Genomic DNA, 72,089 nt, shown 5'->3' with positions numbered 1-72,089 from the left:
GTGATGAGAGGCCACCTGGAGAGAGACTCTGAAGAATGAGAGACCATGAGGGATGTCCTAGCCCATCTAAACCTCCCGATGAATACAGCCATATGCTACATGGAATAGAGATGACAAGCTGTCTCTGCAGAGTCCTATCCCAACTGCACCATTGTGAGCAAATAAATGGTTGTGTGTTAAGCTACTCAGTTTGGGGGTAGTTTGTTAGGTCATGATAGATAAAGGAAACACCATTTTTTGTCATTTATTAATTATTTAATATTCTGGAAGCCTAAAAAAAGAATGGAAGTGGCCCTAGGCCTTCCTTACATTGTGTAGGCCTGACTCCCAGAGGTTTCTTGGTTTTCTTACGGTTATTCGAAGGCAATCTATACTCTAGTGATTTGATATTTGTTTTTTCTAAATGTCTGTGGAGTATCCTTAACCCTGAGCAATGAATGATTCATAAGAAAAAAGTTCTGCCTCCATTCTTCTGATCTTACCTGTCCCTCACCTCTTACTAGTGCCACATTCCTGAACCTCTTTGAAATTATTACCCGGAAGCCTCCTGTGTGAATACAATGCCAAAAAAGATTATTTGGTTAACTTTACAACTATTGGTTTAGAAACATTTCCATTCCTTGATCAATAACGAACTCTCTCTTTTTAGCCTCAGTGAAAAATATTTTAGAATATTCATGACCAGGGATTGCTTCGACTGCATTGCAATCTATCTTGAGCAGCACTGTTTTCCTGCATTTTTTTTTTAAATCTATTTATTTATGATAGTCACAGAGAGAGGGGCAGAGGCATAGGCAGAGGGAGAAGCAGGCTCCATGCACCTGCTTCCATTCGGGAGCCCATTCGGGAGCCCGACGTGGGATTCGATTCCGGGTCTCCAGGATCGCGCCCTAGGCCAAAGGCAGGCCCTAAACCGCTGCGCCACCCAGGGATCCCTGTTTTCCTACATTTCTAATCAAGCCAGAGGAGACATTGGTATCCACCAATAATGCTTTTTGCAAAAGTTAAACATAGCCTTACCATATGTTCTAGAAATTCCACTCCTAATTTATACTGAAAAGGATTGAAACACGTACTCAAATAAATATTTGTGCATAAATATTCATAGCAATACTATTCACAATAGCCAAAGGGCAAAGCAACCTAAATGTCTTAGTTGATGAACGGATAAATAAAATGTGTTATATAAATACAGTGGAATATTATTCAGCCACGGAAAGGAATGAGGTACTGATGCATGCTACAACATGGATGAATCTTGAAAATGGTATGCTAAGTAAAAGAAGAGAAATACAAAGGTCATATATTGTACAATTCCTTAATGTGAAATATCCAGAATAAGTCAATCCATAGAGATAGAAAAGAGATTGGTAACTGTCAGGGACAGGGGCAGGAAACAGTAAGGAGTGACCACTTGAGGGGCACAGGATATTCTGGGGGAGGATGATGAAGTTTTGGAACAAGAGACAGATGGTTATCGAACAACAATGTGATTATACTGAGGTCATTGAATTGTGCCCTTTAAAATGGTTACTTTTATGTCCTGTGAATTGCACTTCAGTAAAAAAATACAAATCATATTGGAATTTTATAAGAAGATGGGAGAATATATGATGGAGAAAGAGATGTATAGATATCAAATACTCCCAAGGGTTTTTTTCTTTTTCCTTCTCATGTACCATTTGATTTGAGCAATAATCTCTCCTGAAATAAGATCTTTTGAAAATTCAGTGATGGTAAAACAATTCTAGAAAGTTCTAGCACTTTTTTTCCCCAGGGAGAAGATAAAAGGGATAACAAGTCATATAAGTACATTCTTTTTTTTTTTTTTTTCCCTAAAGTACAGGCAGTGCTGCAGCAGACAAAGCTGTACATGCCTCCTTAAGCACATATGTGTGTGCAAGGTTCGCAGGTGTCAAGTTTATTTATTTTTTTTAAAGATTTGATTTATTCATGAGAGACACATAGAGAGAGAAAGGCAGAGACACAGGCAGAGGGAGAAGCAGGCTCCACGCAGAGAGCCCGACCCAGGACTCAATCCCTGGGCTGAAGGCAGCGCTAAACCACTGAGCCACCCGGGCTGCCCCTCCTCTCAACTTTCCTTATCTCCTCATAGGAGACTGCGTTTCCCACAGGCCCCAAGGTCCCCAGGTTCAGGGCAGCTGGCACTTCTAATCAGCAACTATAAAAAGCCAAAACCCTAGGGTGCCTGGCTGGCTCAGTCAGTAAAGCATGCTACTCTTGATCTTGGGGTTGTGAGTTTGAGCCCCACATTGAGTGTAGAGATTAATTAATAATAAAACTTTAAAAAGAGGGAGACACACACACACACAAACACACATACACAGAACCCTAAACCTAAAATGCCTGGCATCATGCAATGTGTTTATTCCCTTACAAACAAGGCCTCTTCCTCACACCTGTTCTGCAGAAAGGGAAATTTATTCTGGTGGTGAGGGGACTGGGTGGGGGTAGAGAAAGAAGGAGTAGTGGTGAAAAGCTTTCTTCTCCAAAACAGAACCTGCACACTGTCTACCTGCCTTGACCCTGGTGTTGTGAGTTCTTTTATTCACCACTAAAACTTATTCTTTTTTTTTTTTTTTTTTTTTAGATTTTATTTATTTATTCATGAGACACACTTGGGAGAGAGAGAAGCAGGCTCCCCATAGGGAGCCCAATCCCAGGATCCTGGGATCACAACTTGAGCCAAAGTCAGACATTCAACCACTGAGCCACCCAGGCACAGTGGCCCCAAAATTTATTCTTAAACTTATGCCAGGTGATATTATGGAATTAGTTCCAAACTCTTTAACAATAGATGACAACCCTGATGGAACTATTTGGCACAGTAATATCTATTTGTGAAACCAAAAAAAGAAACTGCACATTTAAGAATGAGGGCCTGGGGCGCCTGGGTGGCTCAGCAGTTAAGCGTCTGACTCTTGATTTCGGCTCAGGTTGTAATCTCAGGGTTGTGGGATCAAGCCCAGTATCAAGCTGTGTGTCCAGTGGAGTGGATGTGGAGTGGACATGGAGTCTGCTCAAAATTCTCTCTCTCCCTCCCCTCTCTCTTTTTCTAATAACTAACTAACTAACTTAATTAATTAATTACAAAATAAGAATGAGGGTCCTTGGCTAGTATAAAAAAAAAAACAGAAAAACAAGTGTTGGTGAGGATGTGAAGAAAAGGGAACCCTTGTGCACTGTTAGTGGGGATGTAAATTGGTACAGTCACTGTGGAAAACAGTATGGAGGCTCCTCAAAAAATAAAATAGAACTATTGTATGGTCCAGGATTCCCATCTCTAGGTATATATTCAAAAGAATTGGAATTAGGATTTCGAAGAGGTCCGTGCACTCCCACATGCATTGCAGCATCATTCACAATAGCCAAGACATAAAAAACAATCTAAATATCCACCAATGCCTGAATGGATAGAGAAATGTGTTATATTCACACAATGAATATTATATTGTTCAGCCTTAAAAAAAGAAAAAAATCTTAACATTTGAGACAACATGGATGGACCTAGTAGGTATTATGCTAAGTGAAATACACTAGTCACAGAAGGACAAATACTAACTAATACCATTTATATGAGGAATCTAAAATTGTCAAACACTCAGAAGCAAAGAGTAGAATAGTGGCTGCTGGGAGCTGTGGAGAGGGGGCAACAGGGAGATGTTAGTCAAAGGCTACAAAGTTTTACTTAGGCAAGATGAATAAGTGCTAGAGATCTGTGTAGCAGTAGTGCCTATAGGTAACAATACTATATTGCACACTTAAAATTTTACTACAATGGTAGATCTTATGAAGTATTCTTATCACACACACAGATAATAATAATAAAGAGGAAGTGTGGAAACTTGGAGAATATGGATATGTTTATGGCACGTGGTGCCATAACATAGGTCATGGGGATTGTGGGGATATACTTATCTCCAAACTCATCAAGTTGTATGTATTATATATGTACAGCTTTTTATCTTTTTTTTTTTTTTTTTTTTTTTTTTGGCCTTACAGGCTCCTGGAGGATATGTACAGCTTTTTAATGTCACACTTCAAAAAAGTGGTTGTATTTTTTTTATTTATTTATTTATTTATTTATTTATTTATTTATTTATTTATATTTCTTTTAAAGATTTTATTTATTTAATTGAGAAAGAGAGACAGAGGGAGAAAACAAGCCAGGAGAGAGGCAGAGGGAGAGGGAGAAATAGACTCCCCACTGAGCCGGGGGCCCAATACAGGGTTCAATTCCACATCCCAGAATGCTGAAATCATGACCTGAGCTGAAGTCAGATGCTTAACCAACTGAGCCACCAGGCACCCCTAAAGTAGTTTGTAAAAAAGTGAGAGTTCCAGCCAAATACAATGCAGAGTTCTACATAAAACTTCCAGAGACTGATCGGGCCCAATATTTTGCCTGAAATAAAATCTTAATATTTGATGGTGCAAATTTTCACTTTTTAAATTGAGTCTCCTGTTTTTCCAGACAGCATTCACATCACAAAACTCCAGGGATCATCTCTCTTATCACAGTTTTTTTCCCTTCTCACCTGCCCCCAACTCCAGTTCTGTCTTGTTGGGGCCTCTTAGGTCCTGTGTGATCATCAGATTCTCTAGGAGGTCTACAGGTCCTTTTCTTGCTAACGTTGGAAGCTTCTCAAAGTCTCCATTTACTCCTGGTGACTGGCTGGCTCACTTGGAAGAACATGTGACTCTTTATCTCAGACATGTGAGTTTGAGCCCCATGTAGGGTGTAGAGTTTACTTAAATATAAAATCTTTTAAAAAAATTCTCTATTTATTCTATCTTATCAAAAGTTAAATATTACCTGCTATATAGCAGGCTCTGTTTCAAGGGCGTTACAGATATTAATAATTTTTTGAAGGGCTGGACAGGGGAAGCAACCCCATTTGTTCATGGATATTTCCATCACAGAAGACAAAAGCCTTAGCTGAGAAGTTGGTTTGGGTTTCAGTCAGGAAGAATTCTAAACTGAAGCTCAGGAGAAAGGCAAGTAGGAGGTTCCAGGTGAAGGCTGATGCAGGGAAGTGGACCCTCTAAGTGTGAGAGCTGTCCGGTAGGATCAGACTTGGACATGTAGATGCCTCAGACTCACAATAATTTTGCACCCCTTCAAAACCACAATTTTACAGATTTGTTCAAAATCGAATATAAGGCTTTGTGGGGACTGGTGGCAGAGGTCAGCCTCTTTCTATATCCAGCTCTAGGACCATATTTGCATATGCATTCAATATTAAGAAAAAAATCCCATAGTTGTTAATGAAACCAACCTCCTTGGAAGCAAATTTTTTTAACTCCAACCTGGTCTTTGGGGGTCTCATCTCCAACCTAAAGTGGCTTGTCCAAGTGTTCCCATAACACATATAGTGCTTTGCCTGAAAAGGGGTTTCAGTAAACAAAATTCTTTCCATCTTGGTACATTTCCAGTTTTAGGTAATTTGCATTCTGGGAATGGCTCGGTAACCTGCCCCTTATCTGGTTCTACTGTGCCAGAAGTCAAATTTTGGGGAGAATTCATCAGAAATGGGCTGGGTCCTGTTAGAAGACAGCAGAATCCTATATGAACCAGAATTAGAATTATCAGTCCAGACTCAGAGCAGAGAGTGTTCCAGCCCTGGGGCCCTCTGGGAAAGACTAGGCATTGGTTTCTAATTGCCCCAAGGCCCTGTGGTTTCCTCCTGTGGCCTTTCAGCTGGCTTCCCCAGTTCCCAGTTCCGATCTCTTTCTTGTCTCATCTTCCTCCTTGCCATACCCTTCACTCTTTTTCTCTGATTTCTTGTTACTCAAAGTGAGATCCCAGAACAGGCAGCATCAGAACCATCTGGAAGAGCTTGTTAGATATAGAGAAGCTCAGGCCCCAGTCTGTACCAACTGAACCAGAATTTGCATTTGAACCAGAACTATCATCTATGGGCATATTAAAGGTTAAGAGGCACAACAAGGCTAGACCATAGTCCTTCAAGGCTGGGTCATGACCTTGCTTTTGATAGTCTTCCTTTGATGAACCTTAGAATTGGTATTCACACTTGCCACCACCCTGGCATGTTCCCCCTCGCCCCCACCCCCATCCTGTCATGTGCATTTAAAGACAGTATTCCTGGCCTACTCTGCATGCCCAGGGTCTTTCCGGACCACTGAAGATCAGCACTTCCTGAAGCATTCAGGCTTGATCTTGGGATGACGATTGGCCCTGACTCCAGGGATATATAACTCGGCCATGCCTTGTCTTCTCAGGTTCTGCTGATGTTGGGGGAATGTCATTAACAATGAAATCTACCAACCAAGGAAACTTCCCCACAAAGGAGCAGAGAAAGAAAATAGTTTAATTAATTGAATAATCATTAAGTCAGAATACGACATGCATCACAGGCCATCAGCTAAAGAGATGGCAAAGACAGAAAAAAATCCATCCTTTTATATACCCAGGTGGATATAACCTAGTCTGGACAGGTCCTCAAGATGAACAATGACTAGTTCTCACATGAGAGGACTTGACAGCATCACTGGTCACACATAGTACATCCTAAATTCATTTGGCAATGGAGTGGTTATCTGTTAACAGTTGCCTTCACCTAAAGGAAAAATAAGACCACTACCTGTCCCGTATCTTTAGGACAGGTAGTGGTTTTATAGCTTAGAGCCAGGCACCTGCTCCTACCATCCCACCTGAAACTGGGAGAGAGGAATGCTATCTTTCTTGATTACATATCAAAGAGATGGTGCCCAGGGCCTTAAGAAAAACATTCCTGGATTGTAAAGATGGCAAAACACTTATTTTGCTTTGAAGAAGATGTCCATCCATCTCAAAGATACAGAGAAGAATTTGCTATTACAAGTTGTCTACAGTAAGCCCTTTGCAGGGAAGAGTCCCCTTCCATTGCTATGCTGGGGAACATTCATTTTTTTCTCCATTTGTATTTACTCTTACCAGGGTCGCTCTTCCCCCAGTACCTTAAAGCTGCACCTACCCTTCCCAGAGGTTAATTTGACTAAACAGCCTTAGAGGCAGGATTGGAATCCAAGGGAAGGAACAGCAGGTGAGCTGGGGAGGAAGATGGCTGCAGACAGGGGCGAGGCAGCCCAGGGAGGGAGCCAACTTGTAGGATCCCAGTGCCTGAGGCATGCTTGCCCCAGGTGTGGGCACTAGCCGTCCATCCCAGCTGTCTTCTCTCAATAATTGCCTTGTAAGAAGCAGACACAGCTTCTGACAACAACAACTCATTGCTAATTTAAGTAAGATTCTAAAGCAATATGGCAACAATCATGATCATAAAAATGCTGGATGAAGGTAAAACCCTTGCTGAGAAATGACAGATGTCCTGTAAGTGGACCATGACTTCTGTAATAAAGGAGAGACAACAACAGAAACCTAGATAATTATTGTTGATGACATAACTACTCCCATTAATGACCTTACCAATATATGCTCCCTTCTTCCAGATATTTCTCAAATTTATTTTAACTAAGGTTTATTAAAATTGCCCCAAAGAACACTGCAAAATTATTATGTCTTGTTTGCCACCTATGGTAATATTACAAGCAAAAAGAAAGTTTTTCTCTGGATCTTGAGAAAAGGAAGTCAAGTCTTGGACACCAATCATATCAGACACGGTGAACCTATGAGAATGAGACGGAACTTTTTACTCTATGTCCTCTAAGTTTTCCCTCCTGGAAATTGAAAGCAAGTATCATGCAAAAGAAGATCGAACTTTTTATTGTGACATTGTATACAAATGGAGAAACCAAGGCACAGAGAGATTCAACCATGAGATTATTTCTGCAGTACTTGGAAGAGTTCCTGGAACACAGCAGGTTCTTAGTATTTGTTGAAAACTAAATGTCAAACCTTTGACTAAGGTGGGAGCAGGAAGCTTTTTTGTCATAACCATTTCTGTACTTGATATCATTGTTCTAGGGCACTTTCTCCACAGCTGTCTTCATCCAATGTGCTTTAAGTAAGCAATCACGGGCAGCCCCGGTGGCGCAGCGGTTTAGCGCCGCCTGCAGCTCAGGGCGTGATCCTAGAGACCCTGGATCGAGTCCTGCGTCGGGCTCCCTGCGTGGAGCCTGCTTCTCCCTCTGCCTGTCTCTGTCTCTCTCTCTCCCTCTGTGTCTCTATGAATAAATAAACAAAATCTTTAAAAAATGTTTAAAAAAATAAATAAGCAATCAGGTATAGAGAGCTTTCAGGTAGACTACAACTAGATTTGAACTTTAATTCTATGTGACCTCTGTGAGAGCAAACCATGAGTTTTACTTGTTTCTTTACCCTAGAAAGTAGTACAGTGGTATATAGCTGATGCTCATAAATGCCAGTGGGGGATTTTGCTAAAGCCTTCTATTGAGGACATTCACATTTCATGACATTTTGAGAGATGAAGGAAGGGAGGCAGGGAGTGGCAAAGGGAAGGATTAATTGATTGAGAGAAAGAAGTTCTATTTTAAAAACCTCAAATCTGGGATCCCTGGGTGGCGTAGTGGTTTGGCGCCTGCCTTTGGCCCAGGGCGCGATCCTGGAGACCCGGGATCAAATCCCACATCAGGCTGCTGGTGCATGGAGCCTCCTTCTCCCTCCGCCTGTGTCTCTGCCCCTCTCTCTCTCTCTGTGTGACTATCATAAATAAATAAGAAATTTTAAAAAAATTTAAAAACCTCAAATCTGTCAAATCAGCTTTAAGAGTCTTTTTTTTTCTATGCACTGAATTTACTTCAGATACTCTTAGGAATCTACCTTCTCTCCCTGTGGTAAAAATTTCGGAAATGCTTATGAGAGGATGGGTAAAATGTATGTGGGCTACTCCACCGAAAGAGACATTAGCTGAAAACAGTTTAGGAACTTCCAAGTTGGATTTTTTTTTCTCAAGTATTGGTAACCTTGACTGTAGGTGGCTAAGTTTCTGATGTGAAAATGCTCTGGGCAATTAAAGATGTATTTTATTCCAACTATTGCAATGGGAAAAATGCTCACTCATGAAGGAGGAATGAATGTCTCAAAGGAAAAAAAAAGAGGGTACCTGTTGAGAGGTAAACAAGAGTCCTGAGGGAAGGTGAAGACAGATCTCATCTCTGCTGGGCAGTGAGCCCTTTGTGGTTAGCTGGGACACAGGATGGCCAGGAGGTATCTCAGCTGCTTTCGGGGAGCAGAGGGCTGTGAAAAAATTTTCCATTGTCAGTGGGTTCTGGAGCCCATTTCTTTTTAAATCCTGCTTCACTTACTTAGTAGGTGTGTGACCTTAAGGAAATTATTTCACCTCTGTGTGTCTGTTTCTTCATCTATAAAATGGAAATAATAAGTAGTGCTTTACTTCATGGAAATGTTTTAAGGATTAAATGAGATAAAAATATATAAAGTGCCTGCCACTGTATGTGCTCCATAAATGTTATTATCATTCTGAAGTACTCTGAATAGAACAGAAAGTAGGTTAGGGTGCCTGGGTGGCTCAGTGGTTGAGCATCTGCCTTTGGCTCAGGTTGTGATCCTGGGGTCCTGGGATCGAGTCCCTCATCGGGCTTCCTGCATGGAGCCTGCTTCTCTTCTCCCTCTGCCTGTGTCTCTGTCTCTCTCTCTGTGTTTCTCATGAATAAATAAATAAAATCTTAAAAAAAAAAAAAAGAACAGAGTGTAGGTTTACAAGGAGAGACAAAACTTGCTAGTGCTCTCAGACTTTACAAAAGTCAAGAAACCTCACTCAGATAAGACAAGTTGTTTCTACGCCTCCCTTAAAAGCTGACACACCGAAAAAAAAAAAAAAAGCTGTCACACCGAAATGCTTAATATGTACACAGTGAAACAACTTTAAAATCTTTCTTTAAAAATTCTAAATTATAAAAATAAATAAATAAATATGCTAAATTATAAATTCAATTAAACATTGGTTAAAATCTTTATGTGTGTATTGTGTGTAAGCAGTTTTCATTTATATACAATAGACCACTGGAATTTGTTTAAATGAATAATTTCAAAGGATGGCCCATCATTATTTCATTCTGGGGAATGTTAGTCTCTTTAAAATTGTCTTGTGGTTGATTTAAATAGTAAAAATTAAGATAAAATTCGCTTTAGGGAAATAGTTGTTCCTATTTATTTTTTATTTGTTTATAGCAATTTATTTAATAAACAGTTCACCTTTCAATATTAGCTCCTAACAAACTCTTCCATGGGTTTGATAGAAAGCAATTGCATAACCTCAAAGTAGTAGTAGGCCTCAAAGTGATAAGCTGAGACTTGTCAGAAGATTCTATCTTCACTGTCATTGGGAATGGTACAATATGAACATATTTGATTCCTAAGATTCCTGAAGCAACCTGCATATGTCTTACTATTCAGCTATACTAAACAGGTATTTTTGAAAAAGTGTGGGAGGAAGTTATCACTGCCTCATTGTGAATGGTATTTTATTTTCATTTTCAATCCTGATAGAATAGGTGCTCTTCCTAAATGACATTGTTCTCATTTGTGAGTGTATTCTTCTACTGATGTCCAGTAAGGAGTCTCAAGAGAAACCACCTCTGGTGGAATCTGGGTCTTTTGAGACTTTTCTGCTGTTTCTATATCCTTTAAGAGACTAACGTTCCTCATAAGAGCAGTGTCAGCTTGCATCTGAGATGACTTTTCCTTGTTTTCATCTACAGGTTTCCTCTCTGTTTGTTAAAGTAATATTAATCTTTGTGAGGCTCTTCATGTCTTTTAGAAAAGCGAATTTCTTGAGCAAACAAGAAAGTCATTTTGATTCAAAGCTCTTTTAAAATTTTTGTGATAACTATAAAGTGACTTAAACCTGAATAGCCAGCCTGACAGGTTTCTGCTGGTTTGGGACAGTTAATTAAAAATGTTCTTTAATCTCTCCAAAATTCAAGTCCCTTTTGTTTTGGTGTCTAAACTTAAAGAGTGTTGAGAGCATGAATGTTGGTGTCAGGCTGCCTGGATTTGGAATCCTGGCTCTACTATAAGCTTTCCTGATTGAAGAGCCTGTATCAGTACAGATGAAGATCAAGTGAAATAAGTGCTTTGAAGGCTCAGAGACTGAAGGCAAATCTGGTTGGGTGCAAAAGCCCAAGGTGACTGTCCCAGACTTTCCCAGCTGTACTTAGACCTTTTCTGTAAAGGCACCACTTCTGTCAGGGAAATAGTTTTAAAAATATAGTTTTAAGCTATTTATTCTTTTAAAAATATTTTATTTATTTTTTCATGAGAGACACACAGAGAGAGACAGAGACACAGGCAGAGGGAGAAGCAGGCTCCCTATGGGGAGCCCAGTGCAGGACTCGATCCCAGGACCCCAGGGTCACAACCTGAGTTGAAGGCAGACGCTCAACCACTGAGCCACCCAGGTGCCCCTCAAGCTATTTATTCCTGGTGAACTTCTGGTGGGCATGAGGAGGAAGGAAGCCTCCATCATATGGGGCTTCTCCATACCGCCAGGGATGGTGGTAGGCACTCTCATAGCTTCCTTTCTTTACACTAATCCTGTGAGGTAGGGATTATATCCCCACTTTACATTTGAAGAAAACTGGGGGGATCTGTGACAGATTGAATAACTTGCCCAAGATCATAAAGCTAGTAACTAGGCACAACAGATACGGATTCCCAGTTAAGGTCTCAAGAGAGATTGTCAACCAATTGAGAGAAAAGAAAATGGTTCTCGTTTTCATATTACCACCTCATCACCATGTCTTGCTGTTTATAACAGTGGCCAGGGAATCCTCAGAAGCACAGATCACTAAAATTCACCAAGTAGTTCTCTTTAGATTCTCCATTTGAGAACTCTTCTGAATTATAGCCATGCTATTTAAGGTGAGCTTAACTACATGCTATGCACTGTTCTAAGCATTTTAATGTGATAACTCACTTCACGAAACCCAATGAGGTGCATGCCATTACTATTCTCATTCTCATTAACTGTCCCAAATCAGCAGAAACCTGTCAGGCTGGCTATTCAGGTTTAAGTCACTTTATAGTTATCACAAGAATTTTAAAAGAAACATAATGAAGACAAACAGACATTAAAGGATTTATGCCAGTGTAAGCACAGTTATCAAGGTTCCTTTGTTTCTGTACTAATTAAGATGTCTTTTTTTAAATTTTTATTTATTTATGATAGTCACACACACAGAGAGAGAGAGGCATAGACATAGGCAGAGGGAGAAGCAGGCTCCATGCACCGGGAGCCCGCCGCGGGATTCGATCCCTGGGCTCCAGGATCACACCCTGGGCCAAAGGCAGGCGCCAAACTGCTGAGCCACCCAGGGATCCCTAATTAAGATGTCTTAAGGCCTTGACCAGATCTGGAACTTTTTGATATATTTATTTCATTTAATTAGATGAATAAAGGTGATATGAATAATACAGGTTAGAAACTGCCACAGCCCAGTAGGGTCCACGTTCAAGTAAAAGTTGGTTTGACTTGATATGAATAATAGCAAAGGTATGTGTGACTCAGTTAATTTTAGTCTTTTAGATGTCTACCTGTCCCAGTTCAGTTCCATATATTGTCAGTATCACAGAAAGTAAAGTCCAGCCATTCTAAGGACATACCCAGGAGTTTGAGCCCATGGAAGAGTTGGGTTTGTGTCCTCCAAGTCCAGAGTCTGAACAAAAATTCAACCAAAATTTGGAGAGCTCCTTGTAAGGTACCGTTCTAGGAGCTAGGTAGGATGGTAAATGATTTTTTTCTCCCTCCAATGGTTCAAATTCAATGGTAAAGTCAACCACCTCAAATATTTTTGGTGAATAAAAAATTAATTGTAAATTGTAATAATGAATACCATTAAGAGCACGAGAAAAGTCTTCTTTTCCCGCCAGCCATTGAACTTGTATTGAATTCTGGGCCAATCAGAGCCAGATCCCCAAGGAATGCCATGCATTGATTCACTGTGGCCATGTTACTGTCCAGACCTGAAGCAATCACACGTAGAATGAGACTACAGTGGTCTATACTAGTCAGAGTCCATTATTAGAGTTGAGTGCAATCATTCTCTCTCTCTCTCTTTTTTTTTAAGATTTTATTTATTTATTCATAAGAGACACAGAGAGAGAGAGACAGACAGACAGGTAGAAGGAGAAGCAAGCTCCATGCAGGGAGCCCGATGTGGGCCTCAATCCCGGGTCTCCAGGATCACACCCTGGGCTGAAGGCAGCGCTAAACTGCTGATCCACCTGGGCTGCCTAAGTGCAGTCATTCTCCCCAAATGAGTGGCTGCTGCATAATGGGGAAGGGGTAGGATAATCACTGAAGAAGCATCTGTAATGTCCACTAAAAATGCTACATGCTTGGTACTTATCAGAAGGAAGACTGAAGAGAGCTCTCTTGGAGGTGAAGGGTTAGCTAAGATTCCACGCCTGGAAGATGTGGGATTGGAGTTGGGACTTTAGAGACAGTGGTGAAGACCCACTACTAAGGAATTTTTAGGCAAAGTGTACACCATGAACAACATTAAGAACGAAAGAGGGGATCCCTGGGTGGCACAGCGGTTTGGCACCTGCCTTTGGCCCAGGGCGCGATCCTGGAGACCCGGGATCGAATCCCACGTCGGGCTCCCGGTGCATGGAGCCTGCTTCTCCCTCTGCCTGTGTCTCTGCCTCTCTCTCAAACTCTCTCTGTGACTATCATAAATAAATAAAAATTTAAAAAAAAAATTAAAAAAAAAAAAAGAACGAAAGAGTATGGGAGGGAAGAACAGAAGGTAGAATAATATAATTGGAGAGGAAAAAGAGTGACAAAGAAGGGAAATATGTGAGCAGGCCAGATTTGGGGGGTTAGAATGCTGACCTGGGGAGTCTGAATGTATTGTGTCTAGTGGGGAGCTGTGGAAGGCTGTAAGGAAGGTAATGGCATTATTAGGTCTGTGCTTGCCAAAGCCCTAAAGATTCTGCATCAGGGTTGAGCCTGAATGCCTCCAAGTCACCCTGAGTTAGGCTAGTTCCCAGCCTGGCTCAGCCTTCAGGGACTAGGGACAGTCTCTAACTTTACCTGTACTGTTTTGTCAGATTTTGATCTAGCTCAGGGAACCTGTTTCTACCATTCACATATATGAGTGTGGTCTTTCCAAGAGAGTTGGGTACTGCTCGGTGGACTGGCTAATGGATCTGCCAGGGCCCTGAGGAACTTGGCTCCTCATCCCACACTTCTCTTTAGGACAGCCACACACAGAAGGAATGGTCCCTAGCTCAGCTCTGATCACCAGGAATTCAGCAGGTAAGGGCAACTATGAGGCCAGCATGGAGCAGATTCCAAAGAGGCAATTCAAATGAACTTATTGTACCTGTTTAGTTCCAGGTTCCCAAGAAGTCAAAGAGGGATGGGATGGGAAGGAGAAAAGGAGGTTCAAAGAAATCACATTGTAATATAAAATATGATAAAATTATAAAATAAAATTATGATTTTGTCTCCCGGTATACTCCTGTGGTAATAAGAGCACATTAAATATTTACCCAGCCAAATGCAATGCGTTCACCAGGACAGAAATTCTGCGGAATTTTTTATGGAGGCTACACTCTTCATCTTGGTTCTCAGGGAAAATCCCTCATGTGAACAGCTCCAGGACTAACAGCCCTCTGCTCATGTCAGAAGGGGAAAAGGGCAACATCTCATTCCATGGAGTAAACAGAACAAGAATAACTGAAATGGAGGCACAACTTATAAAAGTATGAAATTTCAAATTTGTGTTAATAGCATGTATTTTCTATCCTTATAACTGAGCAACAAATGCAATTGACCTACAGATAAACCCAGGGAATGTTTTGAGCCAATATTTTTTTAGTGCTTCCTTTGTACTAGGCACTTGGCTAAATAATTTTTGTCTTCTCTTGTCCAATACGGTAGCCACCAGCCCCATGTGGCTAATGAGCATTTGAAATGTGGCTAGTCCAAACTGATTTGTGCTTAAATTTCAAAGGCTTAGTATGAAAAAAATGATGTGCTATATCTCACTAATATTTTTATGCTGATTACATGTTATGATAATAATATTTTTTAGTCATTAGGTTCAATAAGATATGTTATTAAAATTAATTTTTTCTGTTTCTGTTTACTTTTTAAAATTTGACTACTGGGGGATGCCTGGGTGGCTTAGTTAGTTAAATGGCTGCCTTCAGCTCAGGTCATGATCTAGGGGTCCTGGAATCAAGCCTTGCCTGCTCCACAGAGAGCCTGCTTCTCCTTCTCCCACTCTCCTACTCATGCTCTCTCATGCACACTCTCTCTCAAATAAACAAATTTAAAAAACATATGATTACTAGAAAATTTTAGATTACATCTATGTCTCACATTGGTGGCTTGCATTATATTTCTACTGGAAAGCATAGTTTTAGATTATTTCTGTATTGCACCCCTATGATGACTGTATGATGTAGACTGCTGTTAGCTCTGCTTTCCTGAAGAAGAAACTGAGATATAGAGGCCGCAAGGGATTAGCCCAGCATTATTAAGTGATAGGGCTGTGGTTCAAACCCAGGTTGGTCACCCAGATTAGCCACTATATTATACTGACTCTAGTTTGGTTTATGAGTCACCTCTTTTCTGGGTGACTCATTGTAGAGCTCTGGGTTATGATGGGATCCCCCCACTAATTGGTTGCATGAATTTGAGTAATTGTCTTAATCTCCCCATGTCATTAGACATGAACTTAATAAGTCTGGTGAGTCCATAATGCATTATTGTTTTATTTGAGTTGCTTCTTTGGCTTCACAAACTGTGAAAACAAAAATTCAGTTTGACCTAACAAATATTTCTTTCTTTAGCATCATTATGTACAAATGTGGAAAAGCCCAAATAAACACCAACAAATATGTTAATTGCCGAGGGGGAGTTAATTATGTTTGGAGCAGCACCAGAATTAATGAACAAAACACACTCTAAAGTGTCCATTTGTAAAGAGAAGAGTGATGCTCATTTAAAGCTTAATGAACCATACAATATGTTTTTTTTTTTAAAGAGAGACCCCCTTTTTTTTAAGATTTTATTTATTTATTCAAGAGAGACACAGAGAGAGGCAGAGACACAGGCGAGGGAGAAGCAGGCTCCATGCCGGGAGCCCAACGTGGGACTCGATCCCGGGTCTCCAGGATCACACCCTGGGCTGAAGGCGGCGCTAAACTGCTGAGCCTCCCCACCCCACCTCCCCCCCCCCCCCCGGGCTGTCCAATCTTCCAGAATTTGAATGCTTTTTGAACCAAGAAAGTCATACCAACTGTAAAAATACAAGCAAGGGAAAGTAAAACCTAATGTCCTGGTTAAACATTTCTTTTCTATTATTGTCATATTTTAATTTACACTGAACGAGAATTCAAGTCCCCCTTAACACACTCCCAAAATTCCTTGTTTCCACTTCTTTAGTGCATTTGTTGATCATAACCTGAGCCCCACTTGAGGCAGCCCAGGCTTTAAGGCTGTAGTCGACCCTTAAAAGCCATGAAAGCAGGATTTTGGGGTACCTTTCTATTCAGTTGTAAGACTTCAAATCATAATCTCTACTCAGATCTGAGTGCAACTGACAAGAAAATCAGGAGACCTAGAATCCTCTTCAAGCTGGGCTCACATAATATTGCCAGGGAATTTCAGCAACACCCCTGATTTATCCAGGATGTGTCACTAGCTCTGGCTCCTTGCTTCATCTGTCCCATGTGTTTGCTCTTATTACTACCAACTAACTTGGCTTTGGAGCAGGCATGGTTTCAACCTTTCACAATCCACAATGTGCTCTTTGAAATTATGTCTCACTGCCACCTAGTAACTATTACTCTGGCAACCTTTTTTTTTTTTTTTTCAACTTCAGGTATAGTACACCAGTTAATCTTACTCTTTAATTCAAGACACTCTATTCTCAATTGGGTGTGCTTAGTCATTCATTCACACATTCCTTTTCTTTTCCATATTCTCCGTTTCTATTCCTCTGCCTTCTCCATAAACAACCATTCCTGTGTTTGAAGTATATCCATCTCTCTGTAGGAGTTCTTGTAAAACATATGTTTTCATTTTGTGTGTATGCATTTTTAATTTATATAAATCATTTCGTAGTGAAAAATCTCACTCTGTTTCTTTCTTCTCCCAGCACTATATTTTATTATAGTATATGTGCTGCCAAAGCAAGCACGGAGCCCTACATCTTAAAAAGTTTAACCATGGGGGCACCTGGGTGTCTCAGCGGTTGAGCGTCTGCCTTTGGCTCAGGTCATGATCCTGGGGCCCTGGGATTGAGTCCCACATCAGGCTCTCCACAGGGAGCCTGCTTCTCCCTCTGCCTGTGTCTCTGCCTCTCTCTGTGTGTCTCTCATGAATAAAGAAATACAATCTTAAAAAATAAAATAAAAAGTCTAACTATGCTGCTGAGTATATGTCTAGACTGTTGTTTCTAACTGATGCTTTGTTATCCATCCATTTTATCCATCTGCATCACAGAAACGGACACATGCATCACCCTCAACTCACCAATACTACTAATAATTCTGCGACAAATATTCTCATACATATCTTTCTTTATGGGTGAGAATTCCTCTGGATCCCTATACAGCAGGGGAAATGCTGGGTCATAGGTAACATATGTATCAGGGTCCAACCAGGAAAGGAACAGCCACTTTTAACACGAGGGATTTTAATGCAAGAACAGGTTGCAGAGATTATGAAAGAGCTGAGAGCCAAACAGAGGATATGAGGTAACCAAGGGATTAGTAGCAGGAAAGTTCTACCACAACCAAGCTGCAGGAATCACTTTTTAAAAAAATATTTTATTTATTTATTTGAAAGAGAGAGAGAGAGAGCAAAGGGGAGTCGCAGAAAGAGAAGGAGAAGCAGGCTCCCCACCAAGCAGGGAGCCCAATGTGGGGCTTGAGTACCCTGAGATCCTGACCTGAGCTGAAGGCAGGCACTTAACCGACTAAGTCACTCAGGCGCTCCCCACAGCAATTACTTATAATAGGAGCCTGAGTCTGATGGGAATTGAAATCATATCAGGACTTCAGGTGGAAGCTGAAAGTGAAGGAAGAAATATATATACCCACTAGGAGACAGAGGGAGAGAGAAAATATCCTGACTTTTCCTTCCATCCCCCACCCCCGCCCCCACCACGATCTCCTCTTAGTGCCTTCTGTTAGTTGAACCCACCCCCAATGCAACCTGTAGGTGCCAGGGCAGAGCAGGGACAGGTGGGGACAAATCAGAGGGCAGACAAATGGTTTAATTGATTTGACTAAGTCCTTCAGATTGATCTCCATAATAACTGCACTGGCTCCACTCCTACCAGCAGGAGATCTCCACTTCTCATCTACTCTTCATGGCCCATCAAAAAGTAGCAGCTGAGATTTCTTCCATCTTCTTTTGAATGTGTCTAGCCTACTACAGATGCTCAGGCATCTCCTCAAATCTACCAGCTTGCTGGATCACAAGGACCCACCCATCCAAATCTACCAGCTTGCTGGATCACAAGGACCCACCCATCCATTGGACCATTAAACTCTTGAGGTCAGCAACCTCATCTGTTTTATTTGTAAGCCTTTACCTGGCATTATACTCAATCTCCAAGTGATGCTCTTGTTGATTATTGGTCTCAGTCTTCTGACTGCCCTAACCAATTCCTTGAAACCATCCCTCCCACCGAGATCAGCAACTAAAGAGGTATGCCTGGCATGGCCAGGGAGCTCCAGAACCTGCTGCTGCATTCTGGCTGGCTATTTTCCTGATTGGTTCTTGCATATGCCTTACTAGTAGTTAAATATTTTAAATATCCTTCCCCTGGAGGAGTATCACAGAAGAAGCACAGGGGAAAGTCTGCAGACTTTTGGGCATCCTATGACTTCTAGGACCCTCATTTCTATGTATGATGATGAGGGGAAAGAATTCTCCAGGATTGTTTTCCTGATGGAAAAGGCTTTCTCCTTTTTCTATTAGTGGATAGCAGTTACCCCCTTATCTTTGGAGACACATTCCAAGATCTTTAGTGGTTGCCTGAAACCATGAATAGTACCAAACCCTATATATACTATGTTTTTTTCCCTATACATACATACCTGTGATAAAGTTTGATTAGTAATTAGGCACAATAAGAGATTAACAACGTGATTTAAAAAATAGGACTATTACAATAATATCCTATAATAAGAGTTTTGTGAATGTGGTCCCTCTCTCTCATAATATCTTATTGTACTGTACTCACCCTTGTGAACATGTGAGATGATAAAGTGCCTACATGATAAGATGAAGTGAGGGGAATGACATAGGCATTGTGACGTAGCCTAATAACGTTAGGCTATTACTGACCTTCTGCATTTGACTGAAGGAGGATCCTCTGTCCACACTGTGGTGGCCCACGGGTACCTGAACTGCAGAAAGTGAAACTGGCCAAGGGAGGACTAACTGCATAATGCACATGGCAAAGTGCACAGTCTGAAGTGTAGAGTTCTTCGAATTTTTCCTTATATGCACCCATGTATCCACCCCCAGATCAAGGTCTAGAACATTTCCAGCCTCCTAGCTGGCCTCTTGTGCCTCCTTTCCATCAGTTATCCCCCAGTAACTACATTCTGGCATCTATAACTATGAATTAGTGTTGCCTGCGTCAAAACTTTGTGTAAATGAAAGCGCAGAGTATATACTCTGGCTTCTTTTGCACAACATGAAGAATATCCTTCTCTTGGGGGTTTATTTGGCCATTTTTTCTCATTGGTTAAGTTGCATCCTTCCCTCATTATTTTTATTTTTTAAAAGTTTTTATTTAAATTAACATGCAGTCTAATATTCACTTCAAAAGTACAATATAGTGACTAAACCCTTCCGCACAACAGCCAGTGCTCATCACAAGTTTCAACCTTTCTTCTTCTTTTTATTGATGTTGCTTTTTTCTTTTCTTTTTTTTTCTTTTTTTCTTTTCTTTTCTTTTCTTTTCTTTTCTTTTCTTCTCTTTCTTTTCTTTTCTTTTCTTTTTAAGAGAGGGTGGTGACTGAGCCACCCGGGTGCCCCACTTTGTCTGTTTTTTAATTGGGTTGTCTTTTTGTTGTTGAATGGTAGGAGCTCTTTTTAAAAAAACACATTCTGGATATATCATACTCTTATCAGATATATGATTTGCAAATATTTTTCCCATTCTGTGGGTTGTCTGTTCCTTCTTTTGATAGTGTCCTTTGGGGCACATTGGTTTGTAATTTTTACAAAGTCTGATTTATCCATTTTTTCTTTGTTACCTCCGCTTTCAGTGCCATGTTTAAGAAACCATTGCTATATCCAAGGTTACACAGATTTGCCCCTATGTTTTCTTCTGAGAATTTTATAGTTTCAGCTCTTAAATTCAAGACTTTAGTCCATTTTGGGTTGATTTTTTGTACTGTATAAGGTAAGGGTCCAACTTTATTCTTTTGAATGTTTCTATCTAGTTTTCCCAGCACCATTTATGGAAGAGACTCTTCCATTGGTCTATACAGACTGTTTTGAGTATTCTAGTTTTGTAGTAAATTTTGAAGAAAGGAAATGTGAGTTCTCCAACTTTGTTCTTTTTCAAAATTGCTTTGTCTATTTTGGGCCTCTAAACCCTAAATTCCATATGTATTTTAGGATGAGTTTTCCTATTACTGCAAAAAACACCACTGGGATTTTGATAGGTATTGCATTGAATCGGTATATTGCTTTGGATAGTATTATCATCTTAATATGAAGTCTTCCAATCCAAGAACATGAGATACATTTCCATTTATTTAGGTCTTAATCTTTCTTTTTTAGCTTAATAATTTAAAGTGGTTTCATCCTAAGTGTCATTTTGGTGGCATCCTACAATTTTTGATGTTTTAACATTTATTTTTAAATTTACATATTCTTTCTTAACCCATGAATATGTGTTTTATTTCCAAATAAATTCTTTTAAATATGATTTTATTTTTGATATTTAACTTAATTTCGTTATGATCAGGGATGTGGGTTAAATTACATCAACTTAGATATGTTAAAACTTGCTTTATGAACCTGTAAATATAATGTTCCAGAATGTGTTTTCTGTGCTTGTTAGATGTAAAGTTCTATATATATATATCCATTAGATCAGGCTTCAAATCCTTCGTCTTTACTGATTTTTTGGCCTGTTTGATTGATTGATTGATTGATTTTTAAAGATTTGCTTATTTATTTATTTATTTATGATAGACATAGAAAGAGAGAGAGAGGCAGAGACACAGGAGGAGGGAGAAGCAGGCTCCATGCTGGGAGCCCGATTCGGAACTTGATTCCAGGACTCCAGGATCGCGCCCTGGGCCAAAGGCAGGCGCCAAACCGCTGAGCCACCCAGGGATCCCCACCTGTTTGATTTATTAATGAGAGTTGTATTGAAATCTTCTGATTAGGGTATCATATTAACCAATTTCTTTTTATAGGTCTATCAATTTTCCCTTTTATATATTAACCTATCAGTGCATAGAAGCTTAGAATTATATATCTCTATATAGTGTGCATGCATGTGTGTGAATGGAACATTTTATCATTTTGCATAAAGGTATCTTTTAAAATGTTCATGTTCTCTAATCTTTTTTATTTTTTATTTTATTTTTTTAAGACTTTATTCATAGACACACACACAGAGAGAGAGAGGGAGAGAGGGAGAGAGAGAGAGTCAGAGACACAGGCAGAGGGAGAAGCAGGCTCCATGCAGAGAGCCTGACGTGGGACTCGATCCAGGGTCTCCAGGATCACGCCCTGGGCTGCAGGTGGCGCTAAACCGCTGCGCCACCGGGGCTGCCCTTCTCTAATCTTTTTTAAAAATATATTTTATTTATTTGTTTATGAGAGACACAGAGAGAAGGCAGACACAGAGGCAGAGGGAGAAGCAGGCTCCTGCTGGGAGCCCGAAGTGGGACTCCAGGATCACACTCTAAGCTGAAGGCAGATGCTCAACCACTAAGTGACCCATCTTATCTAATCTATGTTGTCTTGAAGTCTATTCTGTCTGATATTAATATAGTTAAATTAGGTTTCTTTTGGTTAATACCTGACTAGTACATCTTTATATTTCTCACTCTTTTTTAAAGATATATTTATTTATTTATTTGAGAGAGAGAGAGTATGTGATATTGGGGGGAGGGAGAGGGAGAGAGAGAATCCCAAGCATACTCCACACTGAGTAGGAGCCAATCATGGAGCTTGATCTCATGGCCCTGAGATCATAATTTGAGTTGAAATCAAGAGCCAGAGATTGACTGAGCCAGCCAGGCACCCCTTTCTTCATATTTCTTTAATCAATATATTTGCACTCTTCTCTATTAAATAAAATAATTTAGTGTTTCAGATAAATCCTTTTTATTAATCTCTGCCAATTATCTTTATTACTTTTGTATACAACCCTCCTTTTAAAAGAGTAACTACAAAATAAAATAAAATAAAATAAATAAAAGAGTAACTACATATTTATAATTTCCTCTGCTCAACATTCCATCTCACTCCTTAATCTTCATTTTGGGATTAATTTTATCTTAAGTGCAACCTTTAGAATTTTCTTTAGTTATGCTCTGTTGATGATAATAAATTCTGCCAGTTTTTGTTTGTCTGAAAATGTGGTTTTTTTTTAAGATTTTATTTTTAGGTAATCTCTATACCCAACATAGGGCTTGAACTCATGACCCTGACATCAAGAGTCACATGCTCTTCCAACTAAGCCAGCCAGGTACCCTTGAAAGTATTTTTTGAGCCATATTATTGAAAGGGAGTTTTGCTAGGTATACAGTTCTTAACTGACAGTTGTTTTCACTCAAACCTTGGTTATTTTACTTTTATCATTGCTTCAGAAGAAGTTAGCTTTTGATCTATTTTTTGTTCCTTTGTAAGTAGTCTATCTTTTCTATCTAGCTACTTTTAATATCAGTTATTTGTCCTTTGTATTCATGGTGAAGTGCTAAATAAGATTTTATTCTTCTTTTCTTTTTTTAAATATTTTTATTTTTAAGTAATATCTACACCCAATGTGGGGCTTGACCTCAGAACCCCAGGATCAAAAGTTACCTGCTCCACTGACTGAGCCAGCCAACCACCCTTCTTTTTTTTTTTTTTTTTAATATTTTATTTATTTATTCATGAGGGACAGAGAGAGAGAAAGACAGAGAGAGAGCCAGAGACACAGGCAGAGGGAGAAGCAGGCTCCATGCAGGGAGCCTGATGTGGGACTGGATCCAGGGACTCCAGGACCATGCCCTGGGCTGAAGGCAGGCGCTAAACCGCTGAGCCACCCAGGGATTCCCCCCCAACCACCCTTCTTATTTATCTTATTTGGGGTCTATTGTTCATCCTAAAATTGAGGATTTGTATATCTTAAAAAGTCTGGAAAATTCTCAGCCATTATCTGTTAAAATATTGCCTCTTTACTATCTTCTTTTGGAAATCTGATTAGAAGTATGGGAGACCTCCTCACACAAATTTCTTCTCTTCCATATTTTCTGTTTCTTTACCTTTTTGTGCTATACTCTCAGCATTTATTCAGAGCTATCTCTACTAATTATCTTGTGCACTGGCCTAATCAGTTTAGCCAGTCCAGAGTTTTTAATTGAGATAATTATATTTTTCATTTCTAGAAGTTCTATTTGGTTCTTTTTCAAATTTATATTTTAAAAAATGGTGTCTTGTGCTTTGCTCATATTTCTGATTCCCTCTATTATTATTTCCAAAACACATGAAACATGCTTATTTTGTGTACATAAACATATGTATTTATACAAAATTAATCTTGTTTACATATATTCTGTATCGAACATCTCAATACATAAAGTTTCTGTAGATCTGATTCTCTTCTTTGTTGTTTCTGCTGTCTCTTAGTCACTGTGCCTTGTTTCCTTGTGGGTTTTATTTTTGTTGGTGAGCTTATGTCCACTGTAAATGCTGTAGAAATGCTGTAAGAACTGGCTGAGGGTACAGTCATTTAGACTCCTTGCAGCCCTGCAGGGATGACTGGTAATATTTTGTACAGATGCCAAAGGTTTCTACTAATCCAGCACCACTTTATAATTTCCCAGCTTAAAGTTCTGTTATTCTAGTTGTTCAAATGCTTTTTTTTTTTTTTCTGGAAAGTACCATGAACTAAGTAAGTATTGCTGCGTATGTAGTAGACTGCTTACAGAGACAGTAATCAGTCCTTGAGTGGGAAGGATGCAGTAATAGTGTTTGGCAACCCTGTAATGGGTATTTGAGTAATCCTATTTGGAAATAAAATGGTTATGCCATCTGGCAGAAAAGCTAGAAGAGATACCCAGGACCTCATTATCCTCACTCTTCAGTAACATCTACTCATTAGATTACTATATATAACACATTTTACCTTTGTGTTGCAAAAGAGACAGAGTCAGAATAAATGAGAGATTCCCTGAGTTATGACTATAATTTAGGCATAGAATGTGATGAAATAAAAAGGTTATTTGTCTACTACTAGATATGGAGTCAAAGTTACCACATGGAGCAAAGATCAACTTGTAAGGATGTGAAAGTCATGAAATAGGTATTCAGCCAGTATCCCAAGTGTGTTTTATTCCCCCACTGCATCCCCAGTGCCTCAGATGGCCATAACAGCCAGTATCTGTTGAACGAGTACCTACCGAATGCCAGGTCCAGCACTAGGAGCACAGAAGACAAAACTCCTACCCTTGGTTTTATGAAAAAGCCTACTTCCTCAAAGTCCTAGAAGCTTGAATCTGCAACCATGAAAGATATTACCAAAGATAATGAAAACAATGAATCAGACTCCTTATAATGATTACATCTGTTGTTTTCTCCATTTCTTAATATAACTCTATGAAGTAGGCAGGGCAAATATTACTACCCCCAATTCTTTTTTTTCTTTTTTTTTATTAAATTTATTTTTTATTGGTGTTCAATTTGCCAGCATATAGAATAACACCCAGTGCTCATCCCGTCAAGTGCCCACCTCAGTGCCTGTCACCCAGTCACCACCACCCCCCGCCCACCTCCCCTTCCACCACCCCTAGTTCGTTTCCCAGAGTTAGGAGTCATTCATGTTCTGTCTCCCTTTCTGATATTTCCCACTCATTTTTTCTCCTTTCCCCCTTATTCCCTTTCACTATTTTTTATATTCCCCAAATGAATGAGACCATATAATGTTTGTCCTTCTCTGATTGACTTACTTCACTCAGCATAATACCCTCCAGTTCCATCCACGTTGAAGCAAATGGTGGGTATTTGTTGTTTCTAGTGGCTGAGGAATATTCCATTGTATACATAGACATCTACTTTATCCATTCATCTTTCGATGGACCCCGAGGCTCCTTCCACAGTTTGGCTGTTGTGGATATTGCTGCTATAAACATCGGGGCTCAGGTATTCCAGCGTTTCACTGCATCTGAATCTTTGGGGTAAATCCCCAGCAGTGCAATTGCTGGGTTGTCTGGTGGATCTATTTTTAACTCTTTGAGGAGCCTCCACACAGTTTTCCAGAGTGGCTGCACCAGTTCACATTCCCACAAACAGTGCAGGAGGGTTCCCCTTTCTCCACATCCTCTCCAACATTTGTGGTTTCCTGCTTTGCTAATTTTCCCCATTCTCACTGGTGTGAGGTACCCTATATTACTACTGCTCAGCAGTTCTGGAGGGCTTCTTAATTGCCAGCACTGTTAAGTGCTTTACATTCATTATCTCATTGATCTGCCAGTAACCCTTATAAGGAGATACTATTATTTCCTCCACTTCAGACTAGAAAATCAATGGAACTAAAAAAAATTTTGAGTAATTGTGCCCCGGGGGTACTAACTATTAAGTAGCTGAGTCAGGATTCATCTCAGGTGGTGGGACTCCAGGGCTTTATAGCTGAACACATAAAGCAAGTGAAGATGCTGGAGGCAGTGTAACAGCAATTCAGCCAGCTTTAAGGATTAACTTGCTTCGAGTTTATGCATTCCTTGCTTGCTGACCCAAATCCTTAATCTGTAGCAGAACTAGGTTGCTTTCCTTGAGATATCCAGACCACTGGCCTTGAGGAGTTAAAGACCATACTTCCCCAGAAGATAAGGCATTAGAAAACAGCTGCCAGAGATGGCAGCAAGTCTGTTCAGGGTCATGCCCTCATGGACTTACTGCCTGGAACCTGCTTCTCCTGCCCACAGCCTCTCTCCCTTTTCCCACACCCTCCGCATTAAAAATCCTTCCGCTTCTCCTGGATGTGGAAGATGGTCTCAGAGACGTTGGTCCACCGTCCTCCCAGGTCGCTGGCTTCATGAATAAAGCAACCCTTCTTTGCCTATCATCGTTTGTCTCTCCATTGTTGACTTTTCAGCTGCGGGCACCAAACCTGAGTTAAGAACTGGTTCTGCCTCCTTAACTAGTACCAGTTAGAGCAGCTTTACTAGTATCCAGATATTTAACAGATTTTTTGAAGGTGAAGCTAGTTTATTCTCAGAGAGTTTGAAGATGAGAAGACTCATCTTTAAACGATTAGGAAAATTATCCCACTGTAACAGAAACAATTTAAAGAAATTTAACATTTGAGGACAGGAGAATGCTTTGCTGCTATTTGCCTCTGGAGCAATGCTTCATCTTTAAGTCAGGAACATTCAGAAGTAGTAAGAGAACTTAGCAAAACCCTCATGCAGTCGGTACTTCCGTGGGTGTCTGCCCACCGGGACCACAGGGCGGGGGGTGCTTCACAGCGGGGAGCAGGTCTCGGCAAAAGAATCCCAGGACACGGGGGCGGGGCGGGAAGGGGCCCTGGAGATCAGCTGGGACTAGATGGTGGCGCTCAGGCCCCAGTTTGCAGGGCGGTGAGGGCCAGGGATTCCCGAGACCTCCAGAAAACATTCCATGCTAAGATGCCTCCCCGCCATCCCCAATCAGTCTATCCCTTTCCTTCCGTTTTCACTCGTTTGCTGTTGCTCTCTCCAGCCGCCTTCTTCCTACGGCGAGCAAACCCCTTCTGGGGGGCGGTGAGCGAAGCAGGCGCGGCGGGAAAGGACGGGCCCGCGGGGGGACAGCGAGGGGCCGAGGGGACAGCGAGAGGCGGGGGGACAGCGAGGGGCCGAGGGGACAGCGAGAGGCGGGGGGACAGCGAGGGGCCGGGGGGCAGCGAGGGGCCGGGGGACAGCGAGGGGCCGGGGGGCAGCGAGGGGCCGGGGGACAGCGAGGGGCCGGGGGACAGCGAGAGGCCGAGGGGACAGCGAGGGGCCGGGGGACAGCGAGGGGCCGAGGGGTCAGAGAGAGGCGGGGGGACAGCGAGAGGCGGGGGGACAGCGAGGGGCCGGGGGGACAGCGAGGGGCCGGGGGGCAGCGAGGGGCCGGGGGGCAGCGAGGGGCCGGGGGACAGCGAGAGGCCGAGGGGACAGCGAGGGGCCGGGGGACAGCGAGGGGCCGAGGGGACAGCGAGGGGCCGGGGGACAGCGAGGGGCCGGGGGGACAGCGAGGGGCCGGGGGACAGCGAGAGGCGGGGGGACAGCGAGGGGCCGGGGGGACAGCGAGGGGCCGGGGGGCAGCGAGGGGCCGGGGGACAGCGAGAGGCCGAGGGGACAGCGAGAGGCGGGGGGACAGCGAGGGGCCGGGGGGCAGCGAGGGGCCGGGGGACAGCGAGAGGCCGAGGGGACAGCGAGGGGCCGGGGGACAGCGAGGGGCCGGGGGGACAGCAAGGGGCCAGGGGACAGCGAGAGGCCGGGGGACAGCGAGAGGCGGGGGGACAGCGAGGGGCCGGGGGACAGCGAGGGGCCAAGGGGACAGCGAGGGGCCGGGGGGACAGCGAGAGGCGGGGGGACAGCGAGAGGCCGAGGGGACAGCGAGGGGCCGGGGGGACAGCGAGAGGCGGGGGGACAGCGAGGGGCCGGGGGACAGCGAGGGGCCGGGGGGACAGCGAGGGGCCGGGGGGCAGCGAGGGGCCGGGGGGACAACGAGGGGGGGGGACAGCGAGGGGCCGGGGGGCAGCGAGGGGCCGGGGGACAGCGAGGGGCCGGGGGACAGCGAGAGGCCGAGGGGACAGCGAGAGGCGGGGGGACAGCGAGGGGCCGGGGGGCAGCGAGGGGCCGGGGGGCAGCGAGGGGCCGGGGGACAGCGAGGGGCCGAGGGGACAGCGAGGGGCCGGGGGACAGCGAGGGGCCGGGGGGACAGCAAGGGGCCGGGGGACAGCGAGAGGCGGGGGGACAGCGAGGGGCCGAGGGGACAGCGAGAGGCGGGGGGACAGCGAGGGGCCAAGGGGACAGCGAGGGGCCGGGGGGACAACGAGAGGCGGGGGGACAGCGAGGGGCTGGGGGGACAGTGAGGGGCCGAGGGGACAGCGAGAGGCCGAGGGGACAGCGAGAGGCGGGGGGACAGCGAAGGGCCGGGGGGACAGCGAGGGGCCGGGGGACAGCGAGGCGCCGGGGGGACAGCGAGAGGCCGAGGGGACAGCGAGCGGCCAAGGGGACAGCGAGAGGCGGGGGGACAGCGAGGGGCCGGGGGGACAGCGAGGGGCCGGGGGACAGCGAGAGGCCGAGGGGACAGCGAGAGGCGGGGGGACAGCGAGGGGCTGGGGGGACAGCGAGGGGCCGAGGGGACAGCGAGAGGCGGGGGGACAGCGAGGGGCTGGGGGGACAGCGAGGGGCCGAGGGGACAGCGAGAGGCGGGGGGACAGCGAGGGGCCGGGGGGACAACGAGAGGCCGGGGGACAGCGAGAGGCGGGGGGACAGCGAGGGGCCGGGGGGACAGCGAGTGGCGGGGGGACAGCGAGGGGCCGGGGGGACAGCGAGGGGCCGGGGGACAGCGAGGGGCCAAGGGGACAGCGAGGGGCCGGGGGGACAGCGAGAGGCGGGGGGACAGCGAGAGGCCGAGGGGACAGCGAGGGGCCGGGGGGACAGCGAGAGGCGGGGGGACAGCGAGGGGCCGGGGGACAGCGAGGGGCCGGGGGGACAGCGAGGGGCCGGGGGACAGCGAGGGGCCAAGGGGACAGCGAGGGGCCGGGGGGACAACGAGAGGGGGAGGACAGCGAGGGGCCGGGGGGCAGCGAGGGGCCGGGGGGACAGCGAGGGGCGGGGGGACAGCGAGGGGCCGGGGGGCAGCGAGGGGCCGGGGGGCAGCGAGGGGCCGGGGGACAGCGAGGGGCCGGGGGACAGCGAGAGGCCGAGGGGACAGCGAGGGGCCGGGGGACAGCGAGGGGCCGGGGGACAGCGAGGGGCCGGGGGACAGCGAGGGGCCAAGGGGACAGCGAGGGGCCGGGGGGACAGCGAGAGGCGGGGGGACAGCGAGGGGCCGGGGGACAGCGAGGGGCCGGGGGGACAGCGAGGGGCCGGGGGGCAGCGAGGGGCCGGGGGGACAACGAGGGGGGGGGACAGCGAGGGGCCGGGGGGCAGCGAGGGGCCGGGGGACAGCGAGGGGCCGGGGGACAGCGAGAGGCCGAGGGGACAGCGAGAGGCGGGGGGACAGCGAGGGGCCGGGGGGCAGCGAGGGGCCGGGGGGCAGCGAGGGGCCGGGGGACAGCGAGGGGCCGAGGGGACAGCGAGGGGCCGGGGGACAGCGAGGGGCCGGGGGGACAGCAAGGGGCCGGGGGACAGCGAGAGGCGGGGGGACAGCGAGGGGCCGAGGGGACAGCGAGAGGCGGGGGGACAGCGAGGGGCCAAGGGGACAGCGAGGGGCCGGGGGGACAACGAGAGGCGGGGGGACAGCGAGGGGCTGGGGGGACAGTGAGGGGCCGAGGGGACAGCGAGAGGCCGAGGGGACAGCGAGAGGCGGGGGGACAGCGAAGGGCCGGGGGGACAGCGAGGGGCCGGGGGACAGCGAGGCGCCGGGGGGACAGCGAGAGGCCGAGGGGACAGCGAGCGGCCAAGGGGACAGCGAGAGGCGGGGGGACAGCGAGGGGCCGGGGGGACAGCGAGGGGCCGGGGGACAGCGAGAGGCCGAGGGGACAGCGAGAGGCGGGGGGACAGCGAGGGGCTGGGGGGACAGCGAGGGGCCGAGGGGACAGCGAGAGGCGGGGGGACAGCGAGGGGCTGGGGGGACAGCGAGGGGCCGAGGGGACAGCGAGAGGCGGGGGGACAGCGAGGGGCCGGGGGGACAACGAGAGGCCGGGGGACAGCGAGAGGCGGGGGGACAGCGAGGGGCCGGGGGGACAGCGAGTGGCGGGGGGACAGCGAGGGGCCGGGGGGACAGCGAGGGGCCGGGGGACAGCGAGGGGCCAAGGGGACAGCGAGGGGCCGGGGGGACAGCGAGAGGCGGGGGGACAGCGAGAGGCCGAGGGGACAGCGAGGGGCCGGGGGGACAGCGAGAGGCGGGGGGACAGCGAGGGGCCGGGGGACAGCGAGGGGCCGGGGGGACAGCGAGGGGCCGGGGGACAGCGAGGGGCCAAGGGGACAGCGAGGGGCCGGGGGGACAACGAGAGGGGGAGGACAGCGAGGGGCCGGGGGGCAGCGAGGGGCCGGGGGGACAGCGAGGGGCGGGGGGACAGCGAGGGGCCGGGGGGCAGCGAGGGGCCGGGGGGCAGCGAGGGGCCGGGGGACAGCGAGGGGCCGGGGGACAGCGAGAGGCCGAGGGGACAGCGAGGGGCCGGGGGACAGCGAGGGGCCGGGGGACAGCGAGGGGCTGGGGGACAGCGAGGGGCCAAGGGGACAGCGAGGGGCCGGGGGGACAGCGAGAGGCGGGGGGACAGCGAGAGGCCGAGGGGACAGCGAGGGGCCGGGGGGACAGCGAGAGGCGGGGGGACAGCGAGGGGCCGGGGGACAGCGAGGGGCCGGGGGGACAGCGAGGGGCCGGGGGGCAGCGAGGGGCCGGGGGGACAACGGGGGGGGGGGACAGCGAGGGGCCGGGGGGCAGCGAGGGGCCGGGGGGCAGCGAGGGGCCGGGGGGCAGCGAGGGGCCGAGGGGACAGCGAGAGGCGGGGGGACAGCGAGGGGCCGGGGGGCAGCGAGGGGCCGGGGGGCAGCGAGGGGCCGGGGGACAGCGAGGGGCCGAGGGGACAGCGAGAGGCGGGGGGACAGCGAGGGGCGCGGGGGGGGGGGGGGCGGGCCGAGGTGTCCTGGAGACCCGGCGGCCGGGAGGGGCCGTGGCGATCCGGGCTCTCGAGCGGGCCGGCGGCGCCCAGCCGGGCCAGCGGGCGGGAAGTGCGGGCGGGTCAGCGCGCCGGCGGGAGGTCCCGCTGCCCTTTCTCCCCAAGGTCCCTGGCACCCAAGTGATCATGGTCCAGGCGACGCTGCCGTCGCAGACTTCCCGGGGGTGCAGAGCAACGCTCCCCCCGCGCGGACCGGTCCTCCGCAGGGCCCGGCCCCGCCGACCGCCGGCTCTCGGGGTTGCCCGCTGGGCCCGCAGCCGTGGGCCACCAGGCTGGTGACGGAGACCACCCGGGGCCTGTGTCTGCGGGGAGGGCCCCAGACCCGGGGGGCTGCCGCCCAGTTGAACGGTTGCCTCCCGGCCCCAGGGCAGGGACCCAAGGCTTTTTGTTTTCGCAGCCTCCTGGCACTACTTAGGAGAGTGGAATTGGGCTGTCTTGGAGGCGGCCCCACACGGTGGCAGATCCAAAAGTCCACCAAAGTCAAGGGCTAGTGCTCTTCCGGGTTGCCTAGCGACTTTACACAAGGCAGTTGCTCCTTCTGGGCTCGGTTTGCTCAACTGTAAAATGGGAACAACAAAATGAATCAGCTCTGTAGGATTGTCTGAGGATTAACCGACATAGCATGTAAAGGCAGTTACTGGCACACAGTATAGGGTATACATTTTAGCAATCATGAACACTTTGGAATCCTTTCCCCCCCACATTTTCAAAGTTTTTGTTTTGAAATCATTATAGATCACAAGAAGTTGTAAAAATAGTACAGAGGTCCGTGTACCCTTCTTCAGCTGCTTCCAGCTTACATAACTGTAGTACATGACCAAAGCAGGAAATGGGCGTTGGCAGGATGTGTTAGACTGCAGACTTCACTTGGATTTCACCAGATTTTGCTTGCAGTTGTGTGTGTATAAAATCTATAAAATTTTGTCATATGTATTCATCAAGATACAAAATAATTGCCTCACCACTAGGGAACTACTTCTTGCAACCCCTTTATCCACACTCCCTTCCCCACCCCAACCTTTGGCAACCATAACTGTTCATTTCCATAATTCTGTTCTTTGGGGATGTTAGATAAATAGAATAATAGAGTATAAAACCTTTTGAGGGGCAGCTCAGGTGGCTCAATGGTATAGTGCCGCCTTCAGCCCAGTGCGTGATCCTGAGACCAGGACGGAGTCCCTCGACCGGCTTCCTGCATGGAGCCTGCTTCTCCCTCTGCCTGTGTCTCTGCCCCTCTCTGTCTCTGTGTTTCTCATGAATAAATAAATAAAATCTTAAAAAAAAAAAAAACCCTTTGAGATGGGCTTTTTTTTTTTCATTCAGCATAAAGCTCTTGAGATCTATCCAAGATACCATATTGGTAGTTTGTTCATTTTTTTTTTTTAAGTTTGTTCATTTTTTAAGAGATGTATTTATTTATTCACTTGAGCGAGAGACAGAGAGAGCGCGGGCAGGCAGGAGGAGAGGGAGACAGAGAGAGAGAAGCAGACTGCCCTAGGCCGAGCTCAACTCCAGGACCCCAAGAACATGACCTGAGCTGAAAGCAGATGCTTAACTGACTCAGGCACCCAGGCGCCCCAGGAGTTTGTTCATTTTTATTGTTTGTATGGATGTACCTCTGTTTGTTTATTCATTTTACCTATTGAGACACATTCAGGTGTTCTAGTTTTTGGCTGTTGCTATCAATATTTGTTTACAGGTTTTTGTACAAACAAAAGTTTTCATTTCTTTAGGACAAATGATTAATACTCTTTCCCAATTCTTAAAGAGGGAAATAACCATCCATACACCATATGCTAATAACTGTGAAAATAGTAAATGTTTAGGGAAAAAATGTTTTCAGTTTTATTTCCTGGGTCAAGCAAAACTTTTCATAAGGTTAACAAAATGCAAAGGTAAGTTTATTAGCTATGAGAAGCAAAGCAGGGTCACGGGACGCCCTCCTGCTATAGTGGTTGCCTGTTCATCTCTGAGAACTCAGTTTCTTCATTTAGAAGAGAGGAGGAGGTGGACTAGATTTCCTTCAGGTTCTGCTAGCTCTAACATTCTATGAGGCTTGAGCTAGCTGCCATACTTTCCTCAGTTTGAGTGGTATAAAGTCTATAAGCAAAAATCTCAAGTCATCAGGTTTGATTTCATGAAATGCGTGGGTGTTTGAGTTAGTCGTCAATGCGTGGAAAATAAACTTTGTAAAGATATCTAATATTGTAGAAGGTTATTGCTAGTAGGTCATGCTGATGGGTCATCAAATCTTAAGGTTAAATGTAATTTCAGTATCCCACCACTTAGCTATTTAAGAGTGATTTTTTAATTTCAGAGCGCAGCTTTTTGTATCCTTTCATTTAGATCTTCACAGTAGAACTGGTTTAAGGCCAAGCACCTACATATGCACACACAGCAAGCGGTAAGTTTCTGGGACTCACAAGAAAAGAATAGGGATTAAGCTGGAACCTCTTAAAAATGCTTTGTGCCTGTAAAGATGAGTGCAACAGGAGTAGATTTGGTGTAATGAGCCATTACAGATGAAAGGAGCCTGGGGGTGGAAGAGGCTTCAGGGAAAGACACCAATAATATAGAAATATCTGACTAAGGCAGTGATGTAGTAAGATAATGAGTGATCTGGGCAGCCCGGGTGGCTCAGCGGTTTGGCGCCGCCTTCAGCCCAGGGCATGATCCTGGAGACCAGGGATGGAGTCCCATGTCGGGCTCCTGCATGGAGCCTGCTTCTCCCTCTGCCTGTGTCTCTACCTCTCTTTCTGTGAATCTCATGAATAAATAAATAAATCTTAAAAAAAAAAATTAAAGATAATGAGTGATCTGCCCTTGACCTGTTAGTACTTGGTCCCAAGTCATGGCTTAGGTAGGCAATGGCTGGATGTGTTAGATAATCGGGGAGCTGGCCTTATTTTCCTTCCATCAACTGCTTCCATCTCATATTTATGCCCTAACAACTCAGCGCAGACAGGGGTCAGGTGGGTAAGGAAACTGGATGAAGCAGGCTGGGTAGAATAAATCAGTAGGGAGGGGTGGAGTCTGTGACTAAGAGAGTCACATAGGACTGTCTGTAGGGGCAACCATTGTACCAACTACTACTCCACAGAAAGATGGACCCCGTGTTCCCTGAGAGCCTGACTTTTGTTATAGATTATGTATGTGAACTTTTTTTTTTTTTAATGTCAGATACTCTAGTTTAGTGTTTAAACACTTCTCTGGAGTCACACTACGTGGATTAAAATCCCACCTCTAACACTTATTAGCTGTGGAATCTTTCACAAGGGTTTGTTTTGCTCTTAAATTTCTTTGTGCCTCAATTTCCTTATCTATAAGTGGGAAGAATGCCAGTACTTGGTACCTACTTCATTGGATTGTTATAGGATTTAGGTAAGTTAATACATGTAAAGCATTTAGAATACGCTTATTATATAAAAAAGTCTTCAGTATGTGTTAGCTATTCTAATTCTTATGCAAACAGAAAAGGGACCACAGGACAGGTTTGTAGGCCCCATGCAGCCCCTGGACTGCCAGTCTGCAACCTTTGACCCTCTGAGTTTAGGGACTTAACTCAGGCTCACAGAGGTTTAATAAAATGTCAAGGTCATTCAGCTAGTTAGGGGCAAGTTGTCCCTGGGATCCAGGTTCTTCCCACTGCACTGTGATTCTTTTTTTTTTTTTTTTAAGATTTTATTTATTTATTCATAGAGACGCAAAGACACAGGCAGAGGGAGAAGTAGGCACCACGTAGAGAGCCCGAAGCCGGACTCAATCCAGGGTCTCCAGGATCACGCCCTGGGCTGCAGGCGGCGCTAAACCGCTGCGCCACCAGGGCTGCCCACTGTGATTCTTTAAAGGATAAGAAAAAGTCCCTGGAGGGGCAGCAGCTTGTGAGTGTCCTTCACAAGGAGAATGGATAGATGAACCATGGTGGCAGCAGGTGGTAATAATGAATGAGATTTACACCTAGTGACGTGGATGGGTCTTTCTAACATGGTGCTTGGCATACCAGTAAGAAACAGAATAGTACTTTTATGTAAATGAAGAACACATGCACATAAAAGGATGATACAGATATTATGAGGAGTGTACAGGCAAAAGGGTACATTTTAAGTCTGCGAGAGTGGTTTTGCCTGTGCCAGGAAAGCCATGAGAACGGGATGTAGGATAAGAGCCTAAAGCAAATGGGAGAGGGACCTTGCACAGAGCAGAGATAAGGTGCGGGTGACCAGGAGTCGAATTAGCTCTCCACAGAACCCCTCCTCCCCTACCTCACCTTCTCCAGAAAGGTGGAGGCCAGCCTCCTTACAGCCCCAGTCTCCCACCCCAAGCCCCATGATCCCTACAATCAGGCACGTTGCCTTCCAGGTACAAAGCGAATCTACCTTCCAAGTATTTCACAAAGCACAGGCCCGGGCCCAGGGGCCGCACCTCCCTGAACAGCCTGCGGGGGACATTCTCAAAGAAGGGGCTGGATGACTTTAGGAGACGCTGCCCACCACACAAAGGTCTGAACACTCAGGGTCCACGGGAGGCCTTTGTCCCCCAGATCCATCACACAACTCCCCTAAAGAAGAGGCAGCACCAGCCGCCCCAGGAAGCAAGCAAGCTCTCGCCAGCCCAGGGGGCACAGAAGGCACTTCTTCCACACAGAAGCCCAGCTGACCCTGCACCCCTTGGCTCTCTACCCTCAACTGGGGGAAGACATGCCTGTTGAGGTGACCTCCTGACCCAGGGTTGTGGGAGGGCCTTCACTGGGGCCTGGAAAAGAACTTTCCTTAGATGTGTAGGAGCTCCTCTGAGGGGTGACAGACTTGTCTGGGGGAGGGGATGACAAATGCCTCCCAGGGCAAGAGCTCTCACGGGGGCTGGGGCAGCCTTCCTTTCTCTGCTTCTGGGAAGGACATCAGCAGCGATGTACTTGCCACTTCCTATGAAGCCGCGCAACTTCTGAAGGTCCAGTAAACCAGAAACATTCGACTTCTGTTCCCTTGACGTTCAACCGGTCTACTTTGCTTGGGACCTTTTGAGGCTAGAAACCAAAGGGCAGATTGTCCAGGGCTTCTGTTACTTTAGCCTGGTGTTAGGAGGTGTCCGTAGCCTTTAACTAATGGATGGGTAGCAGGCAGAGGGGCACCTGAGAGGTCATGGGGAAGAGTCCCCACATTGTCAGGCTGGGTTTGGATGACAGCTCCATTATGTCACCAGTGTCCCGGGCTGCTTCAGACTCTGAGCTCCACAGTCCTTAGCGTATGTCTCTTGTTCTTTTTTCTCAGGATGGCTTCCACACCTTCAGGCATCAGGTCTGTCAGGGGGGAGGGGGAAAAGCTTAGAGGGTCCATGCCAGCCGACTCTGTCTTTTAATTTGACAAGTAAGAACTTGTCCAGTAAACATCCCATTCATCTGACCACTTCTAGCTGCTAGGGAATCTAGAAAATTGAGTTTCTTGGTTGGGCATTGGGACAGAGAGCAAAATCTAGAATATAGTTCTGTTAGATTTAAGGAAAAATGCAGAATGGATGTTGGGTGCCTGCTACCCCACCCCCACCTGTGTAATCTGTTCCCTAAGTCAGTTAGCATGGCAATTGTTCAGAAAGGCAAACTTCTCCCCAAAGCCATTTGATGGCCCTCTCTTACTCAGAGTAAAGTCCTTGCCATGGTCTGAAAGGCCCAGCACCTCTGTCTACTCTCTGCCCCACCCCTGCTCTGCACCCCCTCCAACCTCACCACCTACTCCTCTGCTCTCACCCTGCTCCAGCCACCCTGACCTCCTGGCTGCTCTGTGAACATAAGTGAGCATGTCCAATTCAGATCTCTCTTCTGTGCCTGGGACAACTACCCCTACGTGCCTGTCTGGCTCACTCCTTCGCTTCCTTCAGATCCTTGCTCCAATGTCTCATAAAACAACACTTTCCTTCTACCCCACCCTCTGTCCCTCATCATGATCTATTTTTCATCCTAGCTCTTGTTACCACTGGGCCAGAATAAAATCTCTAGAAAGGCAGAGACTTTACCTGTGTCTTTCACTGTGTGTCACTAATTAATACCTGGCATAGAGTCACTCAACAAATATTTGTGCATAATGAATGAATGAATAAATTATTAGTGGCAGAAAAGTCTATAGAATTCTAATCAATTATTTTCCACTTGGGGCTTTCTCCAACTGCCTCCTGCAGGCCAGAGTTTCTAAGGCCATGACAAATAGATGATTTCCACATACCCTCAGATGGCACTTGGGATTGTGGTCCTTATTACCATGTTTCACCTGTCCAGCTGGGTGTGTTGTCTTCTTTCCAAGGCAGGATTTCTTCTTATGGTACTCTGATAGCCACCAGCTTCTCTAGATTTAAGTTCTACCAAGAAAAAGAATGCCTCTTTCTGTATGCTTCCAGCAAAATCCCATAGTCTAGTTCCCATGGGTAAAATTTGGGTTATGTGCCTGTTCCTAAACCAGTCGCTATGGTCTCCATTGTTCTGACCTGCCTGTGGAGCAAGGAGAATGTCCAAAGAAAAATCTAGACACTGTTATTTATAGGAGGAAGAATGGGTACTGGGCAGTCAAAAGCTATAGAAACCTCTAGAGGCTCTTGACTCAATGGGGCCAGAAGGGACTGGGGTGGGCCCCAGGGACAGAATTTTAGCACAACAGGCACATACTAGTGTCTAGATGGGGGACACTAACCCACAGCAGCAATCAGAGTTTTTGCACAGAAACTGATGAATGGCACAGCCGGCCAGAAATGCAAAGCAAAGGGGCATGTTGGTCTGTTCTGTTTTAGAATCAAGGGGTCTTCTTTTTCAGCACATTTTTCTTTCCTCTAAGGCCGTTTTCTGTTTGTACAGCTCTTATCAAAGGTGCTGGAAGTGCTGGATCCTGACAGGAGACTGGAGGACACATGGGCTTATTGTCAGGGCTTCAGGAAAAGAACAAAGGCATATGTTTACCTCTTTCCTAGCTGTCTCTCCTTACTCAAATCTTAAGTTCTGTGAGGACAGGGACTAAACTTTATTTACAGTTGAGTTTTAATGTCTAGAACTGTGCTTGGTACTTAGTTGGTATTTAATAAGTGCTTGTTGAGGGATCCCTGGGTGGCGCAGCAGTTTAGCACCTGCCTTTAGCCCAGGGCGCGATCCTGGAGACCCGGGATCGAATCCCACATCAGGGTCCCGGTGCATGGGGCCTGCTTCTCCCTCTGCCTATGTCTCTGCCTCTCTCTCTCTCTCTCTCTGTGACTATCATAAATAAATAAAAATTTTAAAAAACATTAAAAAAATAAAGATTTAAAAAAAAATAAGTGCTTGTTGAATGGATGGATGGATGGATGGATGGATGGATGGATGGATAGATAAATTAATACTTGGGTGCTATGAAAAAAAGGTACAAAATGCTGGGAAGGAAGTGTGGGTTCTGGGGACAGCCTGTGAATACCTCCCTAAGGAAGGGACATGTATGTTGGAACATAAGGGAGATGAGGAAATGCAGAAGGCATTGCAGTCAGATGGTACAACATGGGCAAAAGCCCTGTGGTTGAAGAGAGCATGATGAATTCATGAACCTGAGAGAAGGCCACAATGGCTGGAGCTCAGAGAGTGAGGGAGGGTGGTAATTCCAGAAGAATCTGGAGATACAGGCAAGGATCAGGCCATGAAGAGTCTTGGAAATTGAGTTAAGACGTAGGTCTTTAATGGAAGAGTAATAATCTTTTAAACACAAAAAATTGTACCTGAACGTTCCAAGCAGCACTATGCCTAAGAGCCCAGATGTCCATCAACTGATGATAGATAAAATGTGGTCTATTCAGACAATGTGTTCTTAGCCATAAAAAAAAAATAAACCACTGTTACATGCTAATAGCATGGTCAAACCTTGAGATGTTAGCCAGACACGAAATACAATGTATTATAAGGTTGCATTCAGATAAAATGTTTAGAACAAGCAAATCCATAGAGACAGAACTAGTTTTCAGGAGCAGAGAGAATGGGGGAAATTAAGAGTGATTGTCAGTGGTTATGGAGCTTCTTTATTGGGGTGATGCAGATGTTCCAGAATTAGATAATGGTAGAGGTTGCATAACTTTGTAACTATATGGAAACTACTGAATTGCATGTTTTGAAATGGTTAATATTATAGTATGTGTATTATATCTTAATTTAAAAAAGAAGCTTTGAGAGGTTTAGTTGAGGATGAAGGGTGGCTGCTATGACCAGATTTATATTTTGGAAAGACTATTTTAGCTGCAGTGCTGCAAATGGATTAGGGTTTTGGGAGTTGAGGCCCTAGGAGAAGATCAGTGAGGAGCATTTGCAATAGTCCAGAGAAGGGGACAGAATTAAAACCTACCAGATTTATTAATGGGCTGGGTTTTAGTACAAAAGACAGAGAGAAATCAAGGACATCTCTTGCTTGTCAAGATTGTCTATATCTGGAGCAGACTCCAAGTGCAGTAATTTGGCACATATTTTAATAAATGCAACCCATAATTTCAAAAAAAATCAACTTAAACTGGTAAGGTGCTATATATATTTTAATTATTATAACTATTTATGATATTGCCTTTATGATATAGATAAGGAAAATGTGATCTTTGGAAAATTAACATATACCTTGTATGAGCTTGTGAGAGACTGTTAGAAATGCTTGCATTACTATACTTTTTCCTTAAGATAGTGTTGGAAATCTACTTTGATTCATGGTGTCTCATATTGTGATTCTTTGATGATCTCATTATCCTTAGTCCCAAGAAGACTTCAGTGTCACATCCAGGTCAATGGCTTAATGAAGGAAAGAAGCCAAGTGAAACCGATTTGTTCCATGAAGATGGTCCTCTTCTTCATGAAAATGTGCACAAAGGAGTTAGGGACTTCTGCAAGTGGGCTACTGCTTTTGTAAGTTAGTAGTAATACTAATCACCTCCTTTTTAAAAAATTTGAATTCAATTAATTAACATATAGTGTATTATTAGTGTCAAACGTAGACTTCAGTGGTTCATCAGTCTTATGTAACACCCAGTGCTCATTACATTATGTGCCCTTCTTTTTCTTTTTTCCTTTCATGTGCCCTTCTTAATGCCGATCATCCTGTTACCCTATCCCCCCAACACCCCTCCCCTCCAGCAACCTCAAGTTTGTTTCCTTTGTTATTGTTTTTTTTTTTTTAGTTTTTTTCCTTTGATTAAGAGTCTTTTATGCTTTGTCTCCCTCTCTGATTTCATCTTGTTTTATTTTTCCTTTCCTTCCTCTATGCTCCTCTGTTTTGTTTCTTAAATTCCACATATGAGTGAAATTGTATGATGATTGTCTTTCTCTGGTTGACTTATTTCGCTTAGCATAATACCCTCTAGTTCTACCCCATCATTGCAAATGGCAAGATTTCATTTTTTGAAGGCTAAGTAGTATTCCATACAACCTACTTTTTAAAGTCAAGCTCTGAGTTGCTATTATTAAAAAACAATGTTAGTATACAATTTTTTTTATTTTTTATTTTTTTTAATTGTTAGTATACAATTTAAGTCAAATAATCAGAGTCATAAAGGAATTGTGACTCTTCTACTATTTATAATAGAAATATTTCCTAGATGATGTTTCTGGAAAGTTTGCAAGCTTGCCGCCTATTTGAATGTTTATTGTTTATATGTCACATTGCTGTTGTTTCTTTCTATCTTTTTAGTGGCTCTTTTTCTTTGCCAGCCTTATTGAGATATAACTGACATATAACACTGTGTAAGTTCAAGGTGTACAGTGTGATAATTTGATACATATATATGTATATTTTAAAATGATTGCCACAGTAAGGGTAGTTAACACATCCATCACCTCACATAATTACCTTTTTGGAGTGTGGTGAGAACATTTAAGATCTACTTTCTTAGCAACTTTCAAGTACAATTACAATTTTATTAACTATAGTCACCATGCTGTACATTAGATTCCCAGAACTTACTTATTTTATAACTGAAAGTTTATATATTTTGACCAATCACTACTCATTTCCCTCACCCTGTTGTTTCACATTTTTGTTTTCCATTTCAGTGTTCTTTTTTCTGTGTCCTTCACAATTTCAACATATTTTTCTCAGTTAATGTATCTGTAAGTACTTGGACAGCCATGCTTAACCACAACCTTCACAAATGATATTTCTGGCATGAATGGACTTTTGACTTAGTTCTTAAAGTCTTTCCTTGCTTTCCTTCCAAGAATCCATTTAAATACCTATTTGTGTTCTCAAGTCCCTGTAGATGGGTTCCTTAGGTTTTTCCTGGATTTAAGATCTAGGATTTGTAATCTTCTTCACCTATATTTTGAGAACATTAGTCAGTTTAGACAATGTATTTTTTGGGACTATTTCCTTGAAAAGTGACTGAAATATAATTCAGACTGGATTAAGGGAGGTAAAGGAACCATCCAGACATCCTAGGAGCTTCAGGTATAGCTAGATCTAGGTGCTAAAATGCTTTTAGGTGTTCCTTCTGTCTCTTGGCTGCTCCCCTCTATCAGAATCCATTTATCTGACTCCAGTTTCAGGTGTGCAACATAGTGATTTGCCAATTCTATACATTATGCTGTTCACCACAAGTGTAGTTATTATCTATCACCATATAATGCTATTACAATATCATTGATTATATTCCTGTGGTCCACCTTTTATCTCTATGACTTATTCATTCCATAACTAGAAGCATTTACCTCCCAATTGCCTTCACCTATTTTGCCTATTCCCTCACCCACCTCCCTTCTGATAACTACCAATTTGTTCTCAGTATTTATGAGTCTGTTTCTGTTTTCTTTTTTTTAAATATTTATTTATTTACTTATGATAGACATAGAGAGAGAGAGGCAGAGACACAGGAGGAGGGAGAAGCAGGCTCCATGCCAGGAGCCCGGCGTGGGATTTGATTCCGGGTCTCCAGGATCACGCCCTGGGCCAAAGGCAGGCACCAAACCGCTGAGCCACCCAGGGATCCCCTGTTTCTGTTTTCTTTCCTTTTTTTTAAATTTTATTTATTTATTCATGAGAGACAGAGAGAAAGAAAGAGAGAGAGAGAGAGAGAGGCAGAGACACAGGCAAAGGAAGAAGCAGGCTCCAGGCAGGGAGCCTGTTGTAGGGCTCGATCCCCGATCTCCAGGATCATGCCCTGGGCTGAAGACGGCGCTAAACCACTGAGCCCACTCGGGCTGCCCCTGTTTCTGTTTTCTTGTTTGTTTGTTCATTTGTTTTGTTTTTTAGATTTGACATGTAGTTGAAGTCATATGGTATTTGTCTTTCTCTGTTGTACTTCATTTAGCACAATACCCTTTGGATCCATCCATGTTATCACAAATCATAAGATCTCATTCTTCTTCATGGCTGAGTAATATTCCAGTGTGTGTGGGTACCATCACATCTTCTTTATGCACTCAGAAGTCTGCTTAAGATTAAACAGACTGGGGCAGCCCCAGTGGCTCAGCAGTTTAGCGCCGCCTTCAGTCCAGGGCATGATCTTGGAGACCCGGGATCAGGTCCCGCGTCGGGCTCCCAGCATGGAGCCGGCTTTTCCCTCTGCCTCTCTCTCTCTGTCTCTGTCTCTCATGAATAAATAAATAAAATCTTAAAAAAAAAAAAAAGATTAAACAGACTGAATTTTTCTCAGCCTGTTAATTCTCTCAAGGACTCACTGCTTCTATCTGGTCCTAAGTTGTCCCTTAATGCACTGACAAAGTCCTCCAGAACCCCAATACTTTTTGTCTCCAATGAATGCCGACTGAGCATTTCCTGCCTGTCCTCTAAACTACCTCTTCTCTAGCCATAGTCACATGCCTCCTTTAGATTAAAGAAGAATTTGTCCTTGATTCATGCAATGTGATATTCTTACAGGGAAGTTCAAACATCGATGAAGAGTTCATTCTGAAACAGTTTGACATCGACTATCAGAGTAAACCAAGCCATGATGTGCCCCACACGAGGAGACTCAACCAGGTTCCTCTGGAGCTAAAGAAGAGAGTGGGGCTAAAGAAGCTGCAGAAGCCACAGTTTTTCCAGAAACTAGACTATGAGCAGAAACACCAGAAACCACAGGTAATTGCCAAACAGGAGAAGACTGAATATCAAAGAAAATTAGGTTGGATTAAAATCTTAAATGTTCTTGGGGGATCCCTGGGTGGCTCAGCAGTTTAGTGCCTGCCTTTAGCCCAGGGCTCGATCCTGGAGTCCCGGGATCGAGTCTCGCGTGGGGCTCCCAGCATGGAGCCTGCTTCTCCCTCTGCCTGTGTCTCTCTGCCTCTCTCTGTCTCTCTATCAAGAATAAATAAATAAATAATCTTTTAAAAAAAATCTTAAATGTTCTTGAATTCTGGAACTTCAGGGAGGGCACTGGCCTTTTTTAGTAGAATTCTTGAAGTATTTTTTTGGTGTTTAATAAATATTTGTTAAATCAATGAATATTTAATATAGGTAATAAAACTAGCTATACAAACAAGGCATGCCATTCAGCATTATTGTTGATATCTGAATAGTCTTTGTTATCTCTGTGTTTATATGTTGAAATTCTCTCTTTATGTGTTTTATATGTTGAAATTCTAAAAGTTGATGGAAATATATATAAAAGTTTATTATTCCAAGAGTTAAATGTTGCAATTAGTAATCATGAAGGTTGTTTATTCTTTGTCCAAATAATTCTTGAATTTTGGGAGCAGTCTTATTGACCACACACCGTCGTTTTTGACCACATGCTTGCCCGATTATTAACAAATTGTTGAGTTTTTCAATACCACTTGCCCATGAAGATAGAACAAGGAAACAGAGGAGAAAAAACATACTGTGTTCCAAAGGGAAGTAGTATGGATTCTTAAGTGTTTTTCCACTTTTCTACACAAATATGTATACACACACAAATCAAATTGTATAGGTCCAACAACAGATTTTTTAAAAATGATTTTATTTTATTTATTTATTTGAGAGAGAGAGAGAGGAAGAGTGAGCAGGAGGGAGAGGGAGAGAGAATTTGAAGCAGACTCTAAGCTGAGTGCAGAGCCTGATGCAGGGCTTGATCCTGACACCCTGATCATGACCTGAGCCAAAACCCAGAGTCAGAAGCTCAACCAACTGAACCACCTAGGTGCCCCAAGTCCAACAAGAGATTTAAGTACCTAAGTGGTGGTCAGGAGTGGGATTGGGGGTGGAGAAGTTCCTTTCTCTGAGAGTGAAAAACCATATATTATCTCTAATTACCCTCTGTCTTTTACATGTGATCTTTGATACTGTATTTCTCACATTTAAACATATTAATTAACTTTGTCCTTTATAATTGAACACAATGGACTGACCTGTTGTTACATATGTGATGTTTTCCACCCTTGGCTTTGTTGCACAAGGTTTATGAAAACTATGCGTTCTGGCACTCATATAAGCATTTAAAATTTTCCATTTGCTCCCCATGTTTCTAAAGGGTAAAATGCAAAGTGATGCTGGACAGGCAAATTATGTCATCACACCCAAGGCCTGAACCACAGCTTGTCCTGAATCTGGGCTGAATCAAATTGCTCAATTCCTTGTATGTACAAATTGTTGCACAACTACTACTTTATAAGCCATGGTGGTTATTGCCAAAATTGAACTTTTGACTGGCAGACAGAGGGTCATTATGTGAAAGTTCAAATACATTTCCATATGGTGTCATTTTCGTCTGCCTGGAGAACATCTTTTAACCCTGTGTCTAGTGTAGATCTGCTGGTGATTAATTCCTTTAGCTTCTGTATGTCTAAAAATATCCTCATTCTGCCTTCATTTCCAAAGATATTTTTGTGGGTATAGATTTCTAGGTTCACAGTTTTTTGTTTGTTTTTAGTACTTAAAAGATGGTGTTCCATTGCCTTCTTAGTTGTGTTGTTTCTGATGAGAAATCATAAACCTTCCTTGTCTTTGTTGTTCTGGATGTGTGTCTTCCCTTGGCTCCTTTAAAGATGTTCTCTTTGTCACTGATCGTGAGTGTAATTATTATATACACCTTGTGCCTGGGGTCTGCTAAGCCTCTTTGATCCATGAGTTTCTAGTTTTCATCAAATTTGGAAACATTTTGACCATTATTTCTTCAAAAAAATATTTTTACCTTTCACTCTTCCTGCTCCAAGGATTCCAATTACAGGTAATTAGGCTGCATGGACTTGTCTCATTGCTCACTGGGGCTCTGTTTGGTATTTGAATCTTTTTTCTCTCTGTGGTGTCCTTATATATTCTAATCTGCTCTTTCTAACAATGTCTAATCAGCCACTGATCCCATCTAGTCTATTTTTCCATCTCATACTATTGTAATTTTCAATTCAAAACGTTTGACTTGAATTTTTAAGAAAATATTTCTACATCTTTCCTTAATCTTGAACATATGAAATACAGTTATAACTGTTTTTGATGTTCATGTCTGCTAGTCTAACATCTGCACCAGTTATGTGTGAGTTTCCATTAACTGATTTATCTCTTCATCATGGATCATGTTTTCTTGCCTCTCTTCATGCCCTGTAATTTTTTTAGTAGATACCAGACACCGCGGATCTTACCTTATCTGGGCAGGGGACTTTTGTATTCCTGTAAACTTGAGTTTTGTTCTGGGATGTAGTTAACGTTACTTGGAAAAGTTTGAACCTTTTGGGTCTTGGCTCTAAAGATGTGTTAGGAAGGACTGAAGTAGTGTTCAGTCTATGGTTCATTCTCTAATACTGAGGCAAGACTCTTCAGTTTATTCTACCCAGTGCCCTGTGAATCTTCAGGTTTCTCAGAAGGGAACAAGCACTGTCCCTGGCCCTGTGTGCATGCTGGGCCCTGTTTCTTCTAATCCTTTTGGGTTTCCTCCCATACAAGTGCTGAGGGAGACCATCTGCAGACCTCTGGAGTTCCCTTGCTGTGCAGTTCTCTCCTTTCTCTTACTCTTTGTTGCCAACTTGAACCCCCTTTGTTTTGTCTCACAATTCTGTCTCCTCAACTCAGAGAGTCTGCTGGTCTCCTCCTGAGAGTGTCCCTGTGCTGTGGCTTGGGAAGTATCACAAGACAGTGAGCTGGAGCGGGAGCTTGGGTGGCTCAGTGGGTTGAGTGTCTGCCTTCGGCTGAGGACATGATCTCAGGGTCCTGGGACCCTCCCCTTCCCTCATACTCATTCTCTCTCTCTCTCTGTCTCAAATAAATAAATAAATAAAGTCTTTTAAAAAAAAGAGGACAGTGAGCTGGGGCAATTGTGGGGCTTATCTTGTTTGTTTCTTGTCTCTCAGGGGATTACTGTACTTGTTATTTGATGGCCAGTGTCTTATAAGCCATTATATATTATATATTTATATTTATACTTATTTCTCTTTTTTTGGCTGCTACATGTGGGAGGGTAAATCTGGTCTCAATTTCAGAAATGGAAATTCCCATCTAGGGGATCCCTGGGTGGCGCAGCGGTTTGGCGCCTGCCTTTGGCCCAGGGTGCGATCCTGGAGACCCGGGATCGAATCCCACGTCGGGCTCCCGGTGCATGGAGCCTACTTCTCCCTCTGCCTGTGTCTCTGCCTCTCTCTCTCTCTCTCTCTCTGTGTGACTATCATAAATAAATAAATAAAATTTTTTTAAAAATGGAAATTCCCATCTTTATTTTTTCCCCACATACTCTTAGGCCTCTGCTCCATCGCTCTTCGGTCTTCCTTAAAACTCTGAGCTTTTCCACTACCATACCTTTGTTCACAATATTTTCTCTGCCTGAAGTGCCCTTTTCCCATGTCTACCTTCTTACATCTTCCTTTAGACCCCGGTCATAAGCCAGTTTTTCCATGGAGATTTTTTTCAGGTCCCTTGGTTGACATTAATTTATTCTTACTTCTGATCTCTCACTGCAGTCTGTGCCCCTCTTTGCCCTGTATATTCATTCATCCATCCATCTGTCTATGCAATCCTTCAACAAATATTTCCGATAATTTACTGCTATGTGCCAAAAAGTGCTGGGAACAAATGAAGCAGAGACAAAGGCCTGTTTCCTGCACTTAAGGAGCTTAGAGCCTAGTTGGGTCAACAGGTAAATGATTAACTGTAATAAAATGATGTCCTGGTTCATAAATAGAGACATAGGAAGAAATAATCAATTCCACCAAGCACAAGGTGAGGGTGGCTCCAATCAAGGTCTCACAGAAGAAATGATGTTTGTAGTGTCTTGAAAGATTACTAGTCACCCAACAACATAACAGATTTCAGAACTTAGATCTGTAGTGTAACAGTAGTATAGATTTTTGCCCCCTTTTTCCCCCCCCTTCTCTTTCCTTCCAGCCTTCCTTTTATTCATTGATTCTTAGTTGAGGGTGATTTTGCCCTGCTTCCTACCCCACCCACTGGGGATATTTGGCCATGTCTGAAGATGACATTTTGGGTCGTCACAACTTGGGAGAGGCACTGCTGTTGGCATCTAGTAGGCAAAAGCCAGGGATACTGCTAAACATCCTACAATGCATAGGACAGCACCCTCCCTGATCCCCCAACAAAGGATTATCCAGCCCAAAGTGTGAATAATGCCAAGTGAAGCAACTCAGTTTTAATTCAGCAAATATTATTGAGCATCTATTATGTCTGAAATATTATTCTAGATGTCAGGGAGTTGTATCTGGGAACAATCTCTGAAGCTTATATTTCAGAGGATGAAAGGGGCAGAATCTTTGTGGTGTCATACCTTTGCCTCTCTCAAGAATTAGATCCCCACATGTGATAAGATAGTGTGTGGGTGTTACATCCACACTACCAGGCTATGACCCAGCAGATCTCTTTACATCCTTCATGCACTACTGAGGAATGGAAGAAGGAAAAGAATGACATCTATTCTTTTCTTTCTCTCTTCCAATTAGAGGCACAAGATTGGTGTTGGATAACATATTTGTTGTTATTGCTATTGCTGGATAGCATTTTGATCAAAAGTAGTATAGCAATTACCAGGCTGAACACGATGCTGGGCCGATAGTAAGTTTACAACTCATTATTTTGGTTGGCTGAGTATTGTTTTTTGTTTTTTAAATTTATTTATTTTAGAGAAGATGACTGAGACTGTGTGGGAGCTAGGGGAGGGGCAGAGGAAGAGGAAGAGGAGGGTGAGCAGTGAGTGGTGAGCTTGACATGAGTCTTGACCACAGGACCCTGAGATCATGACCTGAGCTGAAATCAAGAGCAGGTCACTTAACTGACTGAGCCACTCAGGTGCCCTGGTGGACAGAGTATTGTGTTTAAGGTCATTACCCTTGAGTGAAATGTGATTTTTATATGATTTCTAGCTGCTTTACATAACTTTCTCCTTTGATCTTTCCTACAACCCTATGGAGTGGATACTCTTTTCTCCATTTTACAGATGAAGAATTAAGTAATTTTCCCATGGACTCCTAGATACTAAATAAGGGAGGTTGGATTTAAACCCAGGTTTGTCTAAGTCCAAAGGCTTTAACTATCACATTACTTTCTCATTCATGAACTTTTCAGGGTACCTTTGTAAATCAAAGCATACTAAAACCTCATGAAATACTTTGACAAGATCAATCATAAGCTAAAAATAAATGCTACTGGGCAGCACGGTGGCTCAGCGGTTTAGGTTTAGTGCTGCCTTCAGCCTGGGGTGTGGTCCTGGAGACTCAGGATTGAGTCCCACATCAGGCTTCCTGCAGGGAGGCTGTTTCTCCCTCTGCCTCTCTCTCTCTCTCTGTCTCTCATGAATAAATAAATAAAATGTTTTTTAAAAAATAAAAAATAAAAATAAATGCTACTGCTTTAATAAGCTAAATCTTAGATTTATTGAAATGACAAACATAAAAAAACTAATGAAATTGGGAATTATGTTATTTTCTGTAGGATCTTCATAATGCAAAGTGTGTGAAGATGAGGTATGGAGCATGGTATCTGGACACCAAGTTATGGAAAAAGCAAAGAGCAGATGAACGTTTGCTTGACCCCAAGGTCTCATGTAGAGCTCAAGATGAGAATTTTAAAAGGGAGCTACAGGAACAGGTATGTGTATATGCATCATGACATTTGATCATCTGATCTAAAAAATATCACAGTACAACTGCTACCTCATATTAAAGCCAGAGTCTCTGGGTGAAACAGAGGCTCCAGAAAGTCTTACAGCTTGCATATTGAACCCAGCTATGAGAAAGCTAAGCCATTATATGGGGTTACACATACACACATTGGATATGTAATAAGTAAGACTTGAAATCTCCTAGCTTATGGTAGACACAATGTCTCTAAAGAAGGAACAACCACTCATTGTATTCCTAGCATTCTTAGAACAATCAATCCTATGGATAGATTGGCTGTTCAAAGGGTGGTGTGACCCGGTAGGACCACTTCAGTACTCAGAATGAATATAGCATCATGGGTTCTCTTTGAGGAAGAGAACTTCTCTTTGTGAAGCTTGTTTTTTGTTAGCAATGGATGAATGTTAAAGAATTCAAAATTGCATTTGGGAAACTTCTTTATGCAATTCAGCAGAGTTGTAGGATCTGTTTGAGAGAAAAAGGACAAAGGTTAAGAACGGTCAATTGATATCACAAAGCAACAAACACATGTAACAAGGATGTGCTCTAATTTTATGGCAAATAAACTCTGTGCCTGTCCAACTTTTGTGTACAAGTACCTAACAGAAAGAATATACTCATAGTCCTGGAAATTTAGAAATAATGATGCAACACTTGAACAGAACCCTGATAAGAATATTTGTGAACCTCTTCTCCTTTACAATAGGTCCAAAACTTCTCCCAGGTAATGATGTGAAAACACTCCAAAAAAAAGTAAAATGCTATACAAATTTGCCTATCCATTCATTCAGTAATCATTCATTGAGTGCCCCCTTTAGATTGGAAAGCTGAGACAGAAAGGATGGTCATTTTTATATGTTCTAGTAGTAGGATATGAAATTCTTATTTTTAGATGTAAGCATGATACAAATTTATAAGCATGAGATGCTTATATAAGCCTATAAATAATGTAAATAAAGTTCAGTAGAATTTACTGAGGTATGGTTTTGGAGCAAAATATCTAAGTTTATGTGAATTTAATAAATAATAAAAATAATAAAACATGAATGAATGAATAATTTTCAATGAATTAAATATTGTAAAACAAAAAATAGTTGTAAAACTTATTCTTTTAAGATGGCTAGAAGTTCTCTTTTTAGAAATATATTCTTAAAGACTAATTCTTAAACGCTTAAGGAATTTCACAAAAATATTCCATTTTTTTGAATATTTTATTTATTTGAGAGAGAGAGATAGAGAGAGAGCACAAGTGGGGGGGGGGGACAGGGAGAGAGAAGCAGACTCCCCACTGAGCAGGTAGCCTGATGTAGGGCTCAGCCCCAGAACCTGGGATCATGACTTGAGCCAAAAGCAGATAACCAACTGAGCCATCCAGGCACCCCCCAAATATTCCATTTTGATGGTGAATGTGAGTAAAGATGTTTGCCAAAATGGTGACAGTCAACTCATGAAAAAGAAGTAATGTTTAAATTTTGCAAATATGGGTATGTGTTGCAGTAAAAGATTGTTTATCCAACAGCTTAGACAGGAAGGAGTCAAAACAATGAGAGATTGTTCCATAGTGATTTTTATAAATCTTGTAATTCCTAAAAGATTGTAATTCCTAAAGATTGAATTACCCTGTGCATTTTGGTTGGTGCCACTTGACTATGGCATCCCAATTCATAAGACACAGGAGTGATGGGATGCTGATAAGGGGCAGTCAGTATGGTGACATGGTTGTCTTGCTGGTGGCATGAGTTTTGTCTGTTCTTGATGGAGTTCATTTGGAAGGTAAAATCCTATTAAAGAACTGAATTGAAATGAGGTAAACTTATCTATCCAATTTTAAAATTCAAATAAATGAAAGGTAAAACCCAAAGGATATATAAATACCCCAAAGATGTTGGGACTAGATCAAATCTTTTCTGATTGTCATGCCCTTTGAAGTTAAAATCTATTAAAGGACAACATTGAACCCAATAAATTTAAAGGTGTAATTAGCTTAGTTCAATGACTCACGAATTGGGCACCATCCTGTCTAACAAATAGAAATGTGCTCCAAGAAGTTGTATAAAAAAGAAGGCTTTTATAGGCAGAAATGGAGTGGGCCAAAGAAATTATTGCAAAAGAAAAGATTGTTCCAGACAAGGTCACCTTTCTTAGGGGGAAGGGCAGGGATCTTATGCAGAGTACCTCACCAGTGCTCATCAGGGAATTCCAGACTGACTGGTTTAAAATCCCATTAGTGAGAGAGGCCGAAACTACAATTAGATTAGGTATTAAATCTTTGTTGGGCTTAACAGAAGTGACTCCATTTTGGATCTGTTATTTCTTTTTAACAAATAGCCCTACCTCCCCTTCATGAAACTGTCAGCTGAACTGAAAAGTGTGACCAAAATTTAAGGCATCAGTGCCCTCTCAGCTAGTGCTTTGTAGTTTTAAAAGCTTTTGTTGATCCTGGGTTTTTGTTTTGTTTTGTTTTGTTGATGAATCTCTATGGTGTTCACAGGCACGACTTTAGGTTCACAATTTCTTACCCTGTCCTTCTCTTCATTTCTTTTTTGATGTTCCAGTCTTAGGGAGATCTTTTGCTTGGTGATAAGCAGCTACAAACATGCATTTCAAGCTTTTGAAAGAATGGAACACATCAGAGAGACTATTATGATAACATAAGCAGCATAATTTCCAATGTTTGGAATGCACTTTGGAGCCATGGTCCCCGAGACCAAACCAATCAAAGAATGACTCAGTGGTGAGAGTCACCTTTTAAGCCAAGTGGCTTGCTCAGTGATGTTATGTAACTGAGTTTCAGCTTCCCCAGAAGTGTTAATCTAGGTGCAGCGTGTGGTGTTGGCCACAGCACAGGCACTTCTTTCCTCAGCTAAAAGATAATCCTGTTATCAAAAACAACTTTGGCCAGAAAGTCTAAGGATTTTGCGGGGCAGCTAGTGTCTTAGCAATGCAATCTGCAATGTCTCCAAGAATTAAGAAGTTTCTGATCATAGTCTCATTTGTGTTTACTCCTACACTAGGGGTCAGTCAGGTTTCTAGTGCATATGAGAAGAGAATCGCCTAGCCTGAAATAAAAAGTCATCCTAAAAGTGCCTGACAAAGATAGGTCCTACTGGTGAGATCTCTCCATGAGTGGGGGCAGATTTGATCTTGATAGTCACAGGAATGTGGGTGTGCAAATATACAAAGGTTCACATAAGTAAATGTGTCTACTTGGATACATACTTCTAAGCAGAGGTCAACTGTAGTTTGTGGTGACTTTGGAAATATAAGAGAAATTGGCCACGGGAAAGGCCAGGGGGGCCTCTTGCATCATGATGAATCCAGTAATCTGAAAGTTAGCCTCCCTTAGCAGTGGACTGGGAGATACAGAGAATGGAATTATCTTTCCTGGTCAATGCTAAGAAAAGAAACAGAAGAAGAAGGCTGGTCAAAGTGTGAAGTGTTAATCAGTGTCTTGGGAAGAAGCAGTCTACTTTGGTGCCAGATGCTTTCCTTCCTCATCAATGTGATTTGGAAGTCTCCAGCATCTGTACAGGACCAGATGTCAAGTGGAGCCTCCTTTAGCTGTGGGATGTGTATCCAAGGCTCTGTGCCCTTTAGTTTTATAGATGGTATCAGTGGTCAAGAGTACTTGGTAGGATCCCTTCTACTGTGGCTCAGGGGCTGTCTACTTCTGATGATGCTTTTGGAATATCACCAGGCTCTAGACTGTGACCTTGAATTGGGCTCAGGGAAATCTTCTTTAATCTGTTGATGATACGCTTGAGCATCAGACAATAAAGAGTTACAGTAGCTGGTGATACTAGCATGAGACAACAAGGGATCAGCAGAAGATTGTATAAGACATTGGTCTGCCAGTGACTATCTCCTATGGAGTGAGTTTATGTTTCCCAAAGAGGGTGCTACAAATGGTCAGGAAGACCAAAAGCAATACCTTAAGCCAGGTGAGTCCAGTGATTTCAGTAAGGTTAGAAACTAAGATTCCATTAGTTCTCTCAACCTTGCCTGATGATTCCAGATGATAAAGACAATGGTAATTCCAAGAAGTTTGTAAGGTTTTCATTAAGCCTCATATGATTTGCCAAGTAAGACGGGTGCCTTGATGACTGGAGACTGTGGAAGGTATAACCAAGTGGGAAACACATTCTCTGACAGTTTCTTTGCGATTGTGAGGGCATTAGCCTTACAAATAGTAGCAAGAACATATTGACGACCCATACTAAGTGGCAATTGAATGAGGTCCAGCTGCAGACGTTCAAAGGGTCCAGAGGGAGGGCAGCCTGGGTGGCTCAGCGGTTTAGCGCTGCTTGGGCCCAGGGCGTGATCCTGGAGATCCGAGATTGAGTCCCGCATCAGGCTCCCTGCATGGAGCCTGCTTCTCCCTCGGCCTGTGTCTCTGCCTCTCTCTCTCTCTCCATCTCTCATGAATAAATAAATAGGGATCCCTGGGTGGCGCAGTGGTTTGGCGCTTGCCTTTGGCCCAGGGCACGATCCTGGAGACCCGGGATCGAATCCCACATCCGGCTCCCGGTGCATGGAGCCTGCTTCTCCCTCTGCCTGTGTCTCTGCCTCTCTCTCTCTCTCTGTGACTATCATAAATAAATAAATAAATAAATAAATAAAAATTAAATAAATAAATAAATAAATAAAATCTTAAAAACAAACAAACAAACAAACAAACAAAAAAACCCCAAAGGGTCCAGAGGGAGGAGGTCTGAGGCCTTTGGAGACAAAAATAATTTCTCTGGGATTATGAACCTGGCAGGTCAGACATGGCTGCAGACTATTTGCAGTTTTATAGAAGTCTCTTCATAAATGTCAAGTCATCATTTGAGTTCATCTTAAATACCCTGTAATGGGTCCAGTGATACAAAAACCAATAAGTGGGCTTTGTCAGGGAGTCAGAAAGAACCAAGCAGCTGTCTCGGGTTTCCCATAGCCCCAACTGTTCACTTCATTTATAGCCCTTGTTTACCTATCTTAGTTTCTGATTCAGGAGCAGATTGTTGCCATGTTACAAGGATATCAGGATGGGCAGAATGGATTTGCAGAAGCAGAATGGATTTCATCCACATGTGCCACAGTGTTTATAGTTTTATTTGCTGCTGCCTTTGCATGAAAGTTAGCTGGGGCATTTCCTTGACATTCAGATTCAGTTTTTCAGTGTGGGCCTCAGTTTTGATGACAGCAATTTCAGGAGGTAAGAGACTGGCAGTAAGATCATTTACCTGTTGCCCATTTTTGATTGAGTCCCAGAGGGCATAAGAAAGCCCTTTTGTTTCTGTAGCATCCCTAAATCATGGGCAACCTCAAAGGTATACTGGCTATCAGTATAAATATTGAGTTTGTCCTGATAGCTGGCATATGTATCCAGCTTACCAGAGGGTAAGGGTATGGACCTCAGCTTGTTGTGTGGATGTAGCTGAGGGAAGGTTTCCTCTTTTGAGTAGTCCATTTTGGGTAATAATAGCACAGCCAGCTTGAAAATCCCCGTTTTCATTTTTGTGGTATGACTCATCAACAAAGATTAGATCAGGAGTAGTTTAAAGGAGTATGTCATAAATCAGGACATGGTGTCACAAAATGGGACGTTAGAACCTTGAATCAGGACTCACCCTCCTCAGGTAGAGGTAGTAACATCGCAGGATTAAGAGTGTTGCAATGTATAAGACACAGATTAGGCAGTGAAAGCAGAAGGATCTCATAGGAAGTTAGTCTACCTGCAAGAAATGTTGAGTCAATTCTGAGTTAAGAAGACTTGGGACAGTGTGTGGAGTTTATAAATAAATGTCATTCGCTAGAGTCAAATCTGATGAGACCTCCATTGCTTTGTAGCTTGACTGTAGCCTTAGGACAGCTGGGATCAGCATGAGCAACTGAATCAAGCTGTGTGCTGTACTAGGTAATAGGCTCTTGAGGGAGGATCCCTAGGGCTAGATTATCCCTTTTCTGCATGAATAAAGTGAAAGGTTTTGCATAGTCAGGTGGCCCAAAGGCAGGCAGTTCTTACCATGCTTGTTTTAGCCTCCTAAAAGCCTGCTCCAAAGAAGGTGTCCAGGGACTGAAATTTTAGGAAGTTCATAGAGTCAGGTAGCTAATAGAGAAAAATTAGGAGCCCATAGTCTGCAATAACCAGCCAAGCCTAGCCATCCACAAATCTGTCTCTTCATTGTGGGTGTAGGAAGTTCCTGGATTACCTTAATTCTTTTGGGATACAGCTGAATTTTTCAGAGTTTAGATAATGACACAGGGAATGAACAATGTCTAGAGAATTGTAATTTTTTTCTTAGAGATGTTGTGTCCCTTTTCAGCTAACTACTGTAGCAAATAAATGGACTCTTTTATGGACTCCTCTTTGGTGGCTGGAAGTAGCAAGAGGTCATCTACATATTGCAAAAGGGTGGATTTCCTGGGGAACTGGAGTGTTGCTTAAATCTTGGTGAAGTGCTTGAGAGAAGTTAGAAGGAGCCTCATAAACTCTTGAGGCCTGACTGTCCACTTATAGTGTTGATAGTTCAAGGCAAATAGTCATTGGCTATTTGAGGCAAATAGATATTGGCTACTGTGGTCTCCAGGGATGTTGGAAAAGGCTGAACAGAGGTGCACAGCAGTGGGCCATTTTGAGTCTGGTAGAACTTGTGACAGAAGGGTGTTCAGGTCTGGAATGACTGAGAGGTGGGGAATAATTGTCTTATTAATAGCTCTCAAATCCTGGGAAAATCAGCATCCCATCCATTAGGTTTCTAGACTGACTAGCTTGGGTTTTGCAGGAACTGGTACAAGGAATGATTAACCTCTGGGCAATTAGTGTGAGGCCTTGTATGGCCTCAGGCTTTAATGGTTAGTGAGGTAACTTAGGGAGAGGTTTAGTTATACCTTTCTGAAGTCTCTAAGAATGCCTTGTAAAAGTTCAGCTGCTATTTTGTGAGCTTTTTCTGGTCCCTGAGATGTTGAAGACCAAGGATCTCAAATATCATCCATGGGATTTTGCTTCCTACCTCCATTTTTGGATTCCACCAGGTCCTGCCTGCCAACATGTGTATGTGCTGATAAAGACCTGGCAGCCTGGAGTCATGGGCACAGATAATGACTCAAATTCTTCAAAAAACTTTGGGCTTCCTCCCTAGAGTTTAGTAATTTCTTTAATTATGGTCATTAGTTCAGTCTTTGACCAAGGCGTGACAGATACCTGAGAGGTTCATTTGCAACCTTGAGTAATTTTATTTTAAAAGGTAACTGCCCAATAGTCTCTTCAGAGTGGAAAGGATGCTTGGACAGAGGATTAGTAAAATATGAGTTCTTAGGTGAAAAAGGTTAGAGGGGAGCAATAGGAGTCACCTCAGTCCTATGGGCTTTTATTTTGGTTGCTCTGTGTCTCTAATTTTTCATTGGTCTTTTGTAATGAAGTAGTTCAGTGAAGCTATTTTGGAATCTTCAAACTTTTTGGAGGCTTCTGCATAGCAATTAAAGTAGCATCCCATTCTGTATGTTCCAGTTGGAACACTCTTGCTCTCAAGTGCATTTCTTGAATGAGTGATCTTATCTAACTGAAAGGTTCCCCATAATGGCCTTTGTAATTCTAGGTTATTTCTAGCAAAAGTTTGCCATTTTGCTAGTTATCTATAGCTTCTGGGACCAGAGTTCTTAAATTATGTGGGAAGGAGGGTCTCTGGATATAAAGGATCTCATTTCTTTTAGCTAGGCCTTTGGATTTCTTGGAGCCAAAACTAATACTGAAGAAGGCCTATCACAGGAGTCTTCTCAAAGTGTCAGGCACTCTAACAACCTTTAAATGCTCAACTTCTGCCCACCAGTGCTTTCAGCTTGACTTTTGAGATTATCATTAGCAAGTAGCCCTGTTTAATACTGAATACCTGAGGCTTCCTGCTGGGCCCATCCAGCTCAAAGCAGACTCAGATCAGCCCAAATTGGACCCAGTCCAGTCCCAAATCCAATCCAGCCTGGATTTTTAAATTGGACGCAATAACCAGCAGCTCCCTGTATGGAATCTGGAGATTAGAAAAAGCATTGAAAAAATGAGGGGTGTGGGCCGATTCCCAATAAATGGGGAACTATAACTGCCAATGTGGATCTGGACATAGAACCAGGGTTTGGGGTTTCCAGTGGGATGGAGAACTGTGGAAAGCCAATTAGATCAGAAGTGTGATGCGGAGAGTGGAGCTCAGAACTGAGAGGAAATTACTAATAGTTTTCAGAAGTGGCTAGAAAGTAAATTTGAAGATTGAATTGCCTTTTATTCAATGATTTAAGGATTGGCAGCATCTCATCTAACAAATAGAAGGAAGCACCAAGGACTTTTATAAAATGGAAGGTTTTTATAGGCAGAAATGGAGGGGGTGGATAAGGAAGTTATTAGCAAAAGAAAAGAAAGGACTGTTGTAGGCAAAGTCACCTTCAAGCCTGGGGTTCTTTTTTTCTTTTTTTTTAAGATTTTATTTATTTATTCATGAGAGACACACACAGAGAGAGGCAGAGACACAGGCAGAGGGAGAAGCAGGCTCCATGCAGGGAGCCTGACGTGGGACTCAATCCGGGGTCTCCAGGATCACACCCTGGGCTGAAGGCGGCGCTAAACCCCTGAGCCCCCTAGTGCTCATCAGGAAATTCCACTGACTGGTTTAAAATCCCACTCCTAGGGGAGGCTGAACCCACAGTTAGGTTAGGTCTTAAATCTTGGTGGCTTAACAGAAGTGATTCCATTTTGGGCCTGTTGTTCCTTTCTAACAGATCTAAAAATTACGGATATATTGTCAAGTGGAAAAAACACTCCTGTTTATTCCTCTACTACTCTTAGTTCTGGCCACTAGATGCATCACTTTTGTTTTGTTTTTTTCCCCAACACCAAGCAATTCTCTGATTCTCCAGACACCAGCTGGGTGTTCCACAAATTTAACTCAAGTCTGACACTGAACACCTGGAATTTGCATCAGACCGGACAGGTTAAGGTTGCATCAGTCTCACAACACTGCCCCTACTTCAGATGTCAATTACAAATTAGATTGTCACCTGTGCTTCTGACCACCCAGCTGTCCATGGGAGGTCCCTACACCTCCTTCTCAGCTTCTGTCATCTGCTGGAAGAACTCAGGGCAACAGCTTACTTATGAGATTATGAATTTATTATAAAAGGATGTAATTCAGGGATCCCTGGGTGGCTCAGCAGTTTAGTGCCTGCCTTTGGCCCAGGGCATGATCCTGGGTCCCAGGATCAGATCCCACATCGGGCTCCTTGCATGGAGCCTGCTTCTCCCTCTGCCTGTGTCTCTGCCTTTCTCTCTCTCTCTTTCTGTCTCTCATGAATAAATAAATAAATAAATAAATAAATAAATAAATAAATAAATAAATAAAATCTTTCTTTAAAAAAAGCATTTCATTTTTTTTAAAAAAAGGATATGATTCAGGAATACCTAGATGCACAGAGCAAGGTATATGAAAAAAAGGTGCAGAGCTTCTGTGCCCTCGCCAGCTGCACCACCCTCCCAAAACCTCCATGTATTTACCAACCTGGAAGCTCTCTGAACCCTGTCCTTTTGGGTTTTTATGGAGGCTTTAGTATGTACGCATGATTGATTACATCACTGGTCATAGGTGATTAATTCAACCACAGATTGCAGGATGGAGCTGAAAGTTCCAACCCTCTCATCATGTGGTTGTTTCTTCTGGCAACCAGACCCCATTCTGTGGCTCTCTGAGGACTTTCCAAAAATCACCTTGTTAACATCGTTTCTGTTGTGGTTGAAAGGGGCTAGTTATGAATAACAAAAAATTCTCCTTTCACCTTTGTGGCTCTTATCACTTAGGAAATGCCAATGGTTTTAGGAGCTCTGTGCCAGGAATGGGAAGAAGACCAAATATATATTTCCTACTAAAAACCACAGTAGCACACTTGCTAATCTCAAATAGGTTAGATTCCAGACATCGGAGCTTAATAATTGTCTAATTGTTAAAAAGTGTTGATTATCCTTAATATAGGGGTTTAAAAAAAAGTGGGGGTAGGGAAAGGAGAGAAAGTCGGACATCTTTTGAAAGCCTTTATATGCATCAACTCATGGATGTTACCTACACACATACTCCCAGATGAGAAGAAAGTGATTTAAAATGAGGTAGTTTATAAAAAGCTAACTGCTTTGAATTAGGACAAGTATGAAATCAAACTTCTGACAGCTGTTTTTTTGTTTTTTTACTGGGGATACTTTTTTTTTAGGAGGAGTCACTTTCAGACCTTCAAGGGACAATTGCCTTTAAGGATTTCATTCTGAGCAGGGGCTACACAATGCCAAGGGTGAGTAAGGGGGCATTTCAGAAAAACTGGCTGAGGGGCTCATAGTTGTTGATGGGACAGGGTCAGCACCCTGACAAAAGCAAAATACAGTTGACTCTTGAACAGCACGGGCTTAAACTGTACAGGCCCACTCATATGTGAATTTTTTGTGATGAAGTACAATATATATTATTTTCTCTTATGATTTTCTTTTCTTTCTTCTTTTCTTTCTTTCTTCTTTTTTTTTTTTTAGGATTTCATTTATTTATTTGAGAGAGAGGGAGGGAGAGGGAGAGCCAGACTCCTCGCTGAGCAGGGAGCCTGATGTGGGACTGGATCCCAAAACCCTGGGATCACTACCTGAGCCAAAGGCAGACGCTCAACCACTGAGCCACCCAGGTGCCCCTTTTATTATTTTCTTAATAACACTTTTTCTGTAGGTTATTTTAATGTAAGAAGACAGTATATAATATATATAACCTACAAAATATATGTTAACCAACTTTATGTTATCAATAAGGCTTCAGGTCAATAATAGGCTATTAGTGAAGCTTTTTTTAGGGAGTCAAAACTTATACATGGATTTTCAACTGAATAGGGGATTGGTGCTCCTAACCCCTGCAGTATATTGTTCAAAAGTCAATGTTCTCATACTCAGGACCCTGGAAGAAAGAGAGCATGCTTTTCCCCAAAGGCCCAGAGATAGGATTTGGCTTTTGCTTTTCTTTTTTAAAGATTTTATTTATTTATTCATGAGAGACAAAGAGAGAGAGAGAGAGAGGCAGAGACACAGGGAGAAGCAAGCTCCATGCAGGGAGCCCGACATGGGACTCGATCCCGGGTCTCCAGGATCACTCCCTGAGCTGAAGGTGGCGCTAAACCGCTGAGCCACCCGGGCTGCCCGGCTTTTGCTTTTCTTATTCTGCTTATTTGGGTTTTGCTGCCAGAGGAGCTGTCTTCCTGCTAACTCACCTGCCTTGAGTTTGGCCTTAATGGGACCAAAGTGAAAGGGGTCTATGTGCAGGACACATACCTTGCAAACTCTGTTACTCAAACACTTCAAAGTCTCTAGGAATTCTTTGAGTGTCTTTTACTTTCACGTCTAAGGACAAAGAGCTGTGGCTTGAGTCAGGACAAAATGGAATTGAGATTCACAATAGTCTTGTACCACAGGGTCAGCCTCATATGGAAACAGACAAGGGCAAAAGCTCATTCCTGGGGGACCCACCAGTATCTTCCATCCTTTCCCCACTTTTTCTTACCCCTTCATCTAGTTTCCCCTCTCTTAACTTGTAAAGCTAACCCCAGCTGCCTCCCAACTGGAGCACCACCCTTGGAAGACCTCACGTAGCACGATGGGTGGGAGGTTGGCAGAGCAGACCATTTTTAGCAGGACGGCCTCAGAGCCTGGAATTCTGTGCCCAGACCAGCCCTGTGACCACAGCAAGAAACCAGGTAGCCATTCTCCAAACTCATAGCTGTTAAGTCATGCATTTCTCCAGTGTCTTCTGTGAGTACATCTCATGTGTCTTTAGGAAGCCATGCAGTCAACATGGTCAGAAGTTCAGAAAATGCAAGACAGAATTTTTTTTTTCCATGAATGGTGGAACTAACAATAGCTTTTACATATTGCCAAATAAATATATTGACCAAGCTCAGATCCAGAGTGGTTTCAAAGTTAGTGTGAGGGGAAGTCAGGTGTGAGGTAGAGAGGGGTCAAAGACTCTGTGATAGGACTGAGATGAAATATCTCCTTTAGCTTTGAGCATCAATAATAGGCTTGTGAAATGTATTTAACATCATCATACACATTTATGTACTTGAAACTGCCTAATCTATATATGAGGGTCACATAAGTATAAATTTACATGTATGATATATAAAGTGTGTTAATAATATTTTTTAAAGATTTATTTACTTATTTGAGAGAGAGAGAACATGTGTGTGTAGGGGGTTGGGGTGTGCAGAGGGAGAGGAAGAAAATCCCCAGCAGACTCCCCTCTGAAATGGGGCTTGATCTGATGACCCTGAGATCATGACCTGAGCCAAACGAAATCAGGAATCAGACACTCAACCGACTGAGCCACCCAGGTGCCCCTATATTTATAATATTTTATATTACATAATTGCACATATTATATCTTTTATAACATATATAAATAGGGGATCCCTGGGTGGCGCAGCGGTTTGGCGCCTGCCTTTGGCTCAGGGCGCGATCCTGGAGACCTGGGATCGAATCCCACATCGGGCTCCCGGTGCATGGAGCCTGCTTCTCCCTCTGCCTGTGTCTCTGCCTCTCTCTCTCTCTCTCTCTCTGTGACTCTCGTAAATAAATAATAATAATAAAAAATTAAAAAAAAAGAAACACATATAAATATACTTAAGCATAAATATAATTATGTGATATGTATGTGTATATATATCTAAATTTATATATATTCCTCTTACCAAAGATTTTATGTATATATAATTATATATATTTCTCCTTGTTTGCTGTTATAATAACTCAGTTCTGTCTGAACATTTTTAATGACAGAACACTTTTTTTTTCATTTTGATCTGTCCCTTGTTTGTTGGTTTTTTTTTTTTTTTTTCGTTGTTTTTTGTTTTTTTTTTTGTCCCTTGTTGGTTTAATCCATTTTGTTGATGAACATTTAGCTCAATTTTGGGCAAAGAGAAGCATGCCTCACATACTGGCTATACTCTTTCACCTGCATTAACTAGAGATAATGTCCCTGACTGTATCGGAGTCCTCTGAGAATACCTGTTATCCAAAACCCTGGAATATATTTACTTCCTTTATTCTTACATCCTCCATCCTCTATTTTATCAATAAAATTTCAACTGAAAGAGGGGAGGGAATGCATTTTATTATCTATTTAATACATATTATATATTTAAATGTGTCATTTCTTATTTAAATATTTATACACATGCATATATATGTATATGTATATATATAAAAAAATATATATGGACACCTGGGTGGCTCAGTGGTTGAGCGCCTGCCTTTGGCTCAGGTCATGATCCTGGGGTCCTGGGATCGAGTCCCACATCGAGCTTCCTACATGGAGCCTGCTTCTCCCTCTGCCTGTGTCTCTGCCTCTCTCTCTCTGTCTCTCATGGATAAATAAATAAAATATTTAATATATATGTATATATAAACATTATTCTCTTTTTGTTCATATGAGGTCTGTGTACACTGCATATACACATTCATGTATGTTACATGAGCACAGGTACTTTATACACATTCTAGGATCTGCTGTTGGATTATCTACTCTATTCATTACCCTCAGCTTCATTCTGTCTACTACACAGATGGGTCCCAGGTTTTCAATAGAAGAGATGAGTAGCACAAGGCTTTGCTGAGCTGAGCTGGGCAGGACTTGGGCACAGAACAAATGGGAATTAGATTTAGGTATTTTTGATGCTGTACAACTACCTTCCAAAGTCCCACATTTATCATGGCCAATTATCAACATGAGATTTTGAGTAGTAGAAGGATATATGTCGAAGTGTGAGATTGTGAGTTTGGGTATGGTAGTAACTGTGGGGAGAACTATACAGTTTTGTTTGCCAATCTAATGAAGGTTTACTCTTTGTTTCTTTTTTTTAAGTTCCTTGAGAAGATGTATATCAGGAAGGAACATAAATGTGATTGTAATAAGACTTCTATAAAATAACTCAAGCATGGAAGAATCTTGAGAAGACGATTAGATCAATTTTATTTACTATATACTTGGCTATTTCTCTGTCTCATTTTAAACCTTAAATAAGACTTATGAGTGTCCCATGGATATACAACTTTGACTTGGCAACATCTATAAATTTCATACTTAATACTTAAAAACATTTCACAATGGCTGTCTGCTTCTGGTAATTAATATCTTATATATCATATCAGCAATGAGATCAATATTCACACATAGTCTTCTCACATTTTTGTAGCATTGTCAATATTACATAGTTATATAACTACTTGTAAAAAACAAATAAAACTGTAAGTAAAAGCAGAATTACTCTGGGGCACCTGCCTGGCTCAGTCCGTGGAGCATGGGACTCTTGATCTCAGAGTTGTGGGTTTGAAGAGTGTAGAGATTACTTAAAAATAAAATCTTGAAAAAAAATCTGAATTACTCTACTGCATTTTCTCATAGTATTATTTTCCCTGGTTTTGAGTGAACACCTCCTTTATTCTTTCTTTAGAATATTATTTTAATTTTGAATTAAGCTTAGTGAAGTTTTTTCCCTTTTTAGGCATGTTAGTCTCAATAATTAATGTACCTCTAAGATAAGGTCATAAGTCACTGAGTTTAATGGTAACTCAAAATGGTATATGTATTTCAATAAATTTTCCAAAAATTAATTTTTAATTAAAAATGCTAATGCTCATGTTAGGAAAATCAGAAAATATAAACTAACAAAAAGAATATAGAAAATGTGACTATTTCTATAGAGTCAGAAATAACCACTCTTCATTCATTGGAATACAACCTTTTAGATCTTTCTCTATGAAGCCCACTCTGTAAAATTTAATCAAAAAAGGAATTCATTAAAAGAATATTGAGTCCCAAAGTTATGTGAGTTATTGCATCTGTCTTTAAATACAAAATCTCTGGGTGATGACCTTTCATCCTCTGGGTCTGTCACAATTTCATCTCAATAATCTGTTAGACTGACTACATAGCAATTGTGCTGTAAATGAGCCTTTGCCATGCCGTCTGTGAGGCCAGACACTTTAGGGTGATGAACTACATGATAGAAGCATGAACCCCATAGTGTCAGCCCATTCCAAAAAAATTAGTTACTTAGTGAGAACTAATGCTGGGTGGAATAGCTTGGTGGTGAATAAGCAGTCAGTAGATCTATGAATGGTGTGGGCAGAGGTTTAGTTAAACAGGAAAAGAAACCCAAATCCAGAAAAAGTAGCTATTGCAGTAAGGCCACTTTTCTCAGACTTTGCTGATATTTTCAATTCATCACACATGCACACAAGAGCAACAAAGGGAGAGCTGCTCCTCCTGCAAGCCCAGTGGAGGAATTCCAGGCTACCAGGCAGGCTGGGGCAGGATTTTGGCATTCAGTGCTGGGATTCTGAAAAGTGATGCTGGCAGTGGTGGTTTGGAGAGAGTCTAGTTTTTTTCCTGGTCACCTTGCTCCAGGCTTTGTTACATCCATACCTAATTCATATCAAGCACTCAGGTTTAGTACTCAACAGAAGCAGTAGCCAGATCAGCCTTTGGTAAGGAGAAGTCCAAGTTGCTGAAACCTGAACATAGTCTATATTTCTTCTACATCCATGTGTACTTCACTTATGAGATCACTCGGAACCATTGGAGTGCCTGGGGAAAGAAGTTGGTTGACATGCAAAGGCTAGGTTAGACTTTTCACCTGATTATTGAACACTTCCTCTACAGTGGACACCTTCAGTGGGTATTCATGAAGAACTAAATATCCTCATACTCAAGAGGATCCATTCTGAGAGATCCTCCGACTGCCTCTTCCCCTAAACATCTTTGTCTCCATCAGCCTTGCATTCATGATCCTTCCAAGTCTGACTCCTGAGCTAAACCATCAGCTACTGGCCAGTACAAGTGGCATGTGCACCTCAGGCCATTTCTACTTTCAGACCAGGTAGTCAATAGGATGAAATACTAAAAAATTCTGCCTACTGGAAAATTCTCCTTAGTTGATCTTCAGGACCAGCCTTGAGTTGGGCTATAGTGTTGTGGCATCCACTTGTGGCTGCTGCCGTCATACTGTGCAGGTTGTCTGTTCAGTCACCTGTACTTAGAGAACATCCCTAACTCAGATGTGTGAGCTGAGGAAGAGTGGCAGTGTGCGAGGACCAAGCACACTCTGCAATCTGTTGTGTCTTCAGTTTCTGCTCAAGCCTAATCCTATACAGAAAACTTCCACTTGATCATGAGAAGCCATATAATTTGATAATTAAACATGTGGACTTTGGGGCCAGAGGGTCTGAGTTCAAACCAAGCTCTGCTATTTATGAGCTATATGACTAGGGGGCAAATTGCTTATCTTCTCTCTGTATCCATTTTCTCAGCTGAAGTAGGGATAACAGCAATAATAACAGAACTGCCTCCCAGAATTGTGGTAAGATTAAAGGAAATGTTACAAGTGATATACAGAGCCTGGCATGCTGTGTCCACACACTAAATGTTAGCTGACTTTATGGCTTGGTGTATCAGATAACCCCGAGTTTACAATGGGCACTAGTTGCTTGGTTACCTAATGGCTCATGATCAGGCCGAAGTATTTATCAGTGCCAAGTGACAAACCAAGATTGGCCTCTCAAAAATGAGAACAGTTATATGCCACAGAGTTCATGGCTGGGCTGCAAAAACCTGGGGGCCTGGGATGTGCCAAAGCTCCATGCAGCAGCCTTGCCACAGGTGTTTCAAGTACATTGGATTCATTGGATCAGAGGGCAGAGCTTCTTGGACCAGCTACAAGCCTTCTCTTGCTTCAAGCTGCACTCAAAGCTGGTAACCTCTCAGATTACTGCAGAAATGAGCTGAAACAGCACATCTAAATCTGGCCTCAATATCCAAAGAGAAGTGCCAGTGGCACACCATTATATATTCTTTCCAACACCCAGATATAATAGATGTAAGTAGTTTCAAGGGTATAGATACTAAGAAAAGTTTGTTAATAACTAGAAAGTGATACATTTTGGAATTTTTATTAACTTTGCTGTTAATATAATTATTTAACTGTAGGTATATTTAAATTTTGATAATGACTGTATTTATCAACCAGTTCATGAGATTCCTGAAAGTTCTCAATTGACTTTTATGATCTGGTACAAACTGTCTCTAGCACATTACTAGGATGGTAGGATTCAAGGCTAGGAATGATGTTAGCGGTGAAGAATGAAAAGAATTGGCTACTCCCACCCCGTATTAGATTATTTCCACAGAGGACGTTGTAGAGTCTTTGTGCGAGGTGAGAAAAACCTCACACACTGGGGAGTAGGGAACATTTGTCTGACAAGGGCAGCTGCATTAGTTCATCTGATGGCAAAATGGGATTAGAAGTTCAAGAGACTTCCTGGGGGAGGAATCAGGAGAACATAGAGAGAGCCTTTAGATTATGATGCATGTGTGATGCCTTTGGAAGGAGAGTGGGGAGGAAGGAAGATTGGGGAAGGAAGAATCTTGATTGCGGCACAATTCAAATAAAGGTTTGGCCAGGCCAATGGGGAGTTGCCCCAAAGGCGGATTCTCACATCTTGCCAGAATGGGCCTGCCTTGTGCTCCATCACTGGTTGGGAGCAGCCCAAGGGCATGGCTTCAGGGCAAGGGTGAGCAGCAGCTGAGTGTATATTCTGTGTAGCAGCAGACCCAAAGAGTATATTTCTATGGGCGTGGGAGTTTAGGAACTAGAAGCCATCTGAATCTCTCCATGTGGTGGTCATGTTTCATTGTTTAGGGTCTCACTCTTTCCCAAGGAATGCTCTTTCTTCACTAAAGAGATCTGGCAAAGCTGTGAACTAAGCGATATTTTAAGTCAGCAAACTAAAAGGGTCAATTCCCCCCCTCTTTCTCTCTCAGTTCAGCAGCTGCAAGACAAGAAATTCCTTTAGAAAGTCCTTTAGAGTCCCTGATTTGAGGGGATCTATGTTGTTTTAAAAATGTCCACAAATTATTCAATCCTCTTCTCTTCAAAATGTGTGTAACTCCTTTCCCCCACCCTTGTATCTAGACTTCATTTTTTTAGCAGTAGAATATGGGAGAAGTGATGATGTGATTTCTGAGACTAAACCATAAAAGACATTGTGGCTTTCTCCTTGTTTTCATTGGATCATTTCCTCTGGGAGGAGCCAGCTGTTATGTTGTGAGGACATCCATCCTTCCTATGGAAAGGCCCACATGGAAAGGAATGGAAATCTTCTGCAAACAGCCATGTGACTAAGACATCTTGGAAGTGGCCCCATGAAGACTTTAGATGAGACTGGAAGCCCAACCAACATTCTGACATGAGAGATTCTGAGCTACAACCACCCAACTAAGTTGCTTCTGAATTCCTGACCCATGAAAACTACTCTAATGATTCTTGTTTTAAGCTGTTAAGCTTAGGGATTATTTGTTATATAGCAATAGATGAACAATATAGATCTTAATGCCTGGAAGTGGGATGCAGCTATGACAAGAACTGGAAATGTGGAAGAGAGCAGGAGGCCCACTGAGTAGTGGGCTGAAGCTAGAAGAACTTTGAGGACAGTGTTAATGAAAATTTGAAGAGCTTTGAACAAACTGTTAGCAGAAGCCTCATGCACTTTGAGAAGCTGGTGAGTAAAGGCTTGCAGGAAAATGAAATAAAGTTCCCAAACTTGGGAAATTGGGAGAAATGGTCTCCTTGTTATGTAATAGCAGGAAGTGTAGCCAGCCACACTGTCACCTGAAGTAATGTGGAAAGTAGAGAGGGTACCTGATAAACTGGGTGATGTAACTAAGGAGATTTTTATAGACTGTTGGTGGCACTGAAGATACTGCTTCTTGCTGCTTATAGTAAAATGCAAGAGGACATAGATAAGCTGAAAAAAAGAACAAGTAAACAAAAAAGAAACAGGATGTTACCATTTTGAAAATTCCTAGTATCTCACATGACAAGAGATGTTTAAATCAAGAAATGATTTGTAGCAAAGATCAAATCCAAAAGGACGCAGAAAATGACACTTCCAGGAAAACATGGTCTGAAGATGAATCTAAGATGTAATTATTAAATCTATCATTAAGGGATCCCTGGGTGGCGCAGCGGTTTAGCGCCTGCCTTTAGCCCAGGGCGCGATCCTGGAGACCCGGGATCGAATCCCACATCGGGCTCCTAGTGCATGGAGCCTGCTTCTCCCTCTGCCTATGTCCCTGCCTCTCTCTCTCTCTCTCTCTCTGTGTGTGTGTGTGTGTGTGTGACTATCATAAATAAATAAAAAATAAAAAAATAAAGAAAAAAAATAAATAAATCCATCATTAAGACCTCAGAAAGATCAGAGGTGATGCTTCTGAGTACCATTCAGTAGGGCAAAAGTCTACTAAAAGTTTTAGAGTTGCCTCAACAGGTTCTCTCCATCAAACAATAGAGCTTCTAAGAAACTGAAGGATGTTGTTTTCCAGCAGAATCTCAAGGTAGAGAAGGGCTTTATCTTGAAGAGGTGTGGACCCAGTAAGATTCACAGGAGACCTGCAAGGTTTTTTCAGAGAATTATATTGGCATAAACAGTGCAAGCTTGGACTAAAAGGAGGAGGGTCTTATGAGGGGATAAGCCTATTTGCATATGAGAGGAATGTTAATAATTTGTGGCTGGAAGACACACTGTGCTGGTCTTAAAATAATGTCCACAAATTCTTTGATACTCTCTCTTTCAAAAGGCAGAGTTTAATTCCCTTCTTGAGTGTGGGCTGAAGTTACTTCTAATGATAAAATGTAGTAGAAATATCATCATTTCCAAGTCTGTGTCATAAAAAGCATGGTGCTTCCTTCTTGCTTTCTCTTGGATGATGTGCTCTAGGGCAGAGTTTCTCAAGCTTAGCACTATTGATATTTTAGACAGGCTTATTCTTTGTTGTGAGGGGCTGTCCTATGCATTGTAGGATGGTCTGCAGCATCCCTGGCCTCTGTGCATTCAAAATCCCCCCAGTTGAAGTGCTGTGTTAATTTGCAGGGTCGTGCGCATACACACAGACACACAGACACACACACACACACACACACACACACACACACAGAGTTGCTTATTTATTCTGTTTGGTTGTTTTTTTTTTTTTTTAAAGGCTTTGGATATATAGTGCCAAATTGCCCTCCCAAAAGTTTATATCTTTCCTCCTTTCACAAGTTGAATATGAGTGCCTTTTCCTCAGCATATTTGCCAACATTGAGTTTTGCCTTAAAAAAATAATCCTTGCCAGGGGATCCCTGGGTGGCTCAGTGGTTTGGCGCCTGCCTTTGGCCCCGGGTGTGATCCTGGAGTCCTGGGATCGAGTCCCACATTGGGCTCCCGGCATGGAGCCTGCTTCTCCCTCCTCCTGTGTCTCTGCCTCTCTCTCTCTCTCTCTCTCTCTATCATAAATAAATAAATAAACCTTTAAAAAAATAATCTTTGCCAATTTCATAGACAAAAATTAGTATATTGTTTTAATTTGTGTTTCTCTTATTACTGGCGACCTTTACCATTTAAGAAGTTATTTTGTTCTGTTGTATTTCTTTGTAACTTAGCCTGTTTTTCTGCTGTGGCATGAGCAGTGGTTGCACGCATAGGCTCTCCTTCCTCTGTTAGCAGAAGGGCAGTACTGCACATCTGGTGTGGAGAGCTGGGAGACTCCTGCTTTCTTCAACTCCTTTCCTAGGCACATGCTCAGGGTTTGAAATTCTTCCATTAGAAGTCCATTCTCCCAGTTTGTTCTTCCTCTAGATTTCCTTAAATTATCAAGCAAATTCTGAAGTATTGGTGACACATCAACTTTCTAGTTCATACGTGGTACAGACAACAATACTTACAGTGCCATGGTTGGGTAGGTGAGTGGGACCAGGAAGTAGTTAAAAGTGATACTGAGGGGCACCTGGGAGGCTCAGGACATGGTCCCAGGGTCCTGAGATCAAGTCCTGCTCTGGCTTCCCACAGGGAACCTGCTTCTTCCTCTGCCTCTGTCTCTGCCTCTCCCTCTCTGTGTCTCTCATGAATAAATAAATAAAATCTTAAAAAAAAAAAGTAGGGGATCCCTGGGTGGCTCAGTGGTTTAGTGCCTGCCTTTGGCCCAGGGCACGATCCTGGAGTCCTGGGATCGAGTTCCATGTTGAGCTCCTGGCATGGAGCCCGCTTCTCCCTTTGCCTGTGTCTCTGCCTCTCTCACTCTCTCTCTCTATGTCTATCATAAATAAATAAAAATAAATAAATCTTTTTTTAAAAAGGTAATACTGAAAAGAGACAGAAGAAACAGAAGAAAATGGTTACCCCCAGATTTTGCCCCCATTATGGTTCTTTTCTAACCTACCTCACTCTCTCTCAAGCATCAAGGTCAATTATGTTTTTAAGCATTTTACTTATTTATTTGAGAGAGAGCGAGTGCACAAGCAGGGGGAGGGGCAGGGGGGAGAAGCAGGCTCCCCACTGAGTGGGAGCCTCACACAAGGCTCAATCCCAGGACTTGGAGATCATGAGCCAGAGGTAGATTCTTAATGACCTAGCACCCTGTAATGGTCAATTCTATAAAAAATATATATATATATTTTTTCTGAACATTTACCTCCAATACTTGGTAATATATTCTAGTGCTTCACCAATCCTGATATTCATTCATTCATTCATTCATTCATTCATTCAAAAAATACATAGTTAAAGCCCCTATTATGTAGAACTCAAAGCACTCTATAGAACACAAGGAAAAACCTATAAATTCCCCACCCTCATGAACTTATACTCCAGTGAGGGAAACACATCATTAAGGAGTAACCAAAGAAGATAATATGGTGAGTGATGCATGATACACTGTGATCAATAATGGGTGAGATGGAGAATAACAGGCAGCAGGCCCACTGTCGTAGTGGTGAGGGCATGGCTTTGAATAGGGAGGTTGGGGAAGACCTCTCTGAAGAATTTTGGCCTAGGGCAGCCCTGGTGGCTCAGTGGTTTAGCGCTGCCTGCAGCCCAGGGCATGATCCTGGAGACCCGGGATCGAGTCCCACCTCAGGCTCTCTGCATGGAGCCTGCTTCTGTCTCTGCCCCTCTCTCTCTCTGCATCTATATGAATAAATAATCTTTAAAAAAAAAAAGAATTTTGGCCTATATTCTCTTCAGTAACAGTTTGCATCTAGTGGAAATGGGAGTCTCCTTTTTCCACTTGGTGAAGAGTTGGGTGTGAGGTATAGCTTGGCATGACTGATTGCAAAGAGCAGAGATCATGGCTACTACCTCTTCCCTTTTGTGTGTTCTAGACAGTCCCCCTGCATTAGATGTCCCCAACACCATTCTTAAATGATTGGTTTCTCCCTTCCTGATCCCCTTCTTCCTTCTCTTCCTCTTTAATCCTTCCAGATCTTGGGGCTCCTGGGTGGCTCAGTTGGTTAAGTGTCCAACTCTTGGATTTGGCTCAGGTCATGATCTCAGGATCTCAGGGTCAGAGTCAGCGCTGGGTGTGGAGTATGCTTAAGGTTCTCTCTCTGGTCTTCCCTCCTCCCCCCAGCCCTTGCACACATGGCTCTCGCTCTCACAAACAATCAGACAAACCTTCTAGATCTCAGCCAACCTTACTCCTTAGTCTCCTTGCTACTTAAAGTCTATTAAGCTGCAGGGTCAGTATCAATTTAAGCTAATAGAAAAGCAGAGCCTCAGGCATTACCCCAGATCTTCTGAATAGGAAGCTGCATTTAGCAGATTTAAGTTTGAGAAGCCCTAGTTCAGAGCTATTGTCCTCACATATCTGTGTAAGGTCTTTCTCTGGTTATGTATTCATTCCTCTTTTATTCCAATGTCCTATCCTTTTGCCTACCAAAGTCACTCTCTTTAATCTGTTTAAATAATTGACCTTAAATATGATGATTTTGAAACTCTGTAGTGTTGCATGTGTATTTTCAACTTCCATAAATGTTATTGTACTTGAAATCTTATTGTTTCTTACCTTTTGTCACCTTCATGTATTTAAGATTTAATTCTGTTGCAATGTGTAGGTCTAGTTCATTGGTCTAACTACTGCATAGTATTTCATAGGCATCCACCATGTTTTACTTAGTTATTTCCCCATAATGGGCAGCTAGGAGGCCTTCAACTTACTGTTGTCTCAGATAACACTGTGTTTCTCCTTACAGTCCTATGCAA

At 43.3% G+C, this 72,089-nt stretch overlaps 1 protein-coding gene across 1 annotated transcript; it reads left to right on the top strand.

Moving 5' to 3' along the window:
* Positions 1–35,320: 35,320 nt before the first annotated feature.
* FAM47E (family with sequence similarity 47 member E) lies at positions 35,321–63,084 on the top strand (the record flags this gene model as incomplete). The annotated part of the gene is given in 9 exon segments (XM_072745540.1): positions 35,321–35,619; positions 35,621–35,693; positions 37,820–37,909; positions 39,212–39,267; positions 39,712–39,862; positions 42,828–43,028; positions 48,792–48,947; positions 59,201–59,278; positions 62,878–63,084. Coding segments are annotated over 9 exon segments (1,170 nt in total), but the record flags the coding sequence as incomplete, so codon positions are not given.
* Between the last annotated feature and the right edge of the window lie 9,005 nt (positions 63,085–72,089).

This window comes from Vulpes vulpes, unplaced genomic scaffold (genome assembly GCF_048418805.1).
Source record: "Vulpes vulpes isolate BD-2025 unplaced genomic scaffold, VulVul3 u000000899, whole genome shotgun sequence".
Lineage (NCBI taxonomy): Eukaryota > Metazoa > Chordata > Mammalia > Carnivora > Canidae > Vulpes > Vulpes vulpes.
Note: the sequence above shows the minus strand (reverse complement) of the source record. Positions and strands in the feature narration are given on the sequence as shown.